The sequence below is a fragment of the Haliotis cracherodii genome, unplaced genomic scaffold (genome assembly GCF_022045235.1).
Source record: "Haliotis cracherodii isolate W230 unplaced genomic scaffold, xgHalCrac1.p SCAF_13, whole genome shotgun sequence".
Classification (NCBI taxonomy): domain Eukaryota; kingdom Metazoa; phylum Mollusca; class Gastropoda; order Lepetellida; family Haliotidae; genus Haliotis; species Haliotis cracherodii.
The window spans coordinates 24,336,414-24,395,840 of NW_027266268.1; the positions used below are offsets into that span (position 1 = coordinate 24,336,414).

General features: G+C 40.5%; 2 protein-coding genes across 2 annotated transcripts; both read right to left on the bottom strand.

The window, feature by feature from the left end:
* Positions 1 to 3,431: 3,431 nt before the first annotated feature.
* Positions 3,432 to 16,252, bottom strand: LOC139459103 (structural maintenance of chromosomes protein 2-like). Its single transcript, XM_071240548.1, has 4 exons — positions 16,239 to 16,252; positions 7,942 to 8,028; positions 7,206 to 7,499; positions 3,432 to 6,430 (listed from the first exon to the last, which is right to left on the bottom strand). Exons 2-4 carry the CDS (start codon positions 8,008 to 8,010, stop codon positions 4,103 to 4,105), a joined length of 2,691 nt encoding a protein of 896 aa, XP_071096649.1. The 5' UTR covers positions 8,011 to 8,028; positions 16,239 to 16,252; the 3' UTR covers positions 3,432 to 4,102.
* A 14,466-nt stretch (positions 16,253 to 30,718) lies between these two features.
* Positions 30,719 to 58,184, bottom strand: LOC139459104 (uncharacterized). Its single transcript, XM_071240549.1, has 17 exons — positions 58,082 to 58,184; positions 56,974 to 57,308; positions 56,152 to 56,303; positions 53,914 to 54,166; positions 51,805 to 51,910; positions 49,003 to 49,099; positions 48,173 to 48,268; positions 47,533 to 47,583; positions 45,934 to 46,018; positions 45,173 to 45,232; positions 44,704 to 44,880; positions 43,513 to 43,651; positions 43,214 to 43,325; positions 41,488 to 41,560; positions 39,273 to 39,419; positions 32,404 to 32,543; positions 30,719 to 30,950 (listed from the first exon to the last, which is right to left on the bottom strand). The coding sequence occupies exons 1-17, from the start codon at positions 58,158 to 58,160 to the stop codon at positions 30,719 to 30,721; spliced, it is 2,334 nt and encodes a 777-aa protein (XP_071096650.1). The 5' UTR covers positions 58,161 to 58,184.
* Positions 58,185 to 59,427: the final 1,243 nt, after the last annotated feature.

Here is a 59,427-nt window from a genome sequence, read left to right on the forward strand (position 1 = left end):
TACAGCAAGTGAACAAGAAAACATGCCACGACTGACGGAAGTCCAACGCAACAACGCCATCGGGCTACTGTAAACAAGAGAACCAGTTTTTTTTTTCCATGTAGCACCAAGCACCATTACAAGACTGCTGAACCGTTGTGAGAGATAGGGGACAAGATCCAGTAGTCCCAATATGCATCAATATGGGGGGACAATATAGTTCCATATGAGAACGTCATTGCCTGACCTCACACAAGACTGACGACAGCCTTTTGGGGGAGTCACAATATCCAGACCCTGCATATAATCTCAATCAAACAGTTATGTGATGCACTGGATCAACGACTGCGAACGCGTCAGCAACAACCACAGAACCTCCGACAGTTGGCACAAGCAATTCAAGCAGCGTGGGTGAATATTACAATGACAATGATGTGAGCAATTGCAAACAATCGATTACATCTCAAATCACATGTGAGTTTCTTTTTTACAGAGTATGTAAGTCCCTCACTTAATATAAATTGTCAGTGCGCGAGAATAAACAGTCTAGAAAATCTGCCGAAACATTGATATCTGGCACAAACGGCAAAACAGCTGTGCAACCTATATGAATGGACCATTAAAAACCAGTGATGACACCAGGTGTTCGCGAAAAGCGTAAGCACCCACCATTCACACAATTAACATATTTATCATTATTGCCTAACCACTGAAACCGGGTCTTCGGCGTGACGAGGGGGCACGGGTGGCCCAGTCGTCTGTGGCGCCGTGATTCGCTGTGCAGAGTTGCGTACCTTGACACGCCAGAAACCTATGATTGTGGGTTCGAATCCCGGTTCGCCCCGATTAGGTTTCTTTGTCAGCACCATACCCGTGCTCGTGTGTTTCACCAAAGTGGTAAACGTCTGAGACCTGCATCACTTCGAGCTTTCCTCCCACATCAGGCTGACACGCCGTGATACAACTGGAATAGTGTTAAAAGCGGCGAGAAACCTAACTCTTCCAAAATGGTCAGGTCTCTGGTTATACCAATTCCAAAACCAAATAAACCTGCAAACGAGGCCAACACTTACAGACCAATCTCCTTAACCTCAAATTTATGCAAAATAATGGCAATGGTCAAACATGACTCCACACTTATATCATAAACCCAGACCAAAGCGGTTTCACACCGGGCCGCTCAACGTCAGAGAACCTAGCCCGCTTGGAACAGTACATTAAAACAGGCCAATTAGACCGACACTACACAGTTGGTATATTCCTAGATTTTTCTAAAGCTTTCGATATGGTGTGGCATGACGGGCTCATCCAAAAACTCCAAAAAGCAGGACTGAAAGGACAAATATTAAACTATATAAAAGACTTCTTAACAATTCGCAAAATAACAGTGGGAATCGACCAAATGCTATCGGACCAATGACCCCTAGAGAATGGTACACCCCCGGGCAGCATTCTAAGCACACTATTCAACATCATGATTAAAAACCTATTCGAGGGAATATCTAATAAAATTCAAATTTATAAATACGCGCATGAAGCCCTCTGGCACCCGAAGACAAACATGGCCAAAAAGTAATGTAGAAGACATTAAACAAAATTCAAACATGGGCAGATAAATGGGACTTCTCCCTTAACGCTGGAAAAACTGTAGGGGTAATATTCAAACAGAGAAATATGCTCACAACAACCCCCAAAATAGAAATAAATAATAACCCAATAAACTTCCAAAAACAAACTAAATTTCTGAGATTACTCTTTGATGAGCACCTCACCTGGGATGCTCACATTTAAAACCTAATAAATAGATGCACGAAAGACCTAATTTCGCTACGTGGCTTCAGCCTACTGGGGAGCCTCCAAAGATACCCTAATAGCATTATACAAATCACTAACTTGATCCAAAGTTGACAATGGATGTCAAATCTACAACACTCTAAACTCAAAATTATACAATGAACTAGACTCCATCCAATACCAAGCACTAAGGTTAATCACACGCACACAACAGGCCATGGTACACCGCGTACAACACTGCAGGCTTTAACAGGCGAAATCCCTTTGGATCCATATTTCAATTTTTTCTATGAACATCTATGGAGGCCATCTTGAATTTGATCATCAGTTGAAGAACTATATTAGATCTTGATTTTGAAAACAGGTAAAAATGAAATTTAAGATGACCACAACATATGTTCATAGAAAAAATGAAACATCGTTTTACTTTATGATTTTATTATTTTTGTGTTTATAAGCATTGTTGCAATGATCCCACTCATCTACTGCATTAACATAATCTACCACCATATCTCTATAAGCAATATTCGTCAAAATGGGTTTTTAGGGGGTGGGATAACATTGTATACAATATCTCAGCCCCTATTTAATATATTTTCATTTTGTTTTCTGTATAGGATAGCACAATGGTTAAGGCGGATTGTGATTTGCAGTTATAGTGGTTTTATTACCAAAATTCAATGGAATTAGTGTCTTACCTACTCATAAGATTTGCAAATGAAGTAAAAAACATGATTTTTATCAATGTTTTCATTGACAATTAGAATTACAGTTAAATGAAACAAACTGTTTGCCAAATTAATATAACAACATATAATAGTATAATGACTTAATAAAAATGTCAATTGATGTATTTTTCCATCACTTTATGCAATTTTGACCCCGTGAAAATTCACGCACACACCAAAGAAGCGGAAATTGTGGCGATTTGTGGCAATTGTTAGAGTTCATTATATCCTCTTAACCTACTTTTTTCTTGTCATTGTTTAGGTAATCGGAAAATTAGTTTAAAAAGAATTGTAACTAACTGCCATCGCCTATTTCCGAATACTGTGGATTTCCTCCCAGTAACATGAGAAAATACTGGGAAATACCTCCGTTGTCGAAGCTTTGGATGAATAACACGTGCGACGATTTTATTCAATGTTATCGTTAAAAAGCTCTGAGATCAATAACATTACACTAATCTTCCCTGGAGTATTTTCGTACTTGTAACATGCGATTTTATTGAATAGAAATGGGCTTAAAATTACCAATAAAAGTGTCAATTTTTCATCTATAAGACGGATGATGAAGCAATAAGATGTGTTTTAGTTTTATGACAGCTGATTCTGCGCTCAGAAATATTTAATCTTTGTGACAGATGATGAAGCAATAAGATGTGTTTTAGCTATATGACAGCTGATTCTGCGCTCAGAAACATTTAACCTTTATGACGGATGATGAAGCAATAAGATGTGTTTTAGTTATGTGACAGCTGATTCTGCGCTTAGAAATATTTCACCTATATGACGGATGATGAAACAATAAGATGAGTTTTAGCTATATGCCAAGCACCAAGTAGTGTAACAACAAGTACCATCTTTTAGCGTTTATAGGCGATGAAATTTGCACAAGTAGTCAACACCAGCATTCAGGATCTGGTTTATTTAGAAAGGAGAGCATACATATAGCAACAGTGTGAAGTGAAACACATTTCTATTTGGAGTTTATAACATAATCACATGCCCAATAAAATGACTTTGGAACAGTACATATATGGCGGAAATTATATGTAAATAGTCACAAACTATGACAGACGTCTTTGATGTTCAGACACATATTTATACTGATCATCCAGCAATTGGGGCGGAACATTCTCTTCTCTGTTGGGAATAGCTGTCACATATCAATAATATATGTAGTTCATCTTCCACACAATCACGACCTCCAGCATGGGAGAATACAAAGACACGTTCTTTATATGGAGTCTTTATATGATGGCTACGTTCAACTGCCAAGTCTGATGTCCTCACACTGAAACCTCGCTACTAGTATTATTTTCAATAGATAAGGGAGAAGGTCACAGGTAAATTAGGTTTCCAAACATGGTCAAGATTTAAACCAAGCATTAATAAAAGTTAATGAAGCGCCGAGGGAGTTAGCCAATACTGAAAGAAGCACTCTATAATCCCTTGCCCAGGCCATCAGTGTAAATTAGTTTACTGAAGTTGTTGGTTACTATGATAAACTAGGCATGGTTGTGTGGTATCGTCCACACCTGGAACCCTGCAGTTGTGAGGTGAATGATCAGAAGTCACACCCACTCATCAACATCCTCTGCCTTTAGTTAAGCCTTCCGCTCTTTGGCTTCTTTGATGGCCTTCTTCTCCTTCTCGATTTCTGCGTTTGTCGGCTCAGGTGGTGGAAGAACTGCTTTCATCTCTGTTTCAATTCTCTCTATTCTGCTCTTCACCTTTGTGTCAAATTCTTTCTGCTTCTGTGTAACTAAGACAGTGGCGGCTTTCGCTTGTGTTTCCAGTTCTGTTTGTCTTTTAGAAATTGCAGCCTTGTCTTTTTCCGGATCTAGTCCAAGCAACTCACCAAGATTTGCAACTTGATCCATCAAGTGCTTCTGGGAGACTTCAACATACATCTCAGCGAGGTTGTTAACCATGTAGGCCAAGGTGTTGGCATCGTTGGCTTGTACATAGATCATATCTCTGAGCATGTCTGACATGGTGTACTTCAGACGAAACTTCTTCCCCTCCTCAGCTGTTTGTAGAAAATTCTTCACATTTTCATTCATGCTGCACTTAATAATGTTGGATATTGTTTGGCAAAATCGCACCAATTTTCCCCACTGGATTCTGACTTCACCAATAGCCTTGATACCTCTCTTCAATAAGGCTTTGATCTGGTCAAAGTCTACCTTGTCCAGTTGGATCCCCGCAAGCTCGGTGATGTCTTCACTGACTTTCTCTAGCTTCTGGCTTTTTGCTCTGAAGTCATCTCTAACGATCTCAAGGGTAGATGAAGCTTGTTCAACCTTAAATCTGGCTTGCGCACTGTGTCTTGAAGAGGCTGAGTCAGATTGTCCTTGCTCATGTGATGACATCTTTGGGGTCGGCATCTGTAATGGCTTTGCTCCAAATGCTGTGTCACAAAACACTTCCAAACCTTGCATCTTTCCCTTAAGGTGATCTACCACCGCCCTCGCTTTCTCCACTTGCTGTTCCCTGCCTGTCAGCTGCTTGTTGGCAACCTTCAAAATCTGGATCAATTGAGACGCTTCCTCCTTGATGCCATCGAATTTGTCCCGGCACACTCCTGAGTAGGATGCAAGCGAACTAATGACGTCACTAAATGTCGACTCGACCAGAGTCAGTGTATCAAGTTCTTTCCCCTCAGAAAGCAAGACGAAGTTTTCCATGACGTTCTGTATGCAGAGAGAAATTCTTGGAAGCTCCAACATGAATGCTTCCTCAGACGTTCCTGTTTGGGATTGCATAGACGCCGTGCCCCCTGTCATCGCGAAAATACTTGTGGCGCCCTGGACTGGTGTGACAGCACATTTGGCTAGTCCCTCTACGAAATCCGTTCCCAGCATTTCCCATCCAGAGGGCATGGAGTCCATGGCTTTTTCATACGACTCCTGAGCTTTTCTGAATTGTTCTCGCATTTCTTTGTATTCCCCTAGCTTCTGGCTTTTTGCTCTGAAGTCATCTCTAACGGTCTCAAGCGTAGATGAAGCTTGTTCAACCTTAAATCTGGCTTGCGCACTGTGTCTTGAAGAGGCTGAGTCAGATTGTCCTTGCTCATGTGATGACATCTTTGGGGTCGGCATCTGTAATGGCTTTGCTCCAAATGCTGTGTCACAAAACACTTTCAAACCTTGCATCTTTCCCTTAAGGTGATCTACCACCGCCCTCGCTTTCTCCACTTGCTGTTCCCTGCCTGTCAGTTGCTTGTTGGCAACCTTCAAAATCTGGATCAATTGAGACGCATCCTCCTTGATGCCATCGAATTTGTCCCGGCACACTCCTGAGTAGGATGCAAGCGAACTAATGACGTCACTAAATGTCGACTCGACCAGAGTCAGTGTATCAAGTTCTTTCCCCTCAGAAAGCAAGACGAAGTTTTCCATGACGTTCTGTATGCAGAGAGAAATTCTTGGAAGCTCCAACATGAATGCTTCCTCAGACGTTCCTGTTTGGGATTGCATAGACGCCGTGCCCCCTGTCATCGCGAAAATACTTGTGGCGCCCTGGACTGGTGTGACAGCACATTTGGCTAGTCCCTTCACCAAATCCATTCCCAGCATTTCCCATCCAGAGGGCATGGGGTCCATGGCTTTTTCATACGACTCCTGAGCTTTTCTGATTTGTTCTCGCATTTCTTTGTATTCCTCTTCAGCATGTTGTTTTCTTTCTTCTAATGCAATCTTGCGCGTTGATTTCACTTCAATGTCCTTTTCAGCTTTCCTGATCTTGTCATCATATTCCCCCTTTGTAAATGTGCAGGCCTCTTGTAGTTCGCATATCAAATCCATGACGTCAGAAAACTGTGTTTCCACTTCTTCTGCCTTTACGATGCAGGTATCAGTAATCCTTTCTATGTTAGCCAAAATATCCGGTACCAATTCTTGTATTTCCTCATCAGATCCCCCAATGATAAACTGCAAAGATCATATGATCACAAGGTACAATATCTTTACTACATGAATAGTGTCAGTCATAGATATACTTCATAGATCAAATAAGGGATCGCATGACAAAACAGTTTGGGTATACTGGTCGCAGTCAATGTTTTGTGCTAAGAATTATTCGTGGTTGAATGTACCCAAACGCATCATATTCACAGAATATTTTACAGTAAGGATGCTAGGATAATTTTGTCTGTCATGCGTCGCCCTTGATGAAAGGGAAAGATTGGAAAATAATACTTTTTAACAGTAGTCATCATTGAGAGTAGCACACTTGTTTGCTTGTTTGTTGTTTCTAATGATATCATCAATCAGTAAGGGTGATTTCAAGTTTAAAGAATTTGCATTGGCAAATTGATGATGTTAAAATATGTCTGATCCCAAGACCTTTATGCAGAGCATGCTCGGATAATGCCAGGCAGTTGTTTAATCCAAGAGGGCCACAATCGGTACTAACATTAATTCTACAAGTGATATATTGGCTGTAACACATCAGTTTAGCATACAAACCCGACGATTATTTTTTTTTTTCCATTTTCAACTCATTTTCACTCATCTTATTAGAGTATAATGGGATTGATAGATGTGTCAAGTGTAATAAATGTATAATATGATCTCAGTACCTTCTGATAAGTTGATCAGGACATGGAAATGATATCAAAAGTCAATATATTTTATATCAAAAGTCATTATATTTTTAACCTTTTCGTTTATCATACCGTTACTCAATGAAACTTTCTGTATCTACCTTCACAGCATTCTTGACATGGCGAGGTATCTGCAGCGTAAGAAGGCGGATCTGGTCCATGTTTTTGTTGGCACAGTTGAAGGCTGTCCATCCCTGGTTGGCGACCTGAACAATGCTTGTCCTCAATGAATCAGGGTACTTCGTGTATTTGAAAGCAGATCTGTCCATGTTTTCTGACACCAGCGAGACGTCCTTGTCCAGTGTGACGAGCACCAGTTGGCCCAGGAGACACACCGACAGAGGGGCCTGGCTCAGCATCTCCTGCTGAAGCCCGAGGACCAACATCATGTCTTCCTGCAATTTCTTTGAAAGTTATATTAGCAAAGAAACAACACTTAGTCCAGATGACAACAGTAATTCTTTGACCTTTTGAATATTTTATTAAATTATTAAATTCTTTTATCACAGACGTTGTGACAGGGAATTTGTCTAATCTCTATGTTATAACTTTCTCCGAACCATCACACCTACATAACATTTCAACTGATATAACACGTCTCAACTACCCATCCTTGACGTAATATTGCCGCTAATTGCGACTATGCTTGTCTGGTCCAGAGTGGTCACCTGGCTGATGGCACGTCATCATAACCATTGGGCCATCTTCAGTCCGCCGTGACTATTGCTGACTGTGATATTAAACAACATTCAATGTAGTAACTGACATCCACAGCTTAGAGAGTGGAGTTGTTGTGGATCATCTACAACCACAAGATGTGACAATAAAAATATTTACCTTTGCATCGGTTGGGCTCATCACGCTTTTCTCTGCCTTTGCAATGTCCTGTCTGCTAACATCCGCCATGGCGAGTACTCTTCTTATCTAACAATAATAATAATAATAATAATGATAATAATAATGTCAATTTTGATTTTGTTTATGGTTCTGTAATGCCTGACGGTATAGAAATGAGTCTCAACCAAGGATGTGCCATATCAAACCAGTTTTTGCAAGGAGAGGCTATCTGAAGGAACACTGCTTCGAGTTTATGTAGTGTTAACACAGCTGTCCATCCATGGAACGACCCAGAATATGCAGAGACGTCATGGAAAAAGATAAATATAAAATTCTTTGGAATTGGCCCGTATACAGCCTCAGATCTACCGAGGCCAACAAACCTGATCTTGTCCTTTTTTATAAATCCGATGAAATCATTTATATCATCGAATTTTCTCTCCCTTTTGACACTCATTTGATTGACAAGATTCAGGAAAAAATGGCAAATATGCGGACCTCGCTTTTGAAATGTCACGCTTGCATCACAAGTACGAAGGTGTCCGACTCCTAATTGTTCTCGGTGACTTAGGTTTGGTACCCCCCAATCTGTTGTTTGACATTGGGAGAGTACCCGGGTTTGCTGCCAGGAATTACGGCCCTCCTAACAATCTGGCTAATGCAGAAAGCTGCATTGTTTGGGAGTCTTCACATTCTCCGAAAAGTTCTGGATGGGTTCGACTAGGCAGCGCTTCCTGGGAGAAGTCCCATTCGCTGTCTGGGCTGCGTGTAGAGGAGGCAAGGGCCCTGAGCTGATGGTAAGCCTAGCCAGCCTGACTGTGCCAGGATAACCCAAACCCTCTTTGCTGCATTACCAAAACGCTTCTCTTGAGAGGTGACTTAATGGATCGGGTTATCAAACCCGGTGACATCATTGAATGCATGTCGTCTTATCCCAGTTGTGAGGATCGATCCCTATGATGTCAATCATTGGATTGTCTGGTTCAGTGATGATAAGCAGACCTCAATCATATAGCTGGAATATTGCGTTAAACGACAAACATACAAAACAAAATAAACAATCTCAAAACAACAGTGGTAGACAACGATATAGCCTTACATTGTATGTAGATGGTATTCCAGACAAATGTGTGTAATCTGTAATGAATGTAATTGGGTTTATAAGGAAGTAATTCACCTTTAATCGCTGTGTATCTGGCTGCACAGGATCTGCTAGTCTGCGGTTCGAATCCCATCATTCAGCTTCTAATTGCTCTTAGTCTCTTATAACTGTAGCTGTTTTCACTGCGATATTCTTGTTCGACCTGTCTCAGCGTTCTTCAAAAGATGGCTAATAAGGTTTAACTGTACTTCTTTCTATACAAAAAGACCCGTGAAGATCTGGGGTAGAATAGGTTTTCAGCAACCCATGCTTGCCGTAAAGGGCGACTATGCTTGTCGTAAAAGGCGATTAACGGGATCGGGTGGTCAGGCTCGTTGACTTTGATGAGGCATGTCATCGATCCCAATTGCGTGGATTGATGCTCATGATATTAATCCCTGGATTGTCTGATCTAGACTCGATTATTTATAGACCGCGTCATATAGCTTGAATATTGCTAAGTGCGGCGTTAAACAACAAACCAACCAAACAACTATACAATAAACGTGAAATTGGTCATGTCGTTGAAGACGATGTTACTTTAAAAACGGCTAAACCTCTTCGACAATATGAAAAAATCACTCGCTACTGAAAGCATCATAAGCTGCCAAACCACGTTTCGCACCACGTTGCTATAATTGAACAATTGAACAATAACAGCACCACGAATTGATGTGGTTTTGTAACGATCCATACATCTACGTCCAGTGTCCGGTACTAAACATTGTTGCACAATTAAAAAGACAAAACTATTTTTATTCAAATAAATCATTTTAAAGTTATTTTTTTACAAATGCATTAGTTTACAAGAAGACACAGTATGTACGCCGTGTGTAGTGGGTTTGAAACTTTACACGGAATAAACCCCCACATTGAAGGGTGCCGCTTACAATCGGCGCAACAGTACAACAGTAGGCAGGGCTTTGGGAAGCCATTACATTGCACAACGCAATTGACGATGTCAGAATGTTTCCCTTCACCAGTCATTTCCACCTGCAGCACCAATAGCCTTGAAAGCAGGGCGCGAGAGAACCTTAATCCACACGTCCGATCTAGTGACCCCTGCTTTCTCTAAGCTGTCAACCAAGCTCTTCAAGGGTTCTCCAATCTGTGCTATTTCATACATTATTTTGGTTTCATCCCTTAAGATCTCGGCTCGTCCTGCAACCATGCTGAGAGTGTGAATAACCTTTCGCATCTTAGTCAGACTTGTGTTTTGCTCTGTTAGGTAATCCCTGCTGACTTGAATGTAGTCCTCTATCTGACTAATCTGACGAGCAACATTCGCTTTTTCATCTGTTTGTCTTCGTAACTCATTTTCAGTTTGCTGGCAATCATTTGTCATCGCTGACAAAGTGTCCTTTGCGTTAGAGAGTGTTGATCGAACTGAATTCAGGCAGTGTTCGGCATTCTCCACATCATATTTAAGAGCTGTTTCAGAGACAGCCAGCGTTGTCGCTCCGACAACGGGGATCCATATCAGCGCCAAACCAGCTGTTCGTACGTCATTTCGATGCTTTACAGCTCTTTGGAACTCTTCCCTCGCTGTTTGAACGCTTTGCTCTGCTTTTTGAACATCCTCTTCGGCACTGGAAACGCTACGAGTCTGCTCCTGTAAGTTGCTTCTCATAGCATCAAGTGATGCACTCAAGGCTGCTAAAGACACGACAAGTTGCTGGTGCTGGCTCTGCTTCTGTGAAAGCTCCTTGGCGAGACAGATTTTAGTCAAAGTGTGGATATGCTGTTTAAGCTCTCGTTCAGCGCCTAAAAATGCCTCATACGCATTTTCTATCACACCCTTAACGTCCTTTGATCCCGAGTCTAGTATCGTCATGAGATCATCAATATACTGTACGCCAGCCTCGAACTGTGACACAACCGCTGCAGGAACAGGTTCATGTACTGGTTTGCACAACGCTTTGCCCATTGTCTGAAAAATGTGTTAGTGTTTGCTTTACTTTAGGGATTTTATTAAGCTGGGTATCATTGAAAATATTATTTTAATTATTAACAGTACATGTGTCAGTCGCTATGGAAAATAAAATGTGTGTTGTGTTACATGTCAGTGCTACTTCAAGATAAGATCCCTGAAGATCCGGGGTAGAAAAGGTCTTCAGCGACCCATTCTTGTCGTAAAAGGCAACTATGCTTGTCACAAGAGGCGACTAAGGGGGTCGGAAGATCAGGTTCGCTGACTTGGTTGATGCATGTCATCGTATTCCAATTGCGTGGATCGATGCTCCTGATGTCAATAACTGGATTGTCAGTCCCAGGGCCCACTTGCACAAAGCGATCTTAGCACTACGACTATTGTAAGCCTACGTTAAAGTATTGGAGTTACGATCATCTAAGCGCAAAGATCGCTTTGTGCAAGTTGGCCCAGACTCGATTATTTAAAGACGGCCGTCATATAGCTGGATTATTGCTGAGTGTGGCGTTAAACAACAAACAAACAAAAACTTTAAGATTTCATTTTAGGTCGAATATAACTTTCTTTTCTGTTAAAGACCATTTTGGTTGTCAGATGTAGTATAGAACACTTCCCCTCGGGTGGTACTGACATTAAGGACCCGTGAAGATCCGGGGTAGAATAGGTCTTCAGCAACCCATGCTTGCCGTAAAAGGTGACTATGCTTGTCGTAAAAGGCGACTAACGGGATCAGGTGGTCAGGCTCGCTGACTTGGTTGATACATGCCATCGATCCCAAATGCGTGGATCGATGCTCATGATATTAATCACTGGATTGTCTGGTCCAGACTCGATTATTTACAGACCGCCGTCATATAGCTGGAATATTGCTGAGTGCGGCGTTAAACAACAAACCAACCAACTAATACTGACGTTAAGATCCTCCTCCGAGGGGAAGTGTTTTATCTTACTTATAAACCAAACAAATACTCTTAACCAACATTTAGCAACATTTTTAAGTTTCATGCACTTTCCATGAACCTTTGGAAACGGATGTAATCTCCCCCTTGCTGGCGTTCATGGACTTAAAGGGTATTAATACAAGCTTTGAGAATTATCGGCTCCTCTGTTTCCTTGTGGTTCACTCACAAGGCTACAGATACTAAGGTTGTAATTTCGATCCATGGAATCATTAAATCAAAGGTATATTTGGATGTAAAATCGGGGAATCTTATACATAAAACGCAGCATCTACATTATCGATTGAGAGCCAGACAAACTATGGCTTGAAAGCATGAGCAACGATGCAATCACACAGCCATCATAGGTTTCAACGAAGCAAACAGTGGAAACACCTCAGTAACTGTCATAAATGAAAAAAGTATATGTTGCACATTATTAAAACAAAATTTCAATATTAAACAAATGATCGTGAAAATCTTAAATGTGGCTCGATTTAACTCTACAATCATTGTGCTATAACATCACACCAAATAGTGATCATTTATTCAAAAGGAAATGTAAGATTTCCATGTTTTTCTTGCTTTGAAGCACCGTCCATGTGAATGTATGTGTGTTAGACGTGGAGGTGGAGGTTGGCAGAGGTGATGGAATTATGGTGAAACCGCCATCAAGGAGAGACAAATCTGACTACAACCTAGATAGCATTTTAATCCATGGTTTCGTATAACGAAATGGGGGTTGATCTTTTCCTGCGTTACTGTCGCTGATAATAACTTTTAAATTGTCATTTCCGTCACGATAACAGCGTTCTGTCCTTCGTATTAACATGTGTAGATTATGTTGTCAATACATAAATGTCGAAATACTGGCTTTTCAGCAAATGTGGTCGTCCTGCCTTCTACGCCCTCAGAAACATGCATGGGACGACCACATTTATTAAAAATGAAACACTGAACTTTAAATTGGTCCTTGAATTTTGAGAAAGAAATGTTAATATATACAGCAAAAATAATTATGAATAACGCGTGGCAGGAAATTGACAATTGATTTCAAGATTCTATCAGAAGGAAATGATGAATCCTTACTGTACACAGTCTCGACTATAAAGCTAACATGTAAGACTATCGATAATACCTACCTACACATCACGTAACTGACACATAAGACTATCGTTAACATTTACCTCCATATCACATAGCCGACATGTTAGACTATCGTTAAGATTTATCTCTATACGACATAGCCGACATGTTAGACTATCGTTAAGATTTATCTCTATACGACACAGCCGACATGTTAGACTATCGTTAAGATTTATCTCTATACGACATAGCCGACATGTAAGACTATCGTTAAGATTTATCTCTATACGACATAGCCGACATGTTAGACTATCGTTAAGATTTATCTCTATACGACATAGCCGACATGTAAGATTATCGTTAAGATTTATCTCCATACAACATAGCTGTCATGTAAGATTATCGTTAAGATTTATAATCCATAAGTCATAGCTGACATGTAAAAATGTCGTTAACATTTACCGCGATATGACATTGCTTGTGTTTTACCTACCTATCGTCAACATCTACCTACATATTACTCAGGTACCACGCAAGCATATCGTCAACATCTACCTAGTAGACATATTACATAGGTAAAACGCAAGCATATCGTCAACATCTACCTACATATGACACAGGTAAGACGCAAGCCTATCGTCAACATCTACCAACATATTACACAGGTAAGACGCAAGCCTATCGTCAACATCTACCTACATATGACACATGTAAGACGCAAGCCTATCGTCAACATCTACCTACATACTAGTATTACACAGGTAAGACGCAATCATATCGTCAACAGCTACCTACATATTACACAGGTAAGACGCAAGCATATCGTCAACATCTACCTACATATTACATAGGTAAGACGCAAGCCTATCGTCAACATCTACCTATATACTAGTATTACACAGGTAAGACGCAAGCCTATCGTCAACATCTACATGTACCTACATATTACACAGGTAAGACGCAAGCATATCGTCAACAGCTACCTACATATGACACAGGTAAGACGCAAGCATATCGTCAACATCTACCTACATATGACACAGGTAAGACGCAAGCATATCGTCAACATCTACCTACATATTACAGAGGTAAGACGCAAGCATATCGTCAACATCTACCTATATACTAGTATTACACAGGTAAGACGCAAGCATATCGTCAACAGCTACCTACATATTACAGAGGTAAGACGCAAGCATATCGTCAACATCTACCTATATACTAGTATTACACAGGTAAGACGCAAGCATATCGTCAACAGCTACCTACATATTACACAGGTAAGACGCAAGCATATCGTCAACATCTACCTACATATTACACAGGTAAGACGCAAGCATATCGTCAACATCTACCTACATATTACATAGGTAAGACGCAAGCCTATCGTCAACATCTACCTATATACTAGTATTACACAGGTAAGACGCAAGCATATCGTCAACATCTACCTACATATTACACAGGTAAGGCGCAAGCCTATCGTCAACATCTACCTATATATGACACAGGTAAGACGCAAGCATATCGTCAACATCTACCTATATACTAGTATTACACAGGTAAGACGCAAGCATATCGTCAACATCTACCTACATATTACAGAGGTAAGACGCAAGCATATCGTCAACATCTACCTACATATTACACAGGTAAGACGCCAGCATATCGTCAACATCTACCTACATATTACATAGGTAAGACGCAAGCCTATCGTCAACACCTACCTACATATTACACAGGTAAGACGCCAGCATATCGTCAACATCTACCTACATATTACATAGGTAAGACGCAAGCCTATCGTCAACATCTACCTACATATTACACAGGTAAGACGCCAGCATATCGTCAACATCTACCTACATATTACATAGGTAAGACGCAAGCCTATCGTCAACAGCTACCTACATATTACAGAGGTAAGACGCAAGCATATCGTCAACATCTACCTACATATTACATAGGTAAGACGCAAGCATATCGTCAACAGCTACCTACATATTACAGAGGTAAGACGCAAGCATATCGTCAACATCTACCTACATATTACACAGGTAAGACGCCAGCATATCGTCAACATCTACCTACATATTACATAGGTAAGACGCAAGCCTATCGTCAACATCTACCTACATATTACACAGGTAAGACGCCAGCATATCGTCAACAGCTACCTACATATTACAGAGGTAAGACGCAAGCATATCGTCAACATCTACCTACATATTACACAGGTAAGACGCAAGCATATCGTCAACAGCTACCTACATATTACATAGGTAAGACGCAAGCATATCGTCAACAGCTACCTACATATTACATAGGTAAGACGCAAGCATATCGTCAACAGCTACCTACATATTACATAGGTAAGACGCAAGCATATCGTCAACAGCTACCTACATATTACAGAGGTAAGACGCAAGCATATCGTCAACAGCTACCTACATATTACAGAGGTAAGACGCAAGCATATCGTCAACATCTACCTATATATGACACAGGTAAGACGCAAGCATATCGTCAACATCTACCTATATATGACACAGGTAAGGCGCAAGCATATCGTCAACATCTACCTATATACTAGTATTACACAGGTAAGACGCAAGCATATCGTCAACATCTACCTACATATTACATAGGTAAGACGCAAGCATATCGTCAACATCTACCTACATATTACATAGGTAAGACGCAAGCATATCGTCAACATCTACCTATATACTAGTATTACACAGGTAAGACGCAAGCATATCGTCAACATCTACCTACATATTACACAGGTAAGGCGCAAGCATATCGTCAACATCTACCTATATACTAGTATTACACAGGTAAGACGCAAGCATATCGTCAACATCTACCTACATATTACACAGGTTAGGCGCAAGCATATCGTCAACATCTACCTATATACTAGTATTACACAGGTAAGACGCAATCATATCGTCAACATCTACCTACATATGACACAGGTAAGACGCAAGCATATCGTCAACAGCTACCTATATATGACACAGGTAAGACACAAGCATATCGTCAACATCTAGCTATATACTAGTATTACACAGGTAAGACGCAAGCATATCGTCTACAGCTACCTACATATTACACAGGTATCGTCAACATGTACCTATGTGCTACTTGGAAATCTACCACCAAGGGTAGGCAACAGTGCAATATGATTTCAACTTACTGTTTTCTGTTGAGGACACGATAGGAATGAATGTACGAGTGAATACACACCGTCTTTTATACGCTTGCAAGTCGGTTTTCTGGGAATTGTTTTATGAACTGGAGACTTATGAATCATTGTCACGCTGCAATTGAACCCGAAACAACAGATATAAATGTATCCTTGTGCGAGGGTCACAGTAAGTAGGCTGACATTGTTTACTTGAGTGGCTGCGGGAGGGAGTAGGATGATTCTGTGCTTTCGTTTTTGATAACTTTGAGATGAGTGTTGTGCAGTTTGTGCAGTGAATGCAGTGCAGTTTGTGCAGTGAATATAGTTTTACGCCGCTTTAAGCAATACCCCAGCAATATCACGGCGGGGACACCGGAAATGGGCTTCACACATTGTACCCATGTCGGGAATCGAACCCGGGTCTTCAGCGTGACAAGCAAGCTCAGTGAAACTAAAACATTGACTTGTCAAATTAATGTATATATGACCATGCACATGTTCCTAGCCTTGCTCCAAGTCTGTACTTTAAATGATAAGTGCAAGGAGGTATATGTATAGTAATTCTACCCTGCTAGGCAAGCCTAGAAAAGCGGATAACACGGGACGCTAGTAATTTGTAGGGGGCAACTTATTATATGTATATATGTGTGTGTGTGTGTCTTTGTGTGTATGTGTGTGTGCGTGCGTGCGTGCGTGCGTGCGTGTGTGTGTGTGTCTCTGCTTGTACTAGTCCTAACACTTTTTTACGGCTTTTGTTATGACGCTGCCGGGGATCGAACCCCGGACCTTCCGTGCTCTACCACTAGGCCACAGAGGCGGTCTCCATTGATGACCATCGAGTATTGAAATACTGACAGTCACGCAAAACAAAGTCCACAAAAGTTGTTTTGATGGAAACGATGTTATCATGACCATAAAAACTGGCGATGGCTTTGGCTTTGGCTCACTCGAATCTGTTAAAGTGGAACCAGTGTGTGACCCAGACATTATTATTTAAACTAATAACCATTGCCTTAGAGACATGTGCAAGTCTAACATGGTCCAAATTTACTAAAGTCACATCGCCAACAAACCCCAAACGGTTCTTCTGTCGTGATACATTCTTCACACCATCAAGTTTCTGTGAACCCACTTATCACAAGATCATACTCCTATGTTTCGGCGTGACACTGAAGCACATGACAACTTCCCCGTGGGCGTTGTAAAGTGGGCTCCCCGGGAATCGTGTAGCCTCAGCCATAGGCGAGTGGGTATTTCCCATTTGGAAATCTTGACTGTAAACTCGACACAATTCTTATGTCATTCAGGGATTAATATACGTCTCATTTTCAGGCAATTTGGGGCAAAATGCTATTGGGATCTTTAAAACTTATTTTCTTTATTACAGAGGTATTTCAAAATTGGTTTTAACATTGACCTCCATGCAACATTAAGCATTAAAGCCTCTTCCTCTTAATTAGTCGACCTGTGAAGATCCGGGGTAGAATAGGTCTTCAGCAACCCATACTTGCCGTAAAAGGGGCTATGCTTGTCGTAAGAGGCGACTAACGGGATCGGGTAGAATAGGTCTTCAGCAACCCATGCTTACCGTAAAAGGGGCTATGCTTGTCGTAAGAGGCGACTAACGGGATCGGGTAGAATAGGTCTTCAGCAACCCATGCTTGCCGTAATCGGTACTATGCTTGTCGTAAGAGGCGACTAACGGGGTCTGGTGGTCAGGCTCTCCGACTTGGTCATATAGCTGGAATATTGCTGAGTTTTTATTTAGTCTAAATATATGTATCATTAATGTATATTTTATCGTCACGATATGGCTGAAATACTGCCGATGTGACGTTAAATATTAATTCACTCACTCACATGCAACCATGCACCGGTTAGCGAGCTTATTTGTCTGATATTTTTTTTAATCCAATACACCCAGCCTCCTTTTCCAGGCCCATTAAGCTGCATCACACTGTGAAAAGAGAGGGGAAGTATGATATCAGCTTACATCAAATACACAGACTGAAGTCAGTGATGGTATGCAATGGTTTCTGACAACAAACCTTCCTTCCAAGTCTCGGTTCAAAGGGGGCACGGGGAGCCCAGTCGTCTTAGGCGCCGCGATTCGCTGTGCAGAGTTGCGTCCCTTGGGCACGCCAGAAACCTATGATTGTGGGTTCGAATCCCGGTTCGCCCCAATTATGTTTCTAGGTTTGTCAGCACCATACCCGTGCTCGTGGGTTTCACCGAAGTGGTAAACGTCTGAGAGCTGCATCACTTCGGGCTTTCCTTCCACATTAAGCTGACACGCCGCGATATAACTGGAATATTGTTAAAAGCGGCGTTAAACCCAACTCACTCACTCTAGATCGGGCTGAATGAGACTGCTTTCGCCACTCTCCACACAGAGTCTGCAGGCTTGTCTACAGTTCATTTGCATAGAAACTGCTTTGTACCGGATCATATGCCATATCTTTCAACAGATTGATGGCTGTACCATCTCTACCGTAGGTCTTCTAATAATAAAGATTTACTCAGTCCATTTTTCTTGATAGTTTCTTTGAAATGTAAGCCTCAAATGAAACAGTCGCACTTGATCTCCTACTTTAAACTTAAAGGTTTTTTGCACAGACCTCTTTCGATTTGACTGGTTTCATAAACGTGTTGGTTGGTTGATTAACGCCGCACTCAACAATATTCCAGCAATATGACGGCGGTCTGTAAAGAATCCAGTCTGGACCAGACAATCCAGTGATTAATAGCATGAGCATCGATCCACGCAATTCGGATCGATGCCATGCACCAAGCAAAGCCTGACCACCGGATCCCGTTTGTCGCCTCTTACGAGAAGCATAGTCGCCTGATAGTCTGTTAAGATGTAACATAACAATTCATCCATACTACTAAACAGAAGTAAAACCGCTTGTCCATTCGGATCAGTCTGACCCAAACCATTCCGCTGATGAGTCAAATAATGCATACGAATCAAAATCCGTAAAAATTGCAATGGAGACATCATTAAATTTACCTGTGACGGAGACATAAAACTGATTTGTTATGTAGACAATATCGCTCGAGGCAGTGGCTGCTGGGAGCTGATTATTACCTAAATACCCCGCATAGCCTTCGGTGTTAACTATGTGACTGTAGACAGCTGTGCCTTCATCCAACAGATTATCGAGGTCAGTGGAACACGGTACAGACGCAAATAGATTTGAGCCATGGGACACAAAATATATGAGTGACCAGAGCTACGGCTGTATATTGAATTCCATTAAACGGTTCGAAATACTACAGCCTTGATGCAAATTCGCCGACACACTACTCCGATTTTGCTTTGACTTTGCTACCAAACGTTTCACGTGAGGCTATGTGCGGTGCACTCATTAAAGAAAACACGGAGGACTGGGTTAATTCAAAATACGGAATATAACTATTCCAAATATTTCCAGTGAACATGAGCATCCAAACAATCAAAAGTGTGGTATGTAGAATGTGGAATTCAGCCACATTGCATTTAAGTTGAGATGTCGTCGTTGTTCATGAATAAGCATATTCAGAACATATTTTATATTATGCTGTTATTTACGATCTCCGGAGTACAGTTCTTCTTTTGTATACACAGTGAAAATCAGAAAATTAGTCCTTGAGGAAAAAAGGACATCGGATTACACACGAATGGGCCAGAAACGGTCAGATGCATCAATTAACTACACAAAGACGATTTTGAAGTATCTCTTATTGCTGGAAAAGAATAGCATCAGCATTCCACGCACATGATTTGTATGTGGGACCGCCTAAAAGTCGGGCCAAGAAAAGTCGGGCCGGGCCGGGCCAGCGGGTAATACTAAAAATGGATTGCAGAATAATAAAACGAAACGTGCATATCTAGACAGATCTCAATTGTCCAGAAACGTTTAGTTTTGCTCATTTAATTGAGTTTGAATCAAAATGCATCTTCAGCAATGTAATAAACTGATAATTATAGCTACATACCGAGAGTCCACCCGGAAAAGTCAGTGTCTTGACTGTGTCTTTACTTTGATGAGAAGGTTTCTCAACATAGTCTCTATCAGAAGTGTTTGGCTTGTGTTGGGTCCCACTTGGCCCGGGCCGTCAAAATCAACTTTAAACACACAGATGTATCTTCAAATGTGTTTACATCTATAGATTAGTGTTCTATCTACCTATACACCACTTTATAATGTCCAGGTGTATCGCATTTAAAGAAAACTGCGCCGTTAAAGTGAGGCATTTTTACTTATTTTCTTAAGAAAATCCAAGTCAGAAATGTTCGGTCCGACTTGGCCCGGGCTGTCAAAATCAACTTAAACCTCACAGATGTATCATCAAATGGATCCACATCTTTCCATTAGTATTATATCTACCTAAATACCACTTTATAGTGTCTCAGATCGCTGTACTTAAAGAAAACAAGGTGCTCAAAGTGAAGCCCTTTTCCCTCTACATTCTCAACATACTCTCTATCAGAAATGTTTGGCTTGTGTTGGGTCCGACTTGGCCCGGGCCGTCAAAATCAACTTTAAACACACAGATGTATCTTCAAATATGTTTACATCTATAGATGAGTGTTCTATCTACCTATATACCACTTTATAATGTCACGGTACATCGTATTTAAAGAAAACAAGGGGCTCAAGGTGAAGCATTTTTACTGTATTTTCTTAAGAAAATCCAAGTCAGAAGTGTTCGGTCCGACTTGGCCCGGGCTGTCAAAATCAACTTAAACCTCACAGATGTATCATCAAATGGATCCACATCTTTCGATTAGTATTATATCTACCTAAATACCACTTTAAAGTGTCTCAGATCGCTGTACTTAAAGTGGTATTTAGGTAGATAGAACACTAATCTATAGATGTGAATCCATTTGATGATACATCAGTGAGGTTTAAGTTGATTTTGACGGCCCGGGCCAAGTCGGACCCAACACAAGCAAAACACTTCTGATAGAGACTATGTTGAGAATGTAGAGAGAAAAGGGCTTCACTTTGAGCACCTTGTTTTCTTTTAGTACAGCGATCTGAGACACTATAAAGTGGTATTTAGGTAGATAAAACACTTATCTACAGATGTGAATCCATTTGATGATACATCTGTGAGGTTTAAGTTGATTTTGACAGCCCGGGCCAAGTCGGACCGAACATTTCTGACTTGGATTTTCTTAAGAAAATACAGTAAAAATGCTTCACTTTGAGCCCCTTGTTTTCTTTAAATACGATGTACCGTGACATTATAAAGTGGTATATAGGTAGATAGAACACTCATCTATAGATGTAAACACATTTGAAGATAAATCTGTGTGTTTAAAGTTGATTTTGACGGCCCGGGCCAAGTGGGACCCAACACAAGCAAAACACTTCTGATAGAGACTATGTTGAGAATGTAGAGAGAAAAGGGCTTCACTTTGAGCACCTTGTTTTCTTTAAGTACAGCGATCTGAGACACTATAAAGTGGTATTTAGGTAGATAGAACACTAATCTATAGATGTGAATCCATTTGATGATACATCTGTGAGGTTTAAGTTGGTTTTGACAGCCCGGGCCAAGTCGGACCGAACATTTCTGACTTGGATTTTCTTAAGAAAATAAGTAAAAATGCCTCACTTTAACGGCGCAGATTTCTTTAAATGCGATACACCTGGACATTATAAAGTGGTGTATAGGTAGATAGAACACTCATCAATAGATGTAAACACATTTGAAGATAAATCTGTGTGTTTAAAGTTGATTTTGACGGCCCGGGCCAAGTCGGACCCAACACAAGCAAAACACTTCTGATAGATGACAAGATAGACACAATTTTTTATGGATAACAACTTCTTTAATACTGTAAAAGGCGACGTTTCGGTATAGATCCTTATACCGTTGTCAAGCAAGACTTGCTTGACAACGGTATAAGGATCTATACCGAAACGTCGCCTTTTACAGTATTAAAGAAGTTGTTATCCATAAAAAATTGTGTCTATCTTGTCATCCGTCAACTTCTAAGTAATGCCTATCAAACAACTTCTGATAGAGACTATGTTGAGAATGTAGAGAGAAAAGGGCTTCACTTTGAGCACCTTGTTTTCTTTAAGTACAGCGATCTGAGACACTATAAAGTGGTATTTAGGTAGATAGAACACTTATCTACAGATGTGAATCCATTTGATGATACATCTGTGAGGTTTAAGTTGATTTTGACAGCCCGGGCCAAGTCGGACCGAACATTTCTGACTTGGATTTTCTTAAGAAAATAAGTAAAAATGCCTCACTTTAACGGCGCAGTTTTCTTTAAATGCGATACACCTGGACATTATAAAGTGGTGTATAGGTAGATAGAACACTCATCTATAGATGTAAACACATTTGAAGATAAATCTGTGTGTTTAAAGTTGATTTTGACGGCCCGGGCCAAGTGGGACCCAACACAAGCAAAACACTTCTGATAGAGACTATGTTGAGAATGTAGAGAGAAAAGGGCTTCACTTTGAGCACCTTGTTTTCTTTAAGTACAGCGATCTGAGACACTATAAAGTGGTATTTAGGTAGATAGAACACTTATCTACAGATGTGAATCCATTTGATGATACATCTGTGAGGTTTAAGTTGATTTTGACAGCCCGGGCCAAGTCGGACCGAACATTTCTGACTTGGATTTTCTTAAGAAAATAAGTAAAAATGCCTCACTTTAACGGCGCAGTTTTCTTTAAATGCGATACACCTGGACATTATAAAGTGGTGTATAGGTAGATAGAACACTCATCTATAGATGTAAACACATTTGAAGATAAATCTGTGTGTTTAAAGTTGATTTTGACGGCCCGGGCCAAGTGGGACCCAACACAAGCAAAACACTTCTGATAGAGACTATGTTGAGAATGTAGAGAGAAAAGGGCTTCACTTTGAGCACCTTGTTTTCTTTAAGTACAGCGATCTGAGACACTATAAAGTGGTATTTAGGTAGATAGAACACTTATCTACAGATGTGAATCCATTTGATGATACATCTGTGAGGTTTAAGTTGGTTTTGACAGCCCGGGCCAAGTCGGACCGAACATTTCTGACTTGGATTTTCTTAAGAAAATAAGTAAAAATGCCTCACTTTAACGGCGCAGATTTCTTTAAATGCGATACACCTGGACATTATAAAGTGGTGTATAGGTAGATAGAACACTAATCTATAGATGTAAACACATTTGAAGATAAATCTGTGTGTTTAAAGTTGATTTTGACGGCCCGGGCCAAGTGGGACCCAACACAAGCAAAACACTTCTGATGGAGACTATGTTGAGAAAAGGGCTTCACTTTGAGCACCTTGTTTTCTTTAATTACAGCCATTTGTGACATTATAAAGTGGTATTTAGGTAGATATAACACTAATCTGTAGATGTGAATCCATTTGATGATACATCTGTGAGGTGTAAGTTGATTTTGACAGCCCGGGCCAAGTCGGACCGAACACTTGTGTGACTGTTGAGAGTATAGAGAGAAGAGGTCTACTTTAACCAACGTGTCTGCTTTAAATACGACGATCAGTGACATTATAAAGTAGTAGTTACTTATATATAGTACGTTCCTATAAATATAAACGCTATGCCGACAGATGGAAATTTGTATCACGATAGCTAGAAGTATTTGATACGTTTCAAATCTTATTTCGTTTAACGATTGCTCTTTTACATGTTACCAAGATCAGCGACCCTTACACACAGCTCCACTTTCTTGTTTTCAAGCGATTTACTCCGAATTACTTATTTATGTTGCACTTTTTTGTTTGGTGATTGTTCATTAATGTCATGTGTGTATGTTTCATCAATTATATGTAGGTATGATCGCCGATAATGAAGTAATTAGCCAGTAACACTTTGGCCCGTCTTGGCCCGGCCCGGCCCGACTTTTAGGCAATCCCTTTGTATGTTTTGTTTCCGTAAATGCGTGGCTTGAAATTTCAAATGACCAACATGTCGACAAACATGCTACAAAATTAACGTTTCCCGTATACTTACACGCCTTTCAGGGCGGGGAAGAATAAATACTTTAAAGGCTTGTACGTTTTTAGTAACGAGGCTGTACATAATATTGATATCTCATGTAAGAAATAATGGACTCGTGGTCGATGGTTGTCGTACCATAAAACGCTGCAGGGAGAATAAAGTGTTTTATGGTACGATAAACAGCTCCCACACGTCGTTTTTATTTCTTAAATACAATATGTTTATATGAACGTAACCTTACAGTTCGTTATTTGTGACAACAATGATACCAAGGTATATACAAAGATGGACGTACCAAATATAGCTCTGACCTCATGCTTGTGATTGGCTATGATTAGTACTATTTTAAGTTTTTGGACATCGTCTGTATAATAAATAAATCTGGTGACTAGCCGGTATAAGAAGAACTAACTTTGCAACACAAACTTTGTATTTTCTTCACAAAATCTCGTCCACATTGACATGCTGCCTAACGGACTGTGACAGGCACCAACTGCAAACAGGACACAACCTGTGGTGACCGGTCTGAGGCTGGGGGTATTAGATTACTTGATTCTCACATGCGAAATTCATTGGAGTGTGTAGTAGTCAGATTGCCGGTTGGTTGGTTGGTTTGTTGTTTTACGCCGCACTCAGCAATATTTCAGCTATATGACGGCAGTCTGTAAATAATCAAGTGATTAATATCATGAGCATCAATCCACGCAATTGGAATCGATGACATGCATCAACCCAGTCAGCGAGCCTGACCACCAGATACCGTTAGTCGCTTTTTACGACAAGCATAGTCGCCTTTTATGACAAGCATGGGTTGCTGAAGACCTATTCTACCCCGGGTCTTCACGGGTCACAGTAGTCAGGTGCATATTATAAATTCTGTCCAAAGATTCGAATGAGACAAAGAAGGATGACTGAAATGTTTACTTGTACCTTCTTACACAGAAACTGAAATAATATTATTTGTATAACGGGAAATGGTGACTTCGAACCTTGACCACCACCTACTTGACGTGAGGTTCACAAACATGACACATGCATCCGTTTCGCGGCATTGATGGATATAATTTCAGTGCACCAAAACAATGCACGTGACGTCATCCTATTGTTCTTTCGGGGTACTATTTCCTGGTGACAATTTTTTTTCAAAAGCTCACGGACTCATTCTACAGGTCCCCAGCATAAACTATGTTTGTCTGTAACTGCACGCACAGCCTCGGCATGGTCTGTATTCTTGTAAATAGTGTGTCTTTGGTTGTGTTTCCTTGTTAATAGTGTATCTTTGGTTGTGTTTCCTTGTAATCGGTGTATCAGTGTGTTTTTTCGCGAACACCAGGTGTCATCGCTGAATTTCAGTGATCCATACAAATAATTTCACCATTATTTTGCATTTTACGCCCAATGGAATTTGTTTCGTCGGATAATCGAGACTGGTTATTCTCTGGCGTTGACGTATCATGTGACGGGAGCTACCGGTGGCGCAAGGAAACGCTCACCTTTTTGGCGAACACCTGGTATCATCAGTATTAATTAGTGATTCATAAACACACACATGCTCATGTGCATATATTTCTTATGAATGTGGAAAGTGTTTTGTCGCTTTTGTCTATATATAGTCAACTGACCTCGTCATTTTCCACAGCTCACTCTGTGCTTGTTTCACGTGTCTGAGCAGTTGTAGTATAGTTTTGCAGTTGTTTTGTACCATGTACACTGGCATTCAGAGAGTTAATTTCATCTAGAACATGTCCACTGATGATATCCTTAATACGCCTTAGACGACTGGGCCACCCGTGATCCGTTCATGGAAGGGTGTTAAGCTGGTATCAGCACGTGAGTCTCTGACCCAACACAACAACACGAGACTGATGGACGTAAGTAATGGTGAAATCCCGAGTAGGGATCGATTTAATTCCACTTTAACAGATTCGAGTGAGGCAAAGCCAAAGCCATCACCAGTTTTTTATGGTCATGATAACATCGTTTCCATCAAAACAACTTTTGTGGACTTTCTTTTGCGTGTCTGTCAGTATTTCAATACTTGATCGTCATCAATGTAGACCGCCTCTCTGGTCTAGTGGTAGAGCACGATCTCCGGCCGCGTCACAACAAAAGCCGTGAAAAAGTGTAAGGACTAGTACAAGCACCCACCCCCCCACCCAACCCCCCACCCCCCCCACAACACCCACACACACACACACACACACCCGCGCATGCACGTCGCTATATATACAGCAAGGTGGCACTTTCAGCATCGACGGTGATAGAATATTTGCTTGATAACGGTGTTAGAACCTACACCGAAACGTCGCTCTTAATTGTAATAAAGAAGTTGTTCATCCATAAATTCTTATCCTTACTTGGCGATAGAATATGTTTAGTTAAGTCTCCTTCAGCACAGAGGTTCATAGTAACAATACATAATACAAAAGGGTTATAGCTTGCCAACAGCTGAAGGTAGATCACCATGCTAACCTTAACTATTTAGTTCACAAAGGAGACCAGTGAGGCAGCCTCATCTGTTTCATATTTAGATCTGTTCACAAAACTTTAGAGTGACAAAACACTCCACATGACTTCAAGTTAACCTTCCCTCAATGTCGAGCAATTTTGTTGCACCCCCAGCCCTTGGTGTCTACATTTCACAACTTTGGAGGTAGAAAGAGCATCAAAGGACTCTTGCTCAGAAGCTTTATAGTAGATACGCGGAGAACACTTCCAAAAGACACAACTGATGGCCCGGCACAATTTCCCTATTTGGACTTGTGCCATGCCATGTGTTCCCGTGTGTTTGTTCAGGTGAACTGTTGACTTGACTTTGCATGTGTTGGTGATGGGTGTCACCGGTGGGAAACCAGTGGTATATGCTCGCCTCTTCGCACACATAGTGATTCATAAACACATGCCCCTAATATTGTCGGAATCGTTCTTATGAATATGGAAGGGGTTTTGTCGCTTTTAGTTACCCTCAGCGTAGAGGGCCATACAATAGTAGAATAACTCACCTTCAGCACAGGAGGTGCCTTGGCTCTGCAGCAAGTCTTGAAGGCGTGGCCGACGCTGCCGTGCACACTGTCGTTCACGTAGTATTCATACGTTTCGTCAGGGTTGCCGTCACGACCAGCTGAGTAAGACAATAATAATGTAGTAAAAGTAGTGATAGCAGGATTTAAGATGAGGGCTTGAAAAAAAACGTGGCCTCACAGAACCCAAGCTGGATATAATAAGTACCACCGTCACATTAACGTCTCGCCTCTGATTCAAAATGTATAGGTTTTGGATTCGAAATTTAAATAAAGGTTGGTTTATCTTTACAACATAATGGAAGCAGTAACAAATTATCCACATTCTACTCTTTTTACAAGATTGCCGAATTTAGGGATCAATCCACTTATGTTTGCTTCAAGCTGAACCACAGTTTGTATTACTATACTTCTATATAAAAAAAAATTATATAGCGCAGATTCGGGTGGTGAGTAGCCCAGCGGTCAAAGCATGTGTTGGTCGCGCCGAAGTTCTGGGTTCGAATCCCCACAAACTTCTATTGACATCCCTCGTAGAGATTTTGCTGGAAAATTTCTGAACAATACTCATTCACTCGAACTCAGATACGCTGTAATCATTAGTCTAACGGACCTTACATAGAGAAAATTAAGCATGTTTGGAAAACGCCAATATTTTGACGTCCTCGTGTTATACAGACCAGAAATCCCAGAATAGTAACACGGTAAACATGACGTCACTGCTGTGTTTGAGAGACTGACTTTCACAATGAATACTCGCTCAATCGTCGTTCTTTGGGTTTTCTGTCTAAAATATGTGCACACGTGGGACAAAATGATGTTCATTATTTGACATTGGGCACTAGATTGGCATAATGTAAGCTTCAGGTATATCGGTGATCTGATAACTTTCAGATTTGGTAAAAAAAAACTCCCTTCCACTGATTTACCCACCTGAACTAGAAATGCAGGATACCAAAGAAACCTTCATATTTAGATTTAAGCCCCCAAAAATTCAAGACTTTATGTCAAAAGGGGTGATTTCAACTTTCCAATAGTCAACTTTACCGTTTTTTCCCGTGTGTTCCAACCAACCTTTGGTGTCTACATTTCACAATCGAGGTACAATCGAGCATCCCCTTTCCACCAAGATTTCAAAGGCCGTCATACGACGCTTGCTAAAAACTTGTTTGAACATGTATCGTAGTGTTATATGTTGATTCCAAAGTTAAAACGCAGAGGCTAACACGGGAATCGGTACGTAATGAACTAAATTATGAGATCAGTTAATGACCACACAAGATCATTTAACAAACAATACATTATATTGAAACATACAGGGTTAGATTCACAACCATACAAGGCAATGCAATGGATCAAATATATGGCAACTAAATACTTAACAGGCTCTTTTACATCAGTCGGATGTCAGGAATGATGTAGTTTATCTCGGGAGTGACTGTGAAGACTACAACCGATAGCTCAAGATTTTATGAAGGCTTCATTCACAATCTTAACCTTTTGAAATGAGAGGTAAGTACTCCTTCCTAACAGCAACAGACTTTGATAGCATAGTACCGTCCCACTGAGATGTCATGCCGCAGTTCAGTGACTTGGTTGAAGGCGTCAGTCAGCACTTATCTTAAGTCACGGAATTGTCTGGTCCACACACGATCATGTAGAGGCCGCCGTCATATAACTGGTATATTCCCGAGTGCGGCGTTAAACATAGTCCTGCACCATGACCATGGAATATATTTATTTTATGAAAAAATAATAATCTAGAAATGCATACAAAAGCAAGTCTAGCCAGCTCAAGCTAGCTCTATTCTTCTGAAATCAGCATAGGGATTTTTTTATTTTTAGAGTCAAGAAGGATATTGTGTAATATAAGATTTCAGAGACTAAATGTTAGTCTACGTTAAACAGCAAACACCTTGTATTACAGACACTAGTAACGCCATTAACTCCTCCAAGGGCAATGACTTTTCACCCACGATTAGGAAGTCAAACTTTGCACATGTCGTGTTGCTGGACCTAGGGGGAAACCAAAGGAATCATTCAGCTTGAAAAAAGGGCGGCCATTTTGGATTTTGCGTGTGGTCAACGCATTTTCTTGAACACGTAATCCAAAGAAACTCTCGATGCAAAGAGTTCTTCACGGGCCTGAATCACAATCAAATGGAAACCAGGTGTTCGCTAAATGGTGAGCGAATCCTGCCCATTAATGGCATCAGCCACAAACACATGCAAAGGCAAATCAATTGTTCACCCGGAAATACACGGAATCATATGGTACCATTCAAAATAGGAAATTGCATGAGACATTATTTTCATTACTGATGAGTCAAATTTGGAAATGACCTCTACATGTCTACCGTAAAACTATTTAAAGCTTTACTGAGGCCCCGAATGTTGTAACCTTGATCAAACAACTTCTGAGCAAGAGTCTTATGACGTTCTTTAAAATCGTGGTAGAAAGAGCATGCTCAATTGTACCTCATAAGTTGGGAAATGTTAACACCAAAGGCTGGAGCTGCAGAGGAATGTTGTTCTTAACCACATGCTATTGTTTGGAAGATTTTTCGTATAATCTTACGCGGATAAGTTAGTTAAACATCAGATATGACAAACGTCATAGGAACGTACACACCATTCATTCTAAAGTAAGGGAAACACTTTAGGGGCAAAGAGACAACGTCAGTATCCGGTATGACCACCTCTAGTTGCCATTAGGAGATAAACATACAGTGATTTCAATGTAGAGCTATGTAACCTGTAGATTTAACCCCGCTAAATTGAATTTGTTAAATGTTAAATTTAGCGCGGATAATCTACAGGTAACCTAGCTCTACATTGGAAACACAGTATGTATAAAACAGGCATTAGTCAGGACTAGTGCAAGCACACACGCCCGCAAACACACAAACACACACACACACACACACACACACACACACACACACACACACACACACACACACATCCGCTCACCTTTTAGCGAACACCATCAGAAGTTGATAGTGATTCCTAAATAATTTTACTGAATCGTATAATGGAGTCATGGAGATATCTTCTGATATGGAAAACGTTACATCGCTTGTGATAACACACAATGGCGATACATGTGTTCTTCATTAAAGAGTGACTGTGAAAGGCAACCATACGCATTCACTGCCCGTTTTTCGATTCCGACAATATCGTATGCACGAGTGATCATGACTGTTACCTGTTTCACCTGTTACATCATATAAACTCGTCCATACTGAGGCAACGAAACAATGTCGGCACAATGGGAAACACAATGAAATAAAACCATAACACATTGGTCACGGATATATGATATTTATGATATAACGCAGAAGAAAAATATAACAATAGTTGGGGAAATACTTTTACATTTAATCAATTTACCATAGGCAAATCATAGAAATTTATTGCAATCACCAACAGTATGTAGTATGTTTTGACCAGTACACGTATTCCATCTTTTATGCTATGCGCATTATATTCCACGACATGCACCAGCTGTGAAGCTAAGGATTGCTTGACCGCCTGGCCCGAGAGTACAGGTCAAAGGTGAGGATACACCGTCCACATTGAACCAGAACTTGACAGTTTCGTAGGCAGCTCCTGTGAGACTGATGGTGATGTCGTCTGCAACGTTGATGTCCGTCACTCTCTGCGGCGACATCGGCACCCATTTGTCCAGCTCACCCTGGATCAGCACTTGTTTGCTGTAGAGAGAGAAAGTCAGATCAAAAGAAATACCTGAGTATTTTCGGAACTGTTTGAGTGACAACCATTGTTTAACGTCAGGAATATTCCTCCGATGATATCACGGAACTGTTTGAGAGACAACCATTGTTTAACGTCAGGAATATTCCTCCTATGATATCACGGAATTATGTAAGAGACAACCGTTGTTTAACGTCAGGAATATTCCTCCGATGATATCACGGAACTGTTTGAGAGACAACCATTGTTTAACGTCAGGAATATTCCTCCTATGATATCACGGAATTATGTAAGAGACAACCGTTGTTTAACGTCAGGAATATTCCTCCTATGATATCAACGGAACTGTTTGAGAGACAACCATTGTTGATATCAAGGAGGTGTTTGAGTGATTCCTGTAGTTTAAGGTCAGGAATATTCCGGCTATGATATCACGGAACTGTTTGAGTGATTTCTGTAGTTTAACGTCAGCAATATTCTGGCTATGATATCACGGAACTGTTTGAGAGACAACCATTGTTTAACGTCAGGAATATTCCTCCTATGATATCACGGAATTATGTAAGAGACAACCGTTGTTTAACGTCAGGAATATTCCTCCGATGATATCACGGAACTGTTTGAGAGACAACCATTGTTTAACGTCAGGAATATTCCTCCTATGATATCACGGAATTATGTAAGAGACAACCGTTGTTTAACGTCAGGAATATTCCTCCTATGATATCAACGGAACTGTTTGAGAGACAACCATTGTTGATATCAAGGAGGTGTTTGAGTGATTCCTGTAGTTTAAGGTCAGGAATATTCCGGCTATGATATCACGGAACTGTTTGAGTGATTTCTGTAGTTTAACGTCAGCAATATTCTGGCTATGATATCACGGAACTGTTTGAGAGACAACCATTGTTTAACGTCAGAAATATTCCTCCGATGATATCACGGAACTGTTTGAGTGACAACCATTGTTTAACGTCAGGAATATTCCTCCGATGATATCACGGAACTGTTTGAGAGACAACCATTGTTTAACGTCAGGAATATTCCTCCTATGATATCACGGAATTATGTAAGAGACAACCGTTGTTTAACGTCAGGAATATTCCTCCTATGATATCAACGGAACTGTTTGAGAGACAACCATTGTTGATATCAAGGAGGTGTTTGAGTGATTCCTGTAGTTTAAGGTCAGGAATATTCCGGCTATGATATCACGGAACTGTTTGAGTGATTTCTGTAGTTTAACGTCAGCAATATTCTGGCTATGATATCACGGAACTGTTTGAGAGACAACCATTGTTTAACGTCAGCAATACTCTGGCTATGATATCACGGAGTTGTTTGTGTGAGCAATGTTGCTTAACGTCATCAATATGCCTCTCGGGCTTCATGAAGCTATTGGGATGTGTAATGTTGTTTAACGCGAGCAATATCCTGTCGTAACACACGTACCCATTGATCTTCAGTACCGGGGATACATAGAAGAGATGAAATTCCTTACAGGTGCAGCCACTCATAGTCAGGGGCTGGGGATCAGTCAGAGGATGGATCTTGTTGGGATCATTGGCCGGGAATACCATCGAGTAGGGAAACTGCAAGTATGACACTGACAATGTTCGATCCTAAAGGGGCACTACAATCCTGGCAAGGTTATTTCAGTCGTGCAACACCACTCTTGTTGTCTGCTAGCTCACATCTGATTATGTTTAACAATCTGACAGTGAATGATCAGCCTTTTAACACGGAGACAGTGTCTCAGTTGCATACAAGGCACTATCGGCAACGTCCAGACTGAAATGCGCAACGGACCGTACCGTATGGTCCATCTTCAAATGTTATCATTTGGATTCAACAGGTACACGTAATAATATCCGAAGTTGACTTCACTTCACTTTATTCAGTACTTGATGGCCACGGGCATTTTTGTACAGACTAAATAGAATTTAGTTGCAATCAGTATAAGATATAATACATCTCTTTGTTTTTTTAAACAAAAGCAGTTTTAACATAATTGCATATTATTAATGTTGGAGTATTTGTGTTCTTTCAGCATTGGCATAAAACAAGTACTTTGCTGTATTCATATTGATAATAGGGTCTTGCGATGACAACTTCAGAATATTTGGAAAGATGTAAAATTGAGATTCTATGTAACTTTGCTTTAGATGGCTATAAGCTGGACAAATTAACAAAAAGTGATATTCATTTTCGATATGGTTTAAGTTATAATAGAAGAAGAAGTCTTTATTTGTACCAAGGCCACTGGCCCATATACAATACATACATTTGAAATAGTGTGGTACATGAAAAAAGGTATTGTCAGGTACAAATTTACAGGTTTACAGACTTTTCATAATTACGTCTTCTTTCATAGCTGTAATACAGGTATTTACATAGTTTTCCAAGTAATTGTTTACACGAAGATGACAGTAGCGTTTTAAATTTATGCATATTTGGATTATTGCAAAATGTTGTTGGTAAATACAGATGTCTAATATCGTTGTAATATTCACATTCTAAAGTAAAATGATATTCATTCTCTATACTTGTTTCACATATGGGGCAGAGTCGTAAACGTAAGTCAATATCAGCCCATCTACCTTCGTTTACCTTAAGTCTTAGTAGCCCGGCTCTAAGCCTTATCAAAACATTTCGATATTTTATTTCAGTAATAATGGAAAGGTATTTTTCTGGTTCCAGGAGACTTTTAAATTCTTTATACAGAATGTACCTAGAACTAGCCTTGATAGTACTATTCCATGATTGGTAAAACATATTTATCAAAACGTTTTTAAAACTATTCATGAATGATGGTTTGTCGCCAACAGCTTGACTGAGCCAAACTACTCCGAATCCGTGAGAAAATAATATGGAACGAATAGAAGAAGCATAGTTATGACGACCACACTTGTCGTTATATACAAGCATATTATAAGATTTTCTTGGTATCCTATCTTCGTCTATTTCAATCAGTTTTAGCCAATACTTTACAGAACGACACATAGCATTTACATGTAGTGGGTACCGACCGCATTCCCCATACACAATAGCATTTGGGGTTTGCAAACCAACGTTAAGAAACTTCTTACAAGCCATTATATGCACTTGTTCTATTTTTTCAAATCTGTCTACACCCCATATTTCCGCACCATATAAAAGAATAGGTTGAATCTGAGTATCAAATATTTTAAAGAAAACTGAAGTGTCAACAAAACCAATCTTCCGTAAATTGCGAAATATTTCCATTAAAGCTCGTTTACCCCTTGATGCTAGATCTGAAACACATTGGTTCATCTTTGATGTATATGAGAATACAAACCCAAGATATCTATAGGAGTTGGCGGTTGAAATACGTTTGCCTTTATAGAACCATTTCTCATGAACAGATAACCGCCCTCCTCGTCTAAATACAACAACACTCGTTTTATCTAAATTAACCGTTAATCCATGTGAATCTGCAAAGTTATCAAGAATATTAAGTTGGTTCTGTAAACCAGTTACTGTGTCAGAGACAAGAATAACATCGTCGGCAAACAATAATAATAATATTTCAAACAAGTCAGGAAATAATTGTACGCCGTGTTTCCCATGTGATGAAACATCATTTGACAGTTCATTGATGAAAAAGGAAAATAATAGAGGGCTTAATATACAGCCTTGTTTAACTCCGTTAGGACAATCAAAATATTCTGTATAAATGTTATCATTACATCTCACACACGCTTTCACGGAGGCATAGATTCCCTTAAGTGCTCTCATCATCTTTCCACCCAAGCCTGCATCGTGCAGACACTCCCATAGTTTAAGATGATTTACTGAATCAAAGGCTTTTTTAAAATCCACAAAAGCAACGTATAATTTCCCTTTTCTTTTCGATAAACATTTGTTAACAATTGCATTCAACGTGAATATGTGGTCAGCAGGAGAATATCCCTGTCTAAAGCCTGCTTGTGTCTCAGGTAATTTACTTCTTATATTAGCCCAGTTTGTAAGTCTAGAGTTTAAGACACTAGTGTAAACCTTACTAATTGTACACAATAGAGATATCCCTCTAAAGTTATCCGGATTATTTTTGTTACCTTTCTTATGTAGTGGAAGGATAATAGCTTTCGTCCAGTTCTGAGGGAATAATCCAGAATCAAATAACTTATTGAACAAATTTCGTAGGAAAGGAGTTATTACATTTTCACAACATTTTAACATTTCAATGGCCACGTCATCAACACCAGGGGATTTGCCATTCTTTAAACGATTTATAGCCTTGTGGATTTCTGAGTCGGTAATCGGCGACTCCAAAATACACTGGTCAATCTCATCAAGTATAAAATCTTCATCACATTGACATTCGACTTCAGCATGTAATACATCTGTACACTGAAAAACGTTTGTAAAATGATCAAACCAGCACTCTTTACTTATGTTATTCTTTGTTTCCCTACGACCTGATATACTCCGTAACTCTTTCCAAAATGTGGTTGAATCAGATAGAGATAGCTTTAGTTTTGTTCGTGTCATAAATTGATAGTTTGATTTTGCTGTTCTGCAAACATGTTTATACTTGTTTCTCATTTTACAAAAGATTAACTTATTTTCGTTAGATTTCTTCTCTTTGAATTTCCTCATGTATCGCCTTGCTTCCCGTTTTGCTCGTCTGCATTCACTATTATAAAAACCCGTATTTCGGGGTGAACTTTTAACACAAGGTACCTTCATACAGTCAGCGGCACAAAGAACAACATTAACAAATTTTTCGAGGGCAAGATTGAAATCAAAAGTTAAAAGATCGATGAGCTCGTTGAAGGATGGACATAGATTTGTTATACTTCCTATAAACACATCACGCTTACGAGGGTTCCATTTATATTTGTGTGTTTTGGTGGAAAGATAATCATCACTTGTAGATACTTTAGGGAGAAATATGTCCAAATGTAGACATACAGGCATATGTTTTGACTCAACTCTTGTATCCACAAACATGGATTGACAACAATTGTGAACATTAACTGAACCTATAAAATAATCAATTACGCTACATCCTTGATCTGCTATGTAAGTGAAACTACCCTCTTTGTCTCCAGTTGTCCTGCCGTTGAAGATATATAAATCATGAGTGAAACACAGTTCCAGTAGCTTACGACCAAAAGCGTTTACAAAACTATCACATGACTGTCTCTTTTCTACTGGAACGGGTGGTTCATCGGGGAATGCTGCATTGTTGAGGCCAGGTTTAATTAGTGTCTCTGGTGGGTTGTTTCCCCCGCCTACACGGGCATTCAGGTCCCCACAGATGATGACCTCACAGTCTAAGTCACTATGCTCAATCAACCACTGGTCAACCAATTCAATTGCGGTTGCCTTTTCAGCTGCAACGTAGAATGTTGAGCCGATGGGTGGAACATACATTCCAAATAATAACAGGTTTTTGCCAAGAGTTGAGAAATTATCAAATTTAATGCATACGACATTGTGTATATCTAATTCAATCTGTTGGCAGTGCAGGTCTATACGGGTCTTAACCAACAACGTTACACCGCCTGACAGTCTACCAGCCTTAGCTAGCCTATGAGCTTTTGCAATATATGTGTCATAAGCTGACAGCTGAGGTATGGATAATGCATAGTCAATAAATGTTTCAACTAGACATATAATTTCGAAGCCTTTTATGTAATCTAAAAAGTCTAGATCGTCTATTTTGGAAAGAAAACCTTCAATATTCCATGTAACTATTTTGAGGTTTGATATGGAAATGGAATGTTCTGCACCTGATAATTCAGAAGTGATGGTAGGGGCCGGGCCGTATCCCTAGCTACTGTCCACGGTAGCACTGTGCTCGGAAATGCTGTTGGGGGCGGAGTGGACAGCTCTTAGAGGTTGGGCATTCCGGGAAGCAGGAACAGTAGTGGTTGGTTTAGCATGTACATATCTCCGTGTCGATTCGTGTCTGGATGTGTTGTCATGGGTACCAGGTTTTGTGACCAGTCTACCATTTTTGTAGTACGCATCTAGGCCTTTGTCCCTCAGATCAGCTAGAGTCTGTCTCTGGTGCTTAGTTAGGTCGTTAGCAACGCCTATAGCAACAATCCTCAAGGTATGTCTGTGCTTCAGTACTATAATCTTCTCCTCCGTCAGAGAAAACTTAGCAATGAGAGGGCGGGGTTTATTGGGTTGCGGCTGTTTGACCCCTATCCGATGCGCCCGTATAATATCGGTGCGTTGCCAATCCTTTGTCTTCACATGCTCATTGAGCATAGTAATAACTTTATCCTTGCACATTTCGAAGGTCTCATCAGCTTCTTCAGGCACGCCATAAAATACTACGTTGTCCCGACGACTGAAGTCCTCTAACCTGTCGATATCAGAGTCTTGACTAGATACCTTGTCTTCAAGTTGTTCAACTTTCTGATAGAGTGCATCTATATCACTGTAGATAGTCTCCTGTTCAAGTCCAACCCTTTCTACCTCTGAGCGCACTTCTGAAAGTGAGTTCTCAAGTGATGAACACTTGCTGCTAAGGTCGGTTAGTTGTGATTTAATTACACTCATCTCGGTAAACAGAGACTGTCGGAAATCCCGTAGTTCTGCGAGGATATCTGATTTTATCTCAGTCTTTACATTGTTCAAATCTTCCATAGTAACAGGCCCTGGGTTGGTCTCAACATCACCAGAGAGTAGTATATGGAGTCTCGTTACATATCCTGCGATGCGGAGACCGTCACAGTTGAATAATGAAGTCGCAAAACATGGCCGACATGCATGACTTGTCACAGGGATAAACATAGTGACGTCACATACACTTTCGTGTTCATGTGGTAAATAACGATGAAGATCCTCAACGGCGTAAGAGAGAACTTGTTTGTTAGCTAGCAGAATTGCCGACAGCATGAGGTGGAGTGTAAGCAAGACCATGCAGACTGATACACGCAGGGGTGTATCAGAGCACGACGTGTGAGGTGTGTACTCAGCGTCCATTGCGATATGTCTCACCTGTCGGGTCCCTGGAGGGTGGGTAAACTGCCCGATCCTGGCTCTATAAGTCGCAAGATCGATCATCTTCTCTTCTCCAATCTTTCTAGGTATACCAATCTACTTCATGTACCAACTTTGCGTTTTGGAAACAATTTGGTGATCAGTTATTTCATAATTATTTCATCTGCTCCAACGAATGCCAGCCAGCCAGATTCAGGGGAGATAAGCAAATTACAAACTTTACATTTTCTAAATTCACGAGGAATATTATAATGTCGTCCATGTTCAATTTCTAAATTGTGAGAACTAAGCCTTAAACGAGTCAATGTTGTTCCGAACTTATTTACAGTAATACTACTCAAACAGTTCAGGCATAAAATGGATGTTTTAAACTGTGTGTGATAAGCCATTTTGGGGCTTCCAGATAAATCACTTTGCCAAACCTAAATAAAGTTGTCTTTTAACTGTTGACGTAACACATTTAAAAATACGGTTTTATTACCACATGTTTGAAAGAACCAGACATCACCAAATCCTAATCTAAAAATAACAGTTTTAAGTTTCGTTACCCAATTTACGTGGCAACATATTATAACATTTTTTGGGTAAACGGGATTCCGGCATATTGAAAAAAGACAGCCAATAATATTTGACACATTTCAAAACTGCAAGCGGCTGAATAGAGTATCTATCACACTCGCCTAACACCCCATTATTTGAAGTTAATAACTTTACATTTAAAAGACGCTTACAGGCATAAATTGAACTTTTTCTAGTGGTTCTATGTCACTGAACCCCGAAATTTCGGCGTATAATAGTATTGGTGTTATCTTTGCATCAAAAAATTTGAAGTAAAAGTGAGGCGAGTATGGTTTCAAGGAATGTATACTACTTAAAAGGACCATGAACACGTTCCTGCCTGAACTGCAATACTTAAAGCTTTCGACCACAGTAATCTATTGTTTAAATGCAAGCCAAGATAACGGTATCCAGTAACTACTTCAACCGCATTTCCATCACAATACCATTCTTCATAACGTGATAAACCTCCCCCATTTTAAAAAGACAGCTATTTTTTTTCGATAGATTCACTGACATTTCCCATTTACAACAGTAATTTTGCAAGATATTTAAGTTGACATACTGTATATATTAAGAATAGCTGTAGTTCAAGCTGTATTTTGACCAGGTAAAATCAAGTCACAATGACTCCCCAACCTCCATTTCAGTGCGCTCTGAAAATAATCAAGGGATACTGAGCTGAAATCTGAGAAAAACAGTGTCCGTATGAGATACTTTTCTTCCATTCTCAGAACAAAAGCAGAAATGCTGATAATGTTTATTGGAATCCTTACCCCTTGGAATCCAGCCATGCATGGTGTCATGGTGTAGCTTCCCTGTAGCTCAGCGGCAAGGATGATGCCGTACTTGTTCTTGCCCCCAAAATCTGAATACGTGGACCACACCTCCCCGTCTGGACCCTCAAAGTCTGGCCAAGCCCACTGGAAAAAAAAGCTTTGCGCATGAGACAATATAAAGTGCATTTCTTACCATTTCCAAAAGTTAAAAAATATATTTTAGTAAAACGAATTTCTCTGGATATTACCGATCCGAGGTAAATTGTCTGGAATTATCGAATTTCGGTGCGACTTAGTGCGACTTACAATGAGCCAATTCCAAGGCGCCCAATAACAATGACAGACCTTGATTCCGTCACATCAGTGGTACTTGGAGCAGTGAGATCTCTGATGCAAAATAACATGACATCAAGTCTAAATGAGACTTATCAGCACATAAGCGTTCAAACATTGAGCCTGCAATTAACTGACTTTTAGAAGTAGAACGGCATCAGTGGTATCAAACTATAAATTAAGTTGGATTAATATTTAACTCCACTGTGTGCAGGAGCCTTTCAGATCTAGCTAACAGGGCAAATCAAATTTTGCCTGGGGTCACAAAAACATCAACAAAATTGGTTTAACATTGCCTTCAGGCACTTTCAAAATAGGTGAGACACATATTCAACATATCCTCATTTAGAGCTCCGAAGTATGGGGTTTCCAGCTATTTCATGAACTAGATTAAATCCATCCTTAAACATGTACAAAACATTAAATTGGGGTTAACCTACTCTAAATGCAACAACTGTACGTAACCAAACGTATTCGAGCAATTAACTGTATTAATAATGATGCTTGACGATCAAAGTCCTGCAAAAGCTTACAACATGTTACTTTGCTTGGACAATAGTGGCTGTCAGACCTGGACCTCTAAAATTCGCTCATTGATATGCACGGTTATGTAATGCAGATGGCGACCAGAGTGAGTGAGTATGGTTTTACGCCGCTTTTAGCAATATTCCAGCAATATCACGGCGAGAAATGGGCTTCACACATTGTACCCATGTCGGGAATCGAACCCGGGTCTTCGGCGTGACGAGCGAACGCTTTAACCACCAGGCTACCCGACCGCCCCTGGCGACCAGAGAAAAATGTTTTCACCCAATCATATGTTTGATGGTGGATATAAATGAAACAAACAAGAAAGGCTATTCGATGGTGATACAGGTATCATGGGTGTGTTTTGGACCTGAAGTTTGCAGTGTTTCGACTGTTTTCACCCTTGTATCGTTGGTCAAATACAAGTTTCAAACGTATTCTTTCTTTTGCCTGGCAGTTTATTTTTTAAACTTGGAGAGCTACACAAAACAACACATAAATGTAAATGTTTAGAGAGAAAATAAACTTTTGTAGGAACCAGGGACATAAACTGAAGAGCAAATCTATGACATCTTTGAAAATCAATAAATATTCTAGTTCGGCACAAATTTACAACATTTCAAACATGGTAGGCGTCATTTGGTTGCAAATTCAATTCTTACCCCAGTTTTCAATGAAGCAATTTATATTTACACATTACACAGCCACAGATTTCTTTGTACAAAATGTTGTAGGAATGGGTGATGGTTAGATAGATATAATCATATTTAATAACAGTTCTTCAATTTTCAATTTCATACAAAGCACCTCTGTATATTTTATGTAGCCCTTCAGTTTATTTAACAGTTATGAATGAAGAGGAGTTTCGCAATATACTAAAACAGTTCACTGTCGGTCTTCTTAGATTAATGTTAAAATGAAAGTAGATGGTTCGCAAGTGCTTTTTTTCTTGAGATTATGTCCAATTTGTAAATATGAAAAAGAGGATCAATATAATTTTGTTATTCTTAGTCCTGCGTAAAACGAAATAAGGATACGGTATATTCCAAGTATGTCAAAAGTTAAACAGATTATTATCTGTAAATAGTGATTTAATAACAAGGTATTCTAGATAGTTATATAATGTGTACAACACACGGTGTCAGTTTGTAAAAATGTCAGGTGATTGTACATGCTGACATTACCCAAATGTACACTTGTATATGGGCGGGAGGCCTTCATACAATAAATATTCCTTGACTTTTTACTTTGAGTCATGCCCTTTGTATGTGTAGACGCTCTAATAGATACGGCCGGCAAAGTGAGGTTTCCGGTCTAAAGGGGTTTCAGTGTATATAGTATAAGGAGGTACCTTGCGTATCATGTTATCGATGGCCGTCACAGGTCGTGATGGTTTTAAGATGAGGCCGTCAGCATTAACACATCTGTTGACAAAAGTAAGAGAAGAAGCAATGCATATGAGTACTGATAATTTGTTTAGTTCATCTTGACAAAACATTTTGTCTCATCAAAAGGTTTGTTTTCACTGAAGCCAGAAATACATTTCGTGATAACTGTCAACAATATGCATGATTATTAACAACACATTGATGATTATTATCTACATACACAACGATGATTGTGAACATATTTTATGTGTTGTCACGCAATTTGGTAATATACCTCACGTTGACTGTCAACATGGTATATTTATTGTCAGCAAACTTAATGCTTAAAGAACAACAATTCACGAGGATTTTCAAAAAACTCAATGCTTACTATCAATATACTTCACGATCATTGTCAACATAATTCATAAAGGTTTTCAACATACTTAATGCTTATAATCCACATACTCAATGATTATATTGTCAACATATGTAATGCTTATTGTCAAAATACTTCACGAGAATTCTTAACATATTTAATGCTTATGATCAAAATAATTCGTAATGATTTAAATATTTTTGAAAAAATATTTCACAATGATTTTAAAACTCATACTTCACGAGGATTGTCAACCTTCTTTAATGCTTATTATCCACATACGTCACTACATAATTAATTCTTACTGTCGACATACTACATACCTATTATTAACGTACTTTATACTAAGTGTTAAAATATTTAGTGATGATTGTCAACATACTTAATGGTAATTGTTACATCCTTCACGGTGATTCTTAACACATTTAATTAAATTTGTCAATATACCGCGTACAAGTTGCCAACCTTAATGCTATTTCTCAAACTACTTCAAGAGGATTGTCAACATACTTGATCCTTTTTTCGACATGCGGCATACTAATTGTCAACTTTCTTTTATGGTGATTGTTACAATACTTCACGACAATTGTCAATATACTTCATAGGTACTGGTGCTAATTGTTACATCTTTCACGGTGATTCTTTACATACTTAATGAATTTTGTCAACGTACTGCATAATAATTGCTCACCTCTAAAACTACTTCAAGAGGATTGTCATCATACTTCACAGTAATTATTAGCATACATCATTAGTACTACCAACATAGTTAATGCTTATTGTCACAATACTTCACTAGGAATCGCAACATGTTTACTGCTTAAGATTAACATACTTCACAATAATTGCCAACATACTTACTGATTATTGTCAAAACATTTAATGTTTACTGTCAACATACCTCGTGATGATTCTCAACACACTTCATGATGATTGTCAACATACAGCATAAGTATTGCCAACCTTAATGATATTTTGCCAAAACTACTTTACAATGATTGTCAACATAATAAATGTCAGCTACTTCACGAAATTGTCTACCTACTTCGTGATGATTTTCAACCTATTTCGTGATGATTGGCAACCTACTTCGTGATGATTGGCAACCTACTTCGTGATGATTGGCAACCTACTTCGTGATGATTGGCAACCTACTTCGTGATGATTGGCAACCTAATTCGTGATGATTGGCAACCTACTTCGTGATGATTGGCAACCTACTTCGTGATGATTGGCAACCTACTTCGTGATGATTGGCAACCTACTTCGTGATGATTGGCAACCTACTTCGTGATGATTGGCAACCTAATTCGTGATGATTGGCAACCTACTTCATGACGAGCGTCTTGTTCGTGCCCCCAACCATGTCACTGATTCCTACTGGACCCGTACTCAGGGTTGCCACCAGAGCGTTCAGGGACGTGCACGGCTCCGTTTTATTGCCTAAATAGATGTCAAACAAAGACGTCAAACAAATCTTTATTTATCAAGCAGAGAATACATTATGTGTTTAACATAATACAACCACTATGAAAATTACAAAACCATGACACCAAACCCATAACAGTTGCATGATAAAGATGAAGTTTTGCAAACCATTGCTGTATATCGACCCTGTTTCTCTACATACCGTATTTACTTCCGGGTTGAACGCCGGTTGTCCAAAAGTTGTCCTTGGAAGGTGCAATACCGAGGGCATAGGCAAATATTGACGAGATCCCCAGCTTCCAGTTGGCGGTGCCCGGTATATAATCGCCACTAACGCGGGCCTGGAACAAACATTACCCATAAATAATTGGCTGAAATTGGCGATGGGTCGTTATATATTATATCACTTAACTCAGCAAATTGTAAAAAGAAACTTAAATACTTCATATCCCTCATAGTAAGGGGTATATTGTTTGGTTACTTAGGCCACAGGAAAACATTCTTGTTTCTAACCACTTTTCAGAAATAAGTAACGGTAGATCGATTTTTTTTCATTTTTTATTCAACCCGAATTCGCAAATGGATAAATAGAAAATATGATATAGAGGAGAAAGTAGGATTATGTGGCCTTATCGAAAAATAAGTTAAGTCACGAACGCCACTACTGGTCGTCATGACGGGTTACATAAAAAGTGCAACTTCGGAATAGAATCTTGACCGAATAGTGCATGTAGAAATGCATCGATGCTTTGGTGATTAGAAATATGGCAAATTACACTTTTGAGTTCATATTAGGCCGACCGGTGAAGATCCAGGGTAGAACAGATCTTCAGCAACCCATACATGTGGTAAAAGGCGACTTTGCTTGTCGTAAAAGGCGACTAACGGGATCGGGTGGTCAGGCTCGCTGACTTGGTAGATGCAATCGTGACCCAATTGCGTGGATCGATGCTCATGATGTCAATCACTGGATTGTCTGGTCCATACTCGATTATTTATATACCGCCGACATATAGCTTGAATATTGCTGAGTGTGACGTTAAACAACAAACAAACAAAATCATGTTAGGCCAACTCAAATTGTTTAATTATTTGTTGATTTTATCATTGTTTTCAAAGTAAGGTGCTGGTGGGCGAATGTTTTTTTAATTCAGATGACAACAAATTCCACGTGAACAGACAGGGATCAAACTTAATTATGGATCTTCCAAGCAATGTAATAAAGCGATTTTCTTCTGTTAATGTCGATTTAGAGGTAAATGCCTTCATGCGTCCGCCGAAAACCCAGTTCTGCACACGAGTTCAATGTGTGACGCCAATTTTGTGTTTCTCCCGCCCTGAAACAGGTGGCAATATTGCTCAAGCGGTGTAAAACCATGTCCTCTGACTGTACCTGTGTGACGACTGGTATCTCCAGCGACTGCATCGCGTGACGAGGCAGCGCCATACAGTACTGCACCGTCAGGCCGTTCTTTGCGGCGCCATTCCCCATCTGATGCAGCCATTGTCGGGCCAGGTCGATATCGCTCCACAGTTTACGAACGTGTTCAAATTCAATATCGAGGAAATCCTAGAAAACAATTAAACATATATTTTACATGGTCAGTTAAATACATTTGACAAACAAACAGAACCGTATTTAGCCCATTGTTTACATGGCAAGCCGTGTTTGGTCGTCCCTCGCCCATTAAAAGTGAACTTTCTGACATTTTGTGGTATTTTAATTCATACATTCCAGTTTGTTGTTTCATAATTTGAGAGCTGAGTTAGCTTGAGTTAAGATTATAAGTTCTCGTGACACTATTTCTGTTGCCTTATTTGCTGTGAAGAGTATACACATTAATGTAAAAGAGAGGTCTTGCCTGTTCATAGACTAACAAACCCCATTTCCTTGAATCCGCGAGCAAATCAGTCCAAAATCTCTGAAATGTAATGGAAAACAGTAATGTATGTATTTGGTATAAATAATAAGGCATTTTACTAAATATAAGTTTAAATCAAAGAACACACACATGTAGGTAGTCGAAAATCGGCCGAAAAATAATTCATTTGTTTTCAATCATATCATTGTAGCACTGTCTTGTAAACCAACTAACTCGTTATATAAACGTGTTCTGAATTCATAGCCATAGAAGTTATGAATGATACATTTTCTCCAATTATAATTATTGCAATTATACCAAACAAGAGTCACAATGGCATTGATACCAACAAGCCAAGATTCGCAGATCTGATGGGGATTGAAGGTAGCTAACCTGCGGCCAGAAATAATGATCTTGTGTCGAGTTATCCGAAGTTCGACACAAGCGAAGTGCCATTATTGTATCCGATAAATATTATGTCGGGACCATTTCACTGTAAATCTGCATGGACATGACAACAATAATGCATGTCATAGGCGATTCCGGTTTGGAATAGAATTGGTCCCCAGCAGTCTATGTTTGTTGTGAGGGGCAATCGGGTGGCTCGGTGACTTGGTTCATGGCGTCAGCCTATCTTCCGTCACTGGTTGGTCTGGTCCAGATTCGATGATTTACAGGCCGCCGTCATGTAGCCGGTATATTGATAAACGCGGAGTTAAACCGCAAACACTCATTATTAAAGACACCAGTAAAGCCAGTACCTCTTCCAAGGGCAATGACTTTTCACCATCGATCAGGAAGTCGTACTGCCCTCCGTTAGCCTTTGCATATGTCGTGTTGCTGGACCTATGTAAAATCCAAGGAATCATTAAGTTACAAGCGAGATGAAATGGGATTAACCGTCGCATCCACGTCTAATATATAGTGACCTGCATGCACATGCGGATGTGTGGCTGCTTGTACCTCGAAGGACTTAGCCGGTTTTATGGAGCTAGCCTACTGATATACCATGCCGCAGTTTAACATGGATGCCCCACTGAGACAGTATGCTGACTCTGAGCCAATTCATGATTGTGTTATTCCCTTAATGCTGTGCGCCAGATAGGGTAACAACAAGTATCATCATTTAACGTCTTTGGTCTGATCCGGCCAGGTAATAAACCACCAACCTCCCGAGCTCCGGACAGATGGTCTATCGTACCACACCATGTCTTCAAGAACACGTTTACATGTGTAAACACAAGCAAGCGAATGTTACAAGAGAACTCTCAAAAGCATTTTCAACATTATTAAACCTCGTTGGGAAGAATAAGTCACCAGTACCCCTAGATTGTAAGAGCCGAGGATCATGTGACAAGACTGATGTGTGTCATTGTGCCCCCACTGAGCGGATCGTTGGTCACGTTATAAACCAGCGGTTCCAAAATATACACTCGATTATTGTCGATAATATGTTTAGCTGACTTTTAAATCGTGCTTGTTATCCGAGATCCAGATCGAGGACATGGCCGCAAGATCTGGGTCAAGGTCAAGGGACTATACTTTCCAATATTTGGAAATTAGCGAGTGATAATATATTTATACATTACTTCAAAGGTTGTTGGTTGGTTGGTTTGTTGTTTAACGCCGCACTCAGCAATATTCCAGCTATATGAAGGTGGTCTGTAAATAATCGAGTCTGGACCAGACAATCCAGTGACTGATATCATAAGCATCGATCCATGCAATTGGGATCGATGACCGTGCATCAACCAAGTCAGCGAGCCTGACCACCCGATCCCGTTAGTCGCCTTTTACGACAAGCATAGTCGCCTTTTACGGCAAGCATGGGTTGCTGAAGACCTATTCTACCCCGGATCTTCACGGGTCTACTTCAAAGGACTTTCTAATAGTCTCTATATGCATCAGAGGGAATGGGTGCCCCTGTCATCTAAGGCGCGGCAATTCGCTGTACAGAGTTGCGTCCCTTGAAACCTATGATCGTGTGTTCGAATCCTGGATCGCCGATGAAGTTTCTTGTCAGCACCATAACCGTGATAATGCTGTTCAAAGCGGCATGAAACTCAACTCAACCCTGTGGTGCAACAGTACTGTATACATGATGCTGGGTGCCGTTTCACGAAAGCCTGTTAGCGCTACGACCTCCTAACCGCCATATCAGACGCTGACTTAGGATGTCGTAAGCTAGTTACAAGTGCCCCTAACCTATCGTAGGTGAGGAGGTTGTTTACAGTGGGGTAAAGTTAGGAGGTCCTTGTGAAATATTTAAGAAGTGTTTTACGGCGTGGTTTAGGAGGTCGTAGCGCTAAGAAGTTTTCGTGAAACGGCACCCTGTTCTGTAAAACATAATCCCAGCTTACCAGAACATGCTGTGGGCAATGACAGGAAGCTCCGTCTTGTTATACAGCCACCTTGTGTCACATGAGGAAGGGGTATAAGATTAGTAACATAGTTATACAACGTTCTAACATCAACCATTATGCATTATGAGCACCTTGTGTTATATAAGGAAGGGGTATAAGATTAGTAACATAGTTATACAAAGTTCTAACATCAACCATTATGTATATGCTAACAAAGGCCCTAAATGGGGTTATAATTAATAAATAATAGAATCTACGTATCACGTTATGTAATATGTATTATGAGCACCTAGGTCACACTTGGAAGGGGTATTAGACTAACAACATTGATATACAAAGTTCAACCATTGTGTATCTGCTGACAAAGGCACTTAATGGGTTGATTATGAATAATGATAATAATAATAATAGAATCTACGTATCACGTTATGTTATGTATCATGAACACCTTGTGTCACAAGAGAAAGGGGTATTATATTAATAACATTTAATTTGATTAAAATAATATTCCTAACATCAACCATTACGCAGATGTTGACAAAGGCACCTAATGGGTGGATGATGAATAATGACAAAAATAATTATAAAATCTACGTATTACTTAATATTATGTATTATGAACAACTGAACATCTTACTGCATTCCATTGGGAAAGACGCTTGGTTGAGCTGCCCATGTGATAACACCATGGTTACTGTCGTCATAGTACCACCACTCGTCGTACTGGAAGTACCTACCAAATAGAGATAGTCAATGAAAGAGAACAACCAGGCTAGATTATCCACCGAAACAGGTTCCATTTGGCGTAGGGGGACACGGGTGGCCCAGTCATCTAACGCGCCGCGATTCGCTGTGCAGAGTTGCGTCCCTTGGGCACGCCAGAAACCTATGATTGTGGGTTCGAATCTCGGTTCGCTCCGATTATGCTTCTAGGTTTGTCAGCACCATACCAGTGCTCGTGGGTTTCACCGAAGTGGTAAACGTCTGAGACCTGCATCACTTCGGGCTTTCCTCCCACATTAAGCTGACAAGCTGTGATATAACTGGAATACTGTTAAAAGCGGCGTTAAACCCAACTCACTCACTCACTCACTCCATCCAGCACAACACAACTACATGGTTACTGTCCCAGTAGTACCACCGCTCGTCGTACTGAATGTACCTAGTAACACCACAACATAGTTATTGACGAAATTTGAAGTCTTACAAATATTGTTACATGAATTTCATAACATTCTCGGACAATATTTAACATTAACATATTTTTTGCCAACCGACATCAATAGTATAATGATCATATAATCAAAGATTTGATGGATTTGATTTGACAAAACTACGCCTCAGGTTTGTATCTTTGCCATTTAGATCACCAGGCTGTTCCGTTGCATGCAGAAAGAAAACGCAATGGACAATTCATGCATGGGAGTTGACAAAATGTCAATGACCATAGTGAATGATAGTACAAACCTGACGGGTACCCCCAGCTGTTTAATGTAGCTCGTGACATCCAGCACCGTATCCTGGTAGTTCTTCCCCTCCTCCGGGTGGTTGTAATAATATGCACCTGAACAAAAAACGTATTTCTCGTGTAAATTCAAGGTGATGTAGAATAAGGTCATTGTTGGGCACACTGGAAATGTCATTTTTTCAGTTGTGGTTAACATTATAATGATTGCATAACGCAATGTATAAATATATAAAATATACTACTCAAGAGAAATTAAGGATCAAAGCATTTTTGCAGATAAATATAAGCTAACGAGCTTAAATGGCGACGACTAATGACAAAATAATTCTTTGTTGACTCAAGAACAGAAAACACAAAATAAAAAGACTTCTGATTAGACACTAGTTTAATTACCTTGATGAAAAATGTAATGTGACCCCAAAACGATGTTCACACAAGTCACATAAGTAGGAACCATGAGCATTCACATATTCTTGACAACGTTTGGCGCATGCTGTTCATCAGGCGTTTGAAATAACGTTCAGGGATCGCAAGCCATTCTGCGACTATTCGCTGAGCCAGTTGCTGGAGGTTGAGGACAGGGACGTGATCGAACTCGCCTCCCTAGTTCATTCCACGCATGCTCAATGGGTGACATCGGGTGTATATGCAGCCAATCCATGTGCTGAACGCTCTGCTGCTGCAGGAAGTCGGTCACCGGCCTGACACGATGAGGTCTTGAGTTGTCGTCCTGGAACCCAGTTCCTGGTCTAATCCGCAGAAGTGGCATTACCAGAGGTTGAACGCTGACCAGGCAAATTACAGCCGACGACGTACAGAGGGGTTCTGCGGCTCATGGATATCCCCGCCCACGCCATCACACTTCCTCCTCCCAATGTAGACGTAGAGCAACATTAACATCAACAAACCTCTCTCCTTGAGGACGATAAGCATGAGCCCGGCCATTATTGAACTGGAGAGCGAAACGTGACTGATCTGTGAAGATTCTCTGCCCACTGACCATTGTTCCACCGGGTAGGACGTCTGCCTTGACGGTTGTTTACTCTATGATTGATAACGGTGAACCCAAGATTCGTCCATGATTACAAATTTCTCAACACAGCTGGGATTGCTTCAAAATCCCTCGCGAGAGAATGAGAATGTTATAATGATGTCATAATGTCATACTTTCAAGTTAACAGTGTTTCTGTCATGCTGATTGGCTGAACTGGTAGTCACCTGATCTGATATTTGGTGTTCACATGCATGTGAACGGACAGGAAAGTTCGCGATCTCAATGTGAACAACTTTTTGAGAAATTGATCGTGCAAACTTTCGCCAGAACTACATTCCGGAGTTTTAAGTGACCCCGTCGGTTTCTACGGCGTCCTGTTCAATCGACTCCAGGCAATTCCACTTCGTCTGAAACGGTTTGTGATTATCAAAACAAAATAACCTAACACCTTCTCAAATCAGACAGATTCCCAACTTCCTAGTTCCATGGGAGGGTTCATGCCACGGCATATTTAATTAACGGCCCTCCAAAGTGCAGCAAAATATGCTCCGTTTTTTGTCTGGTCATTGGAAATATAGTAGACCATGTTGACACCCTCAGCATCCCAAAACCTTTACAGCATGCTTGTTGGTGAAACCCATGAAGATCCGGGGTAGAATTGGTCTTCAGCAACCATAAAAAGGCGACGATGCTTGTCGTAAGAGGTGACTAACGGGATCGGGTGGTCAGGCTCGCTGACTTGGTTGATGCATGTCGTCATATCCCATTTGCGTGTATCGATGCTCGTGATGTCAGTCACTGGATTGTTTGATCTAGACTCGATAATTTACAGACCGCCGTCATATAGCTGGAATATTGCTGAGTGCGGCGTTAAACACCAAACAATCAATCACTTGATGTTGGTGACGTCAAATGCTTCCACTGTTTTATTGTTGTTTGAACCCAGGTTTCATCCATAGGAACAAATCATTGCAAGAACCTTTAGGGATCAGCATCAAACAGAGCTTGGTTATCACGAGATCTGTAGTGCCAGGTGCTCTTGTTATCAGATGTCAGAAGCTGGATCACAACGAGCTGATACTTTCTTCATTGCCAAAGTTTCTGTGCACTCTCCCACAGGAAAGGTCGGTCAGTTGCCAGTCGGCCATCGCCATATCGGGATTCTCTGGATCATTTCTGATCTTCCTGGCGTGACAGGCCTTCAGGGTTCTCCCTGTGTTCTCGCTGTCGCACTTAAAAACTGCGGCCAACCTATTAATGTTTGCACAGAAAGGGTCATCCTTCCCTAGTCGTGTACTCTTCATTGATGCCAAAGGTCTCATACCGCCCTGCCTATATTACTGACTTGTCGCAGCGAAACCTTTTGCTCATCTCATTCAAGTGTCTGTGGATATACCTCTGTGACATCTCGTAGTGTCCAAAACAAATATTTCATTATTACGCAATTCCTTCCAATCGTTTTACCTTTTAACCCGTTAAAGTGTCACTCTATCTATAAGGTCACCCAGATCACACATAATGAGAACAATAATACGACGTGGAAACCTTGCTGTTTTTAAGCGCTGATTCTAAGTATATGTCTAATCATTTACAATGAAATAACGTGTTCATTCCATTCAAGGTCTCTGTTTTAGAACTATTTAGCTGGCGGACAAAAGATCATAATCGACCAGTGGAATCCTCGACCACCGGAATCTTCCACGAGAAAGCAGTATCGCACATTGTAAGTTGGCCTGAGACATGTGTGTTCGTTATAATTTAAAATGAAAATTAAAATTAAAATCTTGAAATCTCTATATATACTCACCATTGTCGGTCCAGTACCCCAAGTAGTTGACAATGAAGTCCGATTTGACATACTGGTCCGTCCGACCGTACCATTTTTGTAAAATTTGACCCCAGCTCACAAAAGCCTGCAAGTAGATCGTCATCAATCATATGATATAAAAGGAAAAACGTTCTTAACCGTACAATCATATTTTGCAAGTAAAAACGTAGTATTCAAACGCATTAATACTAGTAATTATGCGAAGGAAAGTCGATTTCATAAGGTCATAGACATGGACATGAGTCTACTTAGGGATGGGTCATGTATTATAGGACGTGGTTTTTGATGCACGCATGGACTGACAATAATTACTCTCCTTAATGGATGACCCTCCCATTTCCTTGTACATTGTTTACATGACTGAGTGTCCAGCAATATCAATGGGCTTCACACCCATGTCGGGAATAGAACCCGGGTCTTCGGCGTGACGAGCTAACGCTTTAACAACTAGGCTACCCGACCGCCCCTGACACTCCCTGAAAAGACAAACTTCATATTTTATTCTAAAATGTCATATAAATTCGAGGACCCTACTCAAATTTGTGTATTATTTTTTATGACTCTCACCTAGGGCTATCATATTTTTGGTGACCCTCTCTGATTCCCCTCTAATACATAACCGTGCATTAACTAACTGAATTGTTAGTTACACCTACTTTGCAGTTACGGAACTTCTTTTTTACTTTAATTTGCCTTATATGAGAGAACAATTGTACGAAAAACGTGTGTCCCCAGCGGGGGAAGTGGAAAAAAATCCTTTGGAATTAAGATGATATATTTACTAACATCAAGACGTATAGATTATTCGTTTATGAACGGGTTTATTTAGGAGATAGGGGGGCTTATTGTGATTTGATACCTCTGATTGACCAATCAAAATCGAGTATTTTCCAAATTCATGATACATTGCGTGTTATTCGGTCCTCGTACATGTACTTGGTAGCTTTTCGTTAAATGTTTTACTTGCTGAGGTTCTTTGAAAGTTGGTAACGGTTTGAATAGGTAAGAAGTTTCGGACTATAACCATTTCAACGATTAGACACCAGGTCCTCATGCACTGACCAAATAAAGATTATAGTTTACTATTTTTTATCTATTTTAGACAAACTACGAATTTGAACAATTTGGGCATACAAACGCTCATGTCTCTCTTTTATTTTTATTTTTTTCGGGGGGGGGGGGGACTATCTTTGATAGTTGTTTAGCTGTCAGTGTAAACATGTAGTCGCACGTGCCGAATTAAATTGTGTATACAATCTTCGAGGTACAAAATAGGGACATACAACTCCGACGTTCATACAGTTTGACCCTCATTCTATGAAGGCTCCTACTCACGCAAAGTGATATTCATGTCAAGTGCAAAACAAGGGCAAGTTCACTTCCTTCCCTTGTACAATGAAACGTCTTTAATTCGCACGCCTATTACTCGAGACCCGTGAAGATCCGGGGTAGAATATGTCTTCAGCAATCCATTCTTGCCGCACAAGGCGACGATGCTTGTAAAAGGCGACTAACGGGATCGGGTGGTCAGGCTCGCTGACTTGGTTGATACACGTCATCGATCCCAATTGCGTGGATCGATGCTCATGATGTCAATCACTATATTGTCTGGTCCAGACTCGATTAGTTTACAGACCGCCGTCATATAGCTAGAATTTTGCTGAGTGCGACGTTAAACAACAAACAAACAAACAAACAAACAAACAGAACTTAGAACTCGACGTGTCATTTTAGATGATGTAACGTTGAACTCCCTACAACATTATGTCTGGCGAGAGATATGGAGAGATACAAAAATCCCTATCAAAAGTGGAGTAGCTTATTATAAAATGGGTAGGTTTCTCGTCATTAGATAACGGTATTGAGAAAATCCGTGGAAAACTCAAATGCCAAATAACGTTGCAGAGTACAGCTATATTTAAATGGGTCACATTCTGTACGTGAATCTGTTTCGTCGGGTAATCGAGATGGTTATTATTTGACGATGACGTTTTATATTTTAACATTGAGAGTTCATTGGTTTACATACGTTCATACACACAAGTGAATGTCAGCTCTAAAATTCGTCACATTCTGAAGTACGTGTACCTTGTTAATGCCTTGGTTGCCACAGAAAAGAATAAAACTGTTTTCTACATCTACAGGGACATTCTCCACTCCCCCCATCGTCCCCCAGTAGACGTTGTCACCGCCGGTGCTTGCGTCCTGGCGCCATATTGATGACGACATAAACTGACTTGCAGGGGAGACAATCAGCGTATTTGCTGTCTTCACTCGATCAAATAGTGCCAGAGGGCCGCCTCTAACTCCGTCCATGATATTAAATGATGACGGACCCCATCTGGAAGTGAAATATGCAAAAATGGAAATATAAGATAGTGTACCATGAAATTTTTAAAATACTCGATTATGATTGACACATCAGAGGTTTCAAATCACAATTGGAACAGCTGTTTTTGAGGCCGTATCCTATAAAATAACCTTTGCAATCCTTGTCGGTAGACATTTTGAAATAATGACAGGTACAATTATAGGTTACAAAATGCAGAGTTGCTGTTACCACAATAAGTATTTGTGGATAGGAATTTATGTAGATACACTCTCTCAAAAACGAAACGCAACCCCAGTCTGAAAATGTGAGAAATCCCTAAGAAGAAAATATTGATTGTAAATACAGTTTTTCTGATATGCACTTATACCATGTACACTGTTTATTAACGTAAGCGCCAAAACACACCAATTTTCGTGCACAAGGGCATTTTATTGTTACTTTTATCATAGTGAGCAAAATTTTCACGTGGCCCATGCCAAAATGCTCATGCACGTGCAATTTATGGAAAGAGCAGTAGAAGTATGGGTTCATAAAAGCACGTGTTGATAAGCGATTCACTCTATCATTTTCACCGAAAGACAAGGTTGAATATGCCACGGTTGAGTGCTGCAGATGGAAATATCGCCATTGGTCGTATTGAGGCCGGACAAAGCTTTGGAAACGTTGCCCGGCACCTCAATATTCATAAAACAACGATTTCCCGACTTTGAAGCCAATACACCTAGTTTCATGCAACTGAAGATCGCCCCAGAAGTGGTAGGCCAAGGGTTAGCACACCACCTCAGGATCGATTCATCCGGGTCACCCACCTACGTAATCGGCTAGCCACACCTACCGTCACTGCAACAAAGGTGCCAGGTTTGAGAAGAGTGTCCGCACAAACAATTAGGAACCGTCTACGAGAGGCCGGTCTACGTGCAAGAAGACCACTTATTGGACCTGGTTTACGCGACGAACATCGACGCCAACGACTCAGGTGGTGCACCAACGTTCGGACATGGACCCTCAGAAACTGGAGGCGCGTCTGGTTTGGTGACGAATCACGTTTTCTCTTACAACGCCGTGACGGAAGACAGCATGTCTATAGAAGAGGAAACTAACGTTTTGCCCCGAAATGTGTTCGACAGGTCGACAGATATGGTGGAGGGAGCGTCATGGTGTGGGGAGCCATGTCTTACAACTAAAGATCAGCCTTGGTGATCATTTGTGGCAATTTGACAGACCAGCGTTATATCAATGACGTTTTACAGGCTCATCTTCTGCCGATTATCGACCAACAGAGGGAGCTCTATCAACACGACAACGCCCGGCCGCACACTGCTCATGCAACAGTGAATTTTCTTCAGAATTCTAACGTCAACGTGTTACCATGGCCCTCCCGATCACCAGACATCAACCCAATCGAACATCTTTGGGATTATCTGGACCGACGAGTACGTGCACGTACACCGCCGCCGCAGACGTTGGATGCACCAGCCGTTGCACTGCAGGAGGAGAAGAGAGCAATCCCTCAGGAAAGAATCCGGCGTCTAATCCGTTCTGTTCCTAGGAGGTGTAATGCTGTGATCGCAGCTCGTGGCGCTCATACGAGGTACTGAGAAAGACGCCCCCTTGCGTCAAGTCAATCTTAGTGAGAGAACTGTCGAAGTCTGTACTACAACCATGCCAAATATCATATTGTTGTCTTCAATAACAAATGTGTTATAATAACTTGAATATTAAGATAAACATCTTGAAAATATAGGGGTTGCGTTTCTTTTTTGAGAGAGTGTATTTTTTGGAACATCAGGGATAATCATAAGATAATATAGAAAAGTGGTAGGTTTTATAGTTTACTCCATTCGGATAATGCAATGGCTTCTCAAATTGTGTTAACAATACATGGTGATTAACAGCAAAAGTGACCTGCAAAACTATTTGGAACATTCTCACATAAGGAAATCCTTACCATATCTTGTCAGCACTTAAAAAGTACAATATTATCCGATACTTACTGTCCAATATGTAGATGGGTTTGCCCAAACATATTTCCGGCATAATTTAGGTACCCCAAGGGAGGAGTAGACGCTTGAATTTCGAATCCGGGAAAACCAGATATAGTGTAGTTACTGTTGGTGGCGGTGTTGTTGGCTCCGTTGGTGTAACGCTGTCGTGGTTGATGAAAACATGAAGACAAATGGTAAGTGTACGAATGTTGTTTAACGCCGCACTCATCAATATTACTGCTTCTTGAAAAGAATAAAAGGTCTGTAAATAACCGAGTCTACACCAAAATATCCAGTGACTGACGTCATGAGCATCAGTCTGCGCAATTGGGATACGATGACATGCATCAACCACGTCCGCGAGTCTCACCACCCGAACCGTTAGTCGCCTCTTACGACAACCATAGTTTGGTCACCTAGCCAAACTCGGATTTTCACAAAAACGTCTCCATTCAAATGCAGAAATATGCATGGTTGATGGTATGCTCAAATACTTTTGTTCCGATTTTAAAAATGCCCACTATGCTTGGAAAGTTCCGAACGGATCCCCAATGACGTCACCAGGCGGTTTACGTTTGCCATAAGAAGACGGGCACTGTCTTGCGTGAATGGTGAAGTTTGTTTTTGGCAGGAACAGCTTTATCATATCACATCCGATGTGAGCTGAAAATGTTTTGTTTCTGATTTATAAAGATGAGTCAGTGTACTTCAGCAAGTTTACTTACTGTATATAACGTCCTGGTGACAAGGAGTACAATTAGTCTCTTCAGCTATGTGTTTTTACCTGTTTGAAGCCGACATAGAGCTGGAATAAACAACAAACAAACAAACCTGTTTGAAGAGCATGAACGGTATGGCGGGATTGTTGTAGGTGAAGATGCTTTTATCCGGTGTGTACTGTACAAAGCTGGCCTCGATCTGACTGGACCCTGCCTGGTACAGGAAGCTGTTGGACTGCCATTGCCCAATAAAGTCCACACCACTGGACAGAGTGTTCTTGACCAGCATCAGAGACCCATCAGCTGTGGTGAAGACTTTGCCGTCAGATCTGAAAAAGATGGGAGCGCTCTTCAGCCACACGTCTCCCTGGACAACGACGTTGTAGGTGCCGTCGCTGTTGACGTTCACGTCAAAATCCTGTATTCCCTCAGTGCATAGTGTCACTGCTGAAATGACAATCGTGCATATATTTTATGTATCTTCGACGACAGAAACTTGTCTTAAGGACGTACTTTTCCTTTTGTTACTTTCTTAAGGGGATCAACAACAACATACACATATTTTTGGGGTGATATTGAGGCCAAATATTTCTTTCCGGGTATTTCCAAAGCTTTGGGTCTTCATCAACCCATGCTTGTCGTAAGAGGCGACTGACGGGACCGGGTGGTCAGGCTCGCTGACTTGATTGATGCATGTTATCGTTATTGCGCTGATCGATGTCCAAGTTGTCAATCACTGGATTGTCTGGTCCAGACTCGATTATTTACAGACCGCCGCCAAATAGCTGGAATATTGCGTTAAACAACAAAGATTATGGAACGGACACTAAAACCAAATGAGGAACCTGCGATTCATGCCACATCATGATGGCAACAATAGTGCGTCTTAATTGAGATAAACCCTGTATTAAGAGACAACTAAAACATAAAGAAGAAACAGGTCTCACTTTCGCAAGAACGTTCCTGAAATATAAGACTAGAGAGCAGCCAAGGGAGATTACTCTAAGTGACAGGACCGATGTGGTTGAGGGGACGTGATACGGAGGAATTCGAAGGGTGTCGTAGTGCTCTGGCCTCCAATCTGTGATAGTTGCATCGAGGGATCAAGATTGCCTATACGTATAACTTCAAGTTATCATTTAAATTCCACAAATTGTCATGCGGAATAAGTCACAGAAATGATCTAATTGATAGTCAACCCAGAACGAGCAAGCACTTACTGACACAGAAGCACAAACACAGGACCCCACACACCCGGTCCTTGGTAAACATCTTGAAACGCTGTTGATTCACCAACATCCGCGATGCTCAATGGGCGCTGGATGTTATACACACCAGGCAGTGCACTATCTCTGTACCTCCCTGGGATGAATGACCTGATCTTACTGTCCGAATATCTATGGACTATATGTCAAGGTTGTTGGCACGTGTGATCATTATCAGTTAACGTGTTAAATATCCCAAGCCCTGTCTACACACGTCGCCAATAACTTGTGTAAAACCAACGTGTCTAGGAGTAAGGTGTATTCTGTAAGCAATATCTCAACTGCAAACAGTCAATCCTTGTCCAGACAAACAAGTGGTCGATGGCATGAGCACACCATCGGGGACGAGAACTTTGATAAGGATAGGCGACAGGGGAGGGGGGGGGGGGGTGCTATTGTGACTCGATATCTATAATAAGGCAAGAGTTAAGCAATGGTTCACAAGAGGTAGGTCTTTAGCACCAAAAGGTGTTGTTACATTGTCTGTGGAGGTGAAATAGTAAGTGAATCTGAGTACATATACAGCGACAGCGCCTGGACGTGCCATCAGTCTTCACGTCGCCGACTACAACAGCATGATATCAGGGCCTATCGCCCATTTAGAGGAATGACATCGACGAGGCAACATCGACTTCGGGGTTAACATCCGGCTCGTCAAGTTCACCGTCGGCATCTGGCAACTGGCAATGTGAGCTCTTGTGTACTTGTCCAGCTGATCAGAGCCGACGTCAGGTCATGGATCAACCGATGTGGCCCGTGAATCCGACGCCGTTCCCATCCTCCGCCCAACAGAGATCAGATTGTACAGCCATTGGAGGAAGAATGACGCAATTCCAGATGACGTCATTGACGTTCAGCAAACTCTATTTATCCGACGTCATATGCCCGCTTGCATGTTTACATGTGTAGGACATACACACTGCTGAATCACTGATATTCATTCAGTAACAGTTATGATCATATCTATACACACGCCTTTCTTAGTGTTGTTCAATAAAATCATTATGTACCCCTAGTGTTTGAAAACTGTGATGTTGACATATGATGGTAAGCTTTGTGTATATCAGTATGTATATATCGTCAAATGATTTTGTTTTCGAAATAGGCTTCTTCCCTTCCTTCCATGCTAAAAGAAGCGTAAAACCATACTCACTCACTCATTAGTAAGTGGGTGTGTCATTTTTATACTGTAGACGAACTGGTAAGATTGGTTGGTTGGTTGGTTTGTTGTTTTACGCCGCACTCAGCAATAGTCCAGCTATATGGCGGCGGTCTGTAAATAATCGAGTCTGGACCAGACA

Bases quoted from the DNA above. Each gene is read 5' to 3' on its own strand.
- LOC139459104 (XM_071240549.1), bottom strand. From the start codon at position 58,160: ATGTTGGTGAATCAACAGCGTTTCAAGATGTTTACCAAGGACCGGGTG. The intron at 57,309-58,081 runs GTAAGTGCTTGC...TTGTCATTTCAG, and splicing joins GTGTTTGTGCTTCTGTGTCA to CAGTGACACTATGCACTGAG. The intron at 46,019-47,532 runs GTAAGCTGGGAT...GATTTTACATAG, and splicing joins ATTGCCCACAGCATGTTCTG to GTCCAGCAACACGACATATG.
- LOC139459103 (XM_071240548.1), bottom strand. From the start codon at position 8,010: ATGGCGGATGTTAGCAGACAGGACATTGCAAAGGCAGAGAAAAGCGTG. The intron at 7,500-7,941 runs GTAAATATTTTT...AAGAAATTGCAG, and splicing joins TGAGCCCAACCGATGCAAAG to GAAGACATGATGTTGGTCCT. The intron at 6,431-7,205 runs GTAGATACAGAA...TGATCTTTGCAG, and splicing joins ATGTCAAGAATGCTGTGAAG to TTTATCATTGGGGGATCTGA.